At 43.7% G+C, this 72,089-nt stretch overlaps 2 protein-coding genes across 6 annotated transcripts; one reads left to right on the top strand and one right to left on the bottom strand.

Moving 5' to 3' along the window:
• Positions 1-474: 474 nt before the first annotated feature.
• On the bottom strand, positions 475-7,665 carry cep19 (centrosomal protein 19). Of its 5 annotated transcripts, XM_063046226.1 has the most exons (5): positions 7,476-7,665; positions 6,960-7,086; positions 4,212-4,353; positions 2,071-2,320; positions 475-839 (listed from the first exon to the last, which is right to left on the bottom strand). In XM_063046226.1, exons 4-5 carry the CDS (start codon positions 2,198-2,200, stop codon positions 475-477), a joined length of 495 nt encoding a protein of 164 aa, XP_062902296.1. In that variant the 5' UTR covers positions 2,201-2,320; positions 4,212-4,353; positions 6,960-7,086; positions 7,476-7,665. The 5 variants fall into 5 exon arrangements, with proteins under 5 accessions (XP_062902296.1, XP_062902294.1, XP_062902295.1 ...); XM_063046224.1 differs by lacking the exon at positions 4,212-4,353; XM_063046225.1 differs by lacking the exon at positions 4,212-4,353 and having other exon boundaries at positions 7,554-7,664.
• pigx (phosphatidylinositol glycan anchor biosynthesis, class X) lies at positions 7,114-27,175 on the top strand. The gene is made up of 6 exons (XM_063046222.1): positions 7,114-7,372; positions 13,759-13,837; positions 15,317-15,452; positions 17,192-17,405; positions 24,134-24,234; positions 24,999-27,175. The coding sequence occupies exons 1-6, from the start codon at positions 7,309-7,311 to the stop codon at positions 25,128-25,130; spliced, it is 726 nt and encodes a 241-aa protein (XP_062902292.1). The 5' UTR covers positions 7,114-7,308; the 3' UTR covers positions 25,131-27,175.
• The last annotated feature ends 44,914 nt before the right edge of the window (positions 27,176-72,089 follow it).

A 72,089-nucleotide genomic window follows, 5' to 3' on the forward strand; every position in this document is an offset into this window, starting at 1 on the left:
CCTGTTGACATTTGTTACATTTAGAGGTACAATGACAATAGTATTTAGAAATTATGCTAATTTTCAATTCTTTAAAAGATTAATATGGATCATTTTGAACAGGCTTCCTAAAATGCTTCATTTATTTCAATCTGTTCTTGTTATACTTTATTAATAATAGAACACTGAATACATGTAAATAAGCAACAAAACTCATTATTTTTCCTCTTAAAAGACCACAATTATTGTAACTGATTATTCAGTGATCATCTGTGCTCAAAATTACCATGGCATGCAAGAAGAATTTTTTTGAAGATTATTTTCAAATTGTGCGTAAACACTTAAAGATTTGCTACCTTTGGCCCAAGTATACTGTTTATTTTAAAGTGATGATACCATGCTCTGATTGGCTGGATGGAATTCCGTGTGTGGTATGTTCATCTCTGGATTATTACACAACTCTCACATTGACAAGTTTTAAAAATGAATGATCAATCAAAACTCTCCATCTTGCTCTTCTTCATCCCAGCCACATGACTCAATTTGGTCATCCTGTGGGAAGTCAACTTCCAGGTCATAAACAAATTCTGGATCACTGGGTTTTCGCTGGTTCTTTTCAAACAGTTCATCCATTATTTTTTTCTTTTTTGCCAATTCATTGTCATCAAGTTTATTGAGGTCCTCCTCTGGGTTAATAGAGTTTGTCCTCATGAATGCCTCCAAACTTTTTTCAAGACTCAGCCCATTCAGGCTGTCCCTCAGTAGGTGGAACAATTTCTGCAGCTGCTGTTGTGACACTCCATTTAGATATACTTGGTGTCGAGGGTTATTCTTAATCTCTTCTGCGGCTCGGCCGCAATCTATTAAAGATTTTTAAAAGGAAAATTATATTACGTCCTGTGTTTATATTCAAATCATTTTTTCATTGTATTCCTTTTTGAAGTATAAATAGTATTTACTCAACAGGAGCTTGGAATAGCGCACCACACACAAAATGCTGGAGGAGCTCAGCAGGCCAGGCAGCATCTATGGAAAAAAAAGAACAGTCGCCATTTCAGACCAAAACATCGACTATATTTTTCTCCACAGATGCTGCCTGGCCTGCTGAGCTCCTCCAGCATTTTGTGAGCATTGCTCAGATTTCCAGTATCTGCAGATTTTCACTTGTTTAGAATAACGCAAGAAAAAAGTAACAGGTTATCCAATATCAGTACAGTCAGTGTGATTTCAACATGATCAGTCAGCCTTATTTCTTCGAATGTGGTTTAATGCTGAAGAGAAGAACTTCAAAAAGAGGAAGCAGCTTTGATCATAACTCAAAAGGAAATCTGATTTTTCAGAGCTACACAACAGGTCAAAACAGCAAACTTTGTACCATTTAACTTTATAGGCTTCAATAGAACAAACTATATTTTTCCGTGTCTAGTTTCCCTATACATACAAATTACTGCTTGTGCAAATTCTGTGCCACTAGGACACACATCAAGATTTTTGACATGGTATTTTGTACACTCCACTTGACTTTAAATCTACTTTTAAAAAAAGGCAGATTAATACATTTATTTCTTCCTTGTATGTGATTCAGTTTGCAAAATCCTTTTACTCCAGCTTTCAGTTAATTTTGCTTTAAATTATTTTTAACCCAATTTCCCTTACCTTCATTTTTATGTCATTTGGCACTACATGAGGACAAGGAAATAGAAGGGATCTACTAATTTGTTGAATACAGGCCATCAACATTCTTGCACCAATATATTCTATTGGATTTAATCAAATAGTTTGTTATGGGGTTGATTGTGGTACCTAGCATTAACATAATTGCCTCCCATAATTACATACCAATGGAAATTGTGTAACACACTTGATTAAATGTTGGTATTGATATTTTAAATCAAAATATTATCTTCAAGTTGTAGAGTAAATCTTTATTAAAATCATCCAACAATACAAGTAGAAAGTTTTTCCACCCACTTCCAATACTTCACAACATCCTGTCTTCAGCACTGTAGAACCACTCAATAATTTAGCATCTATCCCGTTTCTACAATGTTGAATGGGCTAGCTATGATTAAATATAAATAATGTCCTCACCTGAAAATCTGGAGAAATTTCGAATAGGTATCAGTCTTTGTCGAGTCTTCTTAGTACTTTCATCTTCATAGATTAAAACAATAGTAGGTGGCTTAAATTTAACACCACACTTTCTTGGAATATAGGTCATTTTGTTTCAGCTGCAAGACTCAAAACCCATAGTCAATTCGTCAGCAAGGTTAGAGAGTCAGTGGTGTTATGACAATCAGTAATATCTCCGATGGTCCCCAGGTATCTTCAGAATGAATTTCTACATTTTGAAAAGGATTGATGAATAATTTATAAGAAATATACTTTTTGGGGAAAAATAATAAATTGAAATCATGATACTTTCTTCTGAAATTTTACAAAATAGTGGCAGTACTGAATTTAGATATTATATCTCAAATGACCTGTATTGTTTCAATGTGATTTGCTGGGGAACAACTGGCAACCTCAATTAATAGACTCTGATCATGTGCAATTCTGAACAGAGCGTGTCCACAAGGAACTTGGCAAATCCTCAAGACTGAGCTTGATTTTTTTTATTCACACTGGATGGCTATCAAACGCTGGTTAATTTTCCACATTCCTGACATGGCGAGCTGAATAATACTGTTCCACTACTTCAATGGCTTAGATCAGATAGAGCTTCTGAGCTGTATGTAACATTCACTTATCAAATGCTGGGAAAGCTAACCCCAGTGCAATTGGATCTGGATTTCCTCACTTGCAGAACCCAGTCAGTCTGGATTGAGAAAAACATCTCCACAATCTCCGTTAGTACAGGAGCACCACAGGGATGTGTGCTTACCCCCTGCTCTCGTCGCTTTACACCTATGACTGTGTGGCTAAGCACAGCTCCAACACCATATGTAAGTTTGCTGATCACACCACTGTCCTGGACTGTATCAAAGGGGGTGATGAATCAGCAAACAGTAGGAAGATTGAAAAATTGACTGAGTGGTGTAATAACAACAATCTCTCACTCAATATCATTAAGACCAATGAACTGATTGTAGACTTCAGGAGAGGGAAACCAGAGGTCCATGCACCAGTACTCAGAGGCGGACAGGATCAGTAACTTTAAATTAACTTCAAACCTCATCACAACACTCAGGTTGGAGGAGCAACATCTTATATTCCATCTGGGTAGCCTCCAGGGATGCCCCTCTATCCCGAGGCTGTGCCCTCTTGTCCTAGACTCTCCCACCATGGGAAATATCCTTTCCACATCTATTCTGTCTAGGCCTTTCAACATTCAAAAGGTTTCAATGAGATCCCCCCTTAAACTTCTAAATTCCAGTGAGTACAGACCCAGAGTTATCAAACCTTCCTCGTATGATAACCCTTTCATTTCCAGAATCACTGACTCAACCTGCAAGTTAACCTTTAGTGTGTTCTGCACAAGGACTCCCAAATCCCTCAGATTTTTGTATCCACCCCCCCACCGGTTTAGAAAATAGTCTGCACATTTATTTCTACCACCAAAGTGCATGACCATGCATATTCCAACACTGAATTTCATTTGCCACTTTCTTGCCCATTTTGCTAATCTGTCTGTCCTGCAGCCTACCTGTTTCCTCAACACTACCTACCCCTCTACCAGTCTTCATATCATCTGCAAACTTGGCAAGCCATCTATGCCATCATCTAAATCATTTATATACAACACAAAAAGCAGTTGCAACACCAACCCCTGCGGAACAACACTAGTCACTGGCAGTCAATCAGAAAAAGGTATTTTATTCCCACTCACTGCCCCCTATCAATCAGCCAATACTCTAACCATGCCAGTAACTTTCCTGTAATTCCAAAGGCTCTTAACTTGGTAAGCAGCCTTGCGTGGCACCTTGTCAAAGGCCTTCTGAAAGTCCAAATATATAACATCCGCTACATGCCCTTTATCTATACTACCTATAATCTGAAAGAATTCCAACAGGTTCATCGGGCAAGACTTTCCCTTAGGGAAACCATGACTTTCTCCTAAGTTGTTCTGTGTCATCTCACCTCATCCTTAACAATTGATTCCAAAATCTTCCCAAGCACTAAGGTCAGGCTAACTGGTCTATAATTTCTTTTCTGCTGCCTTCTCCTTTCTTAAAAGTGAGGTGACATATAATGCCCCTTTTCAACATTCTCCACTCACCTTATCTTCTTACCTGCCTGGTCGTGTTGTAGATAGTGTAGAGGATTGTCAAAGATTGCAGAGAGTCATTGATAGGATGCAGAAGTGGGCTGAGAAGTGACAGATGGAGTTCAACCCGGAGAAGTGTGAGGTGGTACACTTTGGAAGGACAAACTCTGGTAAGGCAGAGTACAAAGTAAATGGCAAGATACTTGGTAGTCTGGAAGAGCAGAGGGATCTGGGGGTACATGTCCACAGATCCCTGAAAGTTGCCTCACAGGTAGATAGGGTAGTTAAGAAAGCTTATGGGGTGTTGGCTTTCATAAGTCGACGGATAGAGTTTAAGAGTCGCGAGGTAATGATGCAGCTCTATAAAATTCTGGTTAGGCTACACTTGGAGTACTGTGTCCAGTTCTAATCGCCTCACTATAGGAAGGATGTGGAAGCATTGGAAAGGGTACAGAGGAGATTTACCAGGATGCTGCCTGGTTCAGAGAGTATGCATTATGATCAGAGATTAAGGGAGCTAGGGCTTTACTCCTTGGAGAGGAGGAGGATGAGAGGAGACATGATAGAAGTGTACAAGACATTAAGAGGAATAGATAGAGTGGATAGCCAGCGCCTCTTCCCCAAGGCACCACTGCTCAATACAAGAGGACATGGCTTTAAGGTAAGGGGTGGGAAGTTCAAGGGGGATATTAGAGGAAGGTTTTTTACTCAGAGAGTGGTTAGTGCAGGGAATGCACTGCCTGAGTCAGTGGTGGAGGCAGATACACTAGTGAAGTTTAAGAGACTACTAGACAGGTATATGGAGGAACTTAAAAGTGGGGGTTTATATGGGAGGCAGGGTTTGAGGGTCGGCACAACATTGTGGGCCGAAGGACATGTAATGTGCTGTAATTTTATGTTCTATGCCCATTGCCTCCCTCTGATACTCTTCTCCCTTTTCTTTCTTCCAAGGCCTTCTGTTCTCTCCTATCAGATTCCTCCCCCCCCCCCCCACTTCTCCAGCCCTTTATCTGTTGCACTAATCAACTTCCCAGCTACACACATCAAAGTTGCTGGTGAACGCAGCAGGCCAAGCAGCATCTGTAGGAAGAGGTGCAGTTGACGTTTCAGGCCAAGACCCTTCATCAGGACTAACTGAAGGAAGAGTGAGTAAGGGATTTGAAAGTTGGAGGGGGAGGGGGAGATCCAAAATGATAGGAGAAGACAGGAGGGGGAGGGATAGAGCCAAGAGCTGGACAGGTGATAGGCAAAAGGGGATATGAGAGGATCATGGGACAGGAGGTCCGGGAAGAAAGACAAGGGGGGGGGACCCAGAGGATGGGCAAGAGGTATATTCAGAGGGACAGAGGGAGAAAAAGGAGAGTGAGAGAAAGAATGTGTGCATAAAAATGAGTAACAGATGGGGTACGAGGGGGAGGTGGGGCCTAGCAGAAGTTAGAGAAGTCGATGTTCATGCCATCAGGTTGGAGGCTACCCAGACGGAATATAAGGTGTTGTTCCTCCAACCTGAGTGTGGCTTCATCTTTACAGTAGAGGAGGCCGTGGATAGACATGTCAGAATGGGAATGGGATGTGGAATTAAAATGTGTGGCCACTGGGAGATCCTGCTTTCTCTGGCAGACAGAGCGTAGATGTTCATCAAAGCGGTCTCCCAGTCTGCGTCAGGTCTCGCCAATATATAAAAGGCCACATCAGGAGCACCGGACACAGTATATCACCCCAGTCGACTCACAGGTGAAGTGTTGCCCCACCTGGAAGGACTGTTTGGGGCCCTGAACGGTGGTAAGGGAGGAAGTGTAAGGGCATGTGTAGCACTTGTTCCGCTTACACGGATAAGTGCCAGGAGGGAGATCAGTGGGGAGGGATGGGGGGGACGAATGGACAAAGGAGTTGTGTAGGGAGCGATCCCTGCGGAATGCAGAGAGAGGGGGGGAGGGAAAGATGTGCTTAGTGGTGGGATCCCGTTGGAGGTGGCGGAAGTTACGGAGAATAATATGTTGGACCCGGAGGCTGTTTGGGGTGGTAGGTGAGGACCAGGGGAACCCTATTCCTAGTGGGGTGGCGGGAGGATGGAGTGAGAGCAGATGTACGTGAAACGGGGGAGATGCGTTTAAGAGCAGAGTTGATAGTGGAGGAAGGGAAGCCCCTTTCTTTAAAAAAGGAAGACATCCAGGACGAGGGAGATGCGTTCACCAGCAACTTTGATGTGTGTTGCTTGAATCTCCAGCATCTGCAGAATTTCTGTTGTTTGCGTTCAACTTCCCAGCTCTTTACTTCACCCCTCCAGGTTTCACCTACAACTTCGTTTTTTCTTCCCCTTTCCCGCCCCCGCCCTTTATCCTGACTCATTTTTTTTCTCCAGTCCTGCTGAAGGGTCTCGGCCCGAAATATCTTCTGTTTGCTCTTCTCCATAAATGTTGCCTGGCCTGCCGAGTTTCTCCAGCACTTAGTGTGTGGGTTCAAACAATATAAACGCCCCATAACTGCGAATGTATGAATAAACTCGTACTATTTACATTTCACTATAATTGTTACAATTAATAATAAAACATTAGCATTATCAAACCTGTTAATCGTCAGTTTTTTTTTAAAAAATTACTAATTGCTCAAACAGCAGTTAGCTTGTTAAAGATACAAACCGCCAGCAGCCTGAAATAGGCCGCGTTCCCTTGACAACCAGGTCTATCTTTTTGGGACAAGTTTTACTTATTTAGAGATAGAGGCCCTTCGAGCCGCGCCACTCCCCGACAACGCCGATTTCACCCTAACCTACCCGGTAGGACTTCGGCCTTGAAACCGGAGAAATCCCACGCATTTCATGGGGACACCGGGATTGAACTCGGAATCCCGACGCCCCGACCTGTACAAACACCACGCTATCGAGGCGGTTAGTAAGGTGCCTGAAAAATAAACAATACGAAAACGGCGGTATAATTATTTTCGATCAATTGCGAAGTCTTCTGATAAATTGACATGATTATATTTTCGCCTTCGAGCCATGGACAAGAAGATCTGAATTGGAAGTTTAGATTGGATTTTCACAGGCAGAGGCAGGGGGCTGCAGGCTGCAGGCTGCTGAGGACGCGAGGGGGTGTTGGCGTCGCTCTGGCGGGATCCCTCTGATGGGCCGGTTGTGTGCGGCCTTCCTGCTGCTGTCCGGGTGTGTTTGTCTGGGGGTCGCTCAGGGTAAGGATGGGCAAAGGGTTCGGCCCCGGCTGGTCGGGAGGGGAGGACGCTGGTGCAGAATGATCCATTCAATCAAGGCTGACCCCATTTATCAATCGCGAACCTGTCAGTCTCTGTATTTACGCGGAATGCCGTGGCCTCCCCGGAGCTCTGTGATAATGAATTACTCAGATTCACCAACCTCTGACAACAAATTTCTCCTCATCTCACTTCTAAAGGGACGTCCCTTTAGAGGCTGTGCCCTGGTATTCTAGAATCCCCTACGAACAGAAGCATCCTCTCCACGTCTACTCTATCCAGGCCTTTCAGTATTCGGTAAATACGAAGTCAACCGTTTTGGAAGGAAAACTAAAAGATCAGATTATTATTTAAATGGTGACAGATTGCAATATGCATTTGCGTAGAGGATCCTGAGTGCTTGTGTATACATTATAAAAGGAAGGTTTGCAGCTGTAACAGGTTATTAAGAAGGCAAGTGGAACGTTGGCCTTCATTGCTGGAATGAATTTAAGAGCAGGAAGGTTACCCTGGCACTGTACGAGTACCGTTGAGGCTGCACCTGGAGTGCTGTGGTTAGTTCTTGTCTCCCTACTTGAGGAAAGATATACTGTACTGCCGTTGGAGATGATGCAAAGGTGGTTCACCAGGTTCTGGTTATCTAGTTGGTGGGGGCGGGGGGGATTCAAGATTGTTTAAGGTTAAAGATTGTTTAATGTAATTTCCAGTACACAAGTGTAAAGGAGAACAAAATAATTGAATCAGGTTTAATATTTCCGGCATATGTCATGAAATTTGTTGTCTTTTCAGCAGTGGCACAATACAATAGGTAATAATAAAAACTGTGAATTATAATAAATATATATAAATGTAAATACAACATTTAAATTAAATAAGTAGTGCAGTGGTGTCCACGGGTTCAGTGTCCATTCAGAAATCTGACGGCAGAGGGAAAGAAGCTGTTCCTCAATCGTTGAGTGTGTGCCTTCAGACTCCTGCATGTCCTTGCTGATGGTAGCAATGAGAAGACAGCACGTACTGGGTGGTGGGGCCCTTTAATGATGGATGCCGCTTTCTTGAGGCACCGCTCTTGATGGAATCAGTTGAGTCTACAGCCTTCTGCAGTCTCTTGTGATCCTGTGCATTGGAGACTCCATACCAGCCAGTGATGCAGCCAGTCAGGATGCTCTCTACTGGACATCTGTAGAAAATTGTGAGTGTCTTCGGTGACATAGCAAATCTTCTCAAACTCCGAATGAAATCTAGCCACTGTTGTGCCTTCTTTGTAACTGCATCGATATGTTGGGCCTAGGTTAGATCCTCAAAAGATGTTAACACCGGGGAACTTGAAATTGCTCACTCTTTCCACTTCTGATCCCTCTGTGAGGACTGGTGTGTGTTCCCTTGTGTTACCCTTATAGAGATATATAAAATTATGAAAAGAACAGATAAAATAGAGGCTAGAAAGTTGTAAGTGAGGCAGTGGAGGAGGCCATAGCTGCTGCCTGGCCTACTGAGTTCCTCCAGCATTTTGTGTGTGTTGTTCCATAGGTTGTGAGAACAGCTCAGTGAAGTTACCCCCTCTGGTTCAAGAGTATGATAGTTGAGGGCTAATAACTTCCCTGAACCTGATGGTGTGAGTCTTGAGGCTCCTGCACCTTCTTACTGATAGCAATGGTGAGAAGAGAGCACAATCTGGCTGGTGGGGGTCAATTGTTTGTCTAATCTCTATATTAGATAAGCATAAATTTCCTCCAAATAAATAGTTATGAAACCAAGATATTATCTTGAGTTCCACCAGAATCTCTGTTATCAAATCACTATCTCCATTCCTACATCTCTAAAAGTCAACAAGATTGTTTGCAACCCTGTTGTGTCTTATTTTTGGACCACATATCTGTACTACATTGAGTCTGTATATTTTCATTTTCATTAGCATTAAAGCACTTTGCTCCTTCATCAGCTTTATTGCTGTAGCACCTCATTCAGTCTAGACCTTTGTTACTTCTGGTCTGATGGTGTGGATTTAAGAGAGGGTAGATGTTTTTTTTATTTGAGTGGTGACTGCCAGATTGTCACAATGTGGGAGCTCATTGACGTCATTTCAGTGGTTAGGATAACGCTGGGAAGTTAGAAGAACTATTAATAAAGGAAAAATGTAGGATTGTTCTTGCTTTCAAAAGTTAAGAACAATTTTATGACAACAAAATAATAGAACATGCCATCAACAGTGCTATCCAGCAGTATTTAATCATAAATAGACTTCACACCCTTAGTTAAACTTAAACCAGGGCTGAAGAGGTGAGGGTGATTGTTCTTAATATCAAAGCAGAATTTGTCCAAGTATGACCTCCTGAGTCAGTGAAAATGAAGAAGGAATACTCTCTACTAACTGAATTCATACATAAAGTTCCTCAGAGAAGGAAGCAAGACTTGAAAATGTTACAGGATATGATGAACAGTCAGGAAAGGGTTGATAAATGGCAAAGCAATATTCACACCACTGCTGACAAGTGAGTCTAACCACCAGCCTGCGAGTTCAGAGCCTTATGTTAATATGGTTCTTCCAAAAGCCAACACCTGCTTCCAGTGTAGTGTTCGTTTACAAAGTCAGCCTGGATCCTGTTTCATTACTGGAGAACAGAGGTTTCAGCTTTAGAGACAGACCTCCCATGCATTAAGCCTCAATTAGCATCTTGAAAAAGTTAATTGCTGCAAAATGATTTGGGATATCTGAGGTTGTGAAAAACACCACAGGAGTGCATAACTTTCTGCTCTCATTTTCATGCCGACTTTTACAGTTTTAATTGGTTTCCTTTTAACATTTTTATAAACTATCTTGTCACCCATTCTGATGTTTACTGCATATCTGGTATCCTTTTCCTTGATGTCTGGGTTTATAATGGTAATTTATAAAGATTACCAGAATCTAGTAGTTTAACTTTGGGAAGCTTTAGAAAAATTAAAAGGAAAGGGAGTGTAGACTGCGAACTGCTAGAAATTAAGATACCTTGTGCCTAGACAGGGGTGACAAACTTGAGCATCTGCAAAAATGTTGTTGGCATTAAACCCAACCCGTAATAAAAGGTGCAAAGATTGATAATGATTATCTTTACTGGCAAGTGAAGCAGAAAATGACTTTTTTACCACCAGAGAGCATTGAGATGTTGTCACGGGATATGTCTCACGCTAGCTAGAGGTCATCTAGACAGTTGCAAGAACACGTGATGTCAGATGATGCATTTTGAAATCCTTAATGGCCTGGTGTACGCATCAGTATTTGGGCCAGTTGGCTTTGGCTTCGCTCTGCTTATATTTGTGAGTGAGCAGTGGATTTTCAGTGGAACTAATGGTAAATACACCATGTACTTCAATGGTTCCATTTAATATCAGAGAATGTACTCAGTATACAACCTGAAATTTTTATTCTTTACAGACATTCACGAAACAGAAGAAAACCCCAAAGAGTGAATGACAGAAAAATGTTAGGGCCCCAAAGCCCCCACCCTCTTGCACACACAGGCCCCAGTAAAGCATTAACCCACCCCACCCCATCTCCCCATTTATTCCAGCAGGAAGCATCAACATCCACCACCCACCAAGCAGGCATTAGCAAAGAGCCTATGATCTGCAGTCCAACAAAAAACTACAGCACTTTGACATGCCACAGGTTCTCTCTCTCATTATGCCTCCATGCATATTTTTTGTCATATATATATATTTCATTTATATCAGTAAAGCTATGATACTTAAGTTTATCAAGATATTTTTAAATTGTAGTTATCCTTTTCAGCTTATCAAGGAAGGTAGTGCACCCGTGGCTGACAAGAGAAATTAGGGATAGTATCAATTCCAAAGAAGTAGCATACAAATTAGCCAGAGAAAGTGGCTCACCTGAGGACTGGGAGAAATTCAGAGTTCAGCAGAGGAGGACAAAGGGCTTAATTAGGAAGGGGAAAAAAGATTATGAGAGAAAACTGGCAGAGAACATAAAAACGGACTGTAAAAGCTTTTATAGATATGTAAAAACGAAAAGACTGGTAAAGACAAATGTAGGTCCCCTGCAGACAGAAACAGGTGAATTGATTATGGGGAGCAAGGACATGGCAGACCAATTGAATAATTACTTTGGTTCTGTCTTCACTAAGGAGGACATAAATAATCTTCCAGAAATAGTAAGGGACAGAGGGTCCAGTGAGATGGAGGAACTGAGTGAAATACATGTTAGTAGGGAAGTGGTGTTAGGTAAATTGAAGGGATTGAAGGCAGATAAATCCCCAGGGCCAGATGGTCTGCATCCTAGAGTGCTTAAGGAAGTAGCCCAAGAAATAGTGGATGCATTAGTGATAATTTTTCAAAACTCGTTAGATTCTGGACAAGTTCCTGAGGATTGGAGGGTGGCTAATGTAACCCCACTTTTTAAAAAAGGAGGGAGAGAGAAACCAGGGAATTATAGGCCGGTTAGCCTAACGTCAGTGGTGGGGAAACTGCTGGAGTCAGTTATCAAGGATGTGATAACAGCACATTTGGAAAGCGGTGAAATGATCGGACAAAGTCAGCATGGATTTGTGAAAGGAAAATCATGTCTGACGAATCTCATTGAATTTTTTGAGGATGTAACTAGTAGAGTGGATAGGGGAGAACCAGTGGATGTGGTATATTTGGATTTTCAAAAGGCTTTTGACAAGGTCCCACACAGGAGATTAGTGTGCAAACTTAAAGCACACGGTATTGGGGGTAAGGTATTGGTGTGGGTGGAGAATTGGTTAGCAGACAGGAAGCAAAGAGTGGGAATAAACGGGACCTTTTCAGAATGGCAGGCGGTAACTAGTGGGGTACTGCAAGGCTCAGTGCTGGGACCCCAGTTGTTTACAATATATATTACTGACTTGGATGAGGGAATTAAATGCAGCATCTCCAAGTTTGCGGATGACACGAAGCTGGGTGGCAGTGTTAGCAGTGAGGAGGATGCTAAGAGGATGCAGGGTGACTTGGATAGGTTGGGTGAGTGGGCAAACTCATGGCAGATGCAATTTAATGTGGATAAATGTGAAGTTATCCACTTTGGTGGCAAAAATAGGAAAACAGATTATTATCTGAATGGTGGCCGATTAGGAAAAGGGGAGGTGCAACGAGACCTGGGTGTCATTATACACCAGTCATTGAAAGTGGGCATGCAGGTACAGCAGGCAGTGAAAAAGGCGAACGGTATGCTGGCATTTATAGCGAGAGGATTCGAGTACAGGAGCAGGGAGGTACTACTGCAGTTGTACAAGGCCTTGGTGAGACCACACCTGGAGTATTGTGTGCAGTTTTGGTCCCCTAATCTGAGGAAAGACATCTTTGCCATTGAGGGAGTACAAAGAAGGTTCACCAGATTGATTCCTGGGATGGCAGGTCTTTCATATGAAGAAAGACTGGATGAACTGGGTTTGTACTCGTTGGAATTTAGAAGATTGAGGGGGGATCTGATTGAAATGTATAAGTTCCTAAAGGGATTGGACAGGCTAGATGCGGGAAGATTGTTCCCGATGTTGGGGAGGTCCAGAACGAGGGGTCACAGTTTGAGGATAGAGGGGAAGCCTTTTAGGACCGAGATTAGGAAAAACTTCTTCACACAGAGAGTGGTGAATCTGTGGAATTCTCTGCCACAGCAAACTGTTGAGGCCAGTTCATTGGCTATGTTTAAGAGGGAGTTAGATATGGCCCTTGTGGCTACAGGGGTCAGGGGGTATGGAGGGAAGGCTGGGGTGGGGTTCTGAGTTGGATGATCAGCCATGATCATAATAAATGGCGGTGCAGGCTCGAAGGGCCGAATGGCCTACTCCTGCACCTATTTTCTATGTTTCTATGTTTCTACGTAAGATACACCAGCAAAGAACTCTCATATGCACCAAAGCTTATAATTTCACTTTTACATTTCTTATGTTACATATGAGGTATAACAATACTATTTAGAAATGATATTTTTCAATTGTCTTTTTAAAAGAATATTAATAATCTTTGGTCAAGTTTTTTTAAATGGTGCATTTATTTTAACCTGTCTGTTTTACTGTTATTAACAGTAAGACATTGAATGTGTGTGAATAGGCAACAGGACTCATGCCTTTTCTCTTAAAATGTAATTATTATTGTCACTAATTCATTAATCATTGATAATCTGTACTCAAAATTAACATGGCACACAAGCAAATTTTTTAGAAGATTATCAGCATTTGGTACATGATTTCTCAAAAAGATTTTCCACCCTTGGCCAGAAATATGCCAAATTTGAAAATTATGTCTTGCTTATTATCATCTGATAAATACTGACTGAAGCAAGGATTGGATGCTTGATTGTAGCGTAATAAATAAATCGTATTAGCCTGAATATGCTGTCGTTTATACAGGTGGTGATCCCTTGTACTCTGAACCCTGGCTACAATCAGTGAGTCTGAACAGAAGGATTGTCAAGAACGGGTTTCATCGGTAAGGATTGAAAGGATGTAGATATTGTTAAATGTCCTTGCCGTACAGCTAATGTGTGCTCACATGCCATGTTTTGATCACACTTATGCTTGTAAAACTGAAAAATTATGTTGGGTAATCAAACATAATTTCAAGGCCTATAACTCTAAAGAGGGGTGTACCTCAGTTTCTCAATAGAATAAACCAATGAGTTTTACAGTTAGATGTTAAATAAGACTTGTTTGGTGGAATCCCAAAGCTCCTTCCCCCCCCCCCACACACACACATACAAGCAGCAGTAAAGCATCAGCCTTCATCCCGCCCCGCCCACACTTACTTCAGCAAAAAGCATCAGCACCCACCACCCACTAAGCAAGCAATAGCAAAGCCCCCAAAGAGAGACTACAATCTGTAGTACAACAAAAACAAATCGTTCACCCTGGCAATTCAACATGGCACAAGCTCTCTCTCTCTCCCTAATAAAGGGGTAGAGAGGTGTCACACAGCGAGAGGGGAGACTGACAAACATGGGTGGAAACTGGAACACCCAGGAAGGAACTCACATGGAGAACATACACCAAGTTACCATTTTCTACGAGATTATGGACTTCCTGTGGATACCACTCAGACTTTCCTCTTTGTGTCTGATACAAACATACTCTTTCCAGCCTGGAATATGAATGATTAAACAATATGTTCAATAAAGCCATGAAAAGTACAATTGTTTGTGTGTAATTAGTTTAGGCAGGTTGTGTTTGTCTATTATTGTGACTAGGTGAAGACCAGACCACATTTTATGAGTAGTTAATGCAGAAAGCCAGATAATTGCAAAGAGTTCACAGACTTTTTCTTGCAGCTGACTGGTTCCACAATGTGCACGTGCATCTGTGATGGGGTCCGAGGAAAGCTTCATGAGTACACAGATAGCAAATCTGTAGGTTACAAAAATCACATTTACAAACTCCACACAGACAACAACGGAGTTCAGGATCAAAACCTGGTTGCTGGAGCTGTGATCCATTATACCACCCTTCAGGACTTCCTGACACCTGGAAAGTTGTTCTATAAATCTGTTTTTTAGTGGGCTCTGCACTAGTACTTGAAGACTTATAGTATTTGTAGTTAAGACTAAAACTAAAATGTACTTGACATTGGATCCAGCATACCTTTTAAGCAGTGGGAAAAAGAGCCTAAGGATGTTCTGGAATGTAAATTCTTCCAGGAAAGAACACCTTAATAATGACCTCCTCAGCTCAAAATCCATCCTAAAACACTTTTCACCTTCATGGGATTGTTTAGCCTACATGTGTGAGACTTGATTAATACAAAGTAACACCTTCAAAGTTCCCACTGCCTTTTTATATGCACGGAGCTATAAAAAAGACAGAACAAGAAGTAGAACATAAAAAAGTTTGATGCACTATTATGTTTAATAAGAATAGGGGCATGTGTTGTTGAATAGTTAAGTCTTACTAAAAGTATTTGATTTCTTGTTTATAGGGAGCTACTGATAGATGTTAAGCTTAATGAAGGTGCTCACCCTGACTGCTGCATTATGATTAAGGAGCAATTGCCCCAAGGACTTTATGTAGATCCATATGAGCTTGCATCACTGCGTGAACACAGCAATGCAAAGGTATGAGAATTGTAATCTTTCTGTCAGTACCAAGGGCATAAGTAGAAGTATTGTGACTGCTTAGTTATTTTTATACATGTTACCCTTATGATAGAGAGTGGAGTATGTTCTAAGACTATTAACAATACAGTTTATTGTTATGTGCAACATTATTATAGTGTATGTAAATCAAAACTATTGTCAACGTTGTGAAAGATCAGGCTCTGCATATACAAATTTGTTACCACAGTTCCATCAATAATTTCAGAAAAATAACAGATTTCACCCAATGTAGCTTACAATTGATATGAAACTAAGATAACATTTATGTTCAAATATTTTCAATTACCTTTGCAAAGGCTGCCTTGCAAATGTGCAGTAGAGCACTTCACAAGGCAATTTTGCAGCTATTAAAATATCCTGAATGCTTGATATTAGAGAAAGAAATATGTAAAATGCTAAAAAAAAAAATTCCCAGCAGGTCAGCCAGCATCTGAGGAAAGGGAAACATTGTTAATGGGTTAGGTTAGTGGAAGTTAAAACAACGCTATTTGGCTTTGGGGCATACGGGTCAGTAGGTAAGTTGGTCAAGTGGATGTAATTGGGCAGTGTTGGAAAACAGTTACCGTGCCGCATCTCTAAATAAATTAAATGAATAAATATATTCATGGAAGAGTTTGAATGTAATTGGCACGTAGTCAAACTGTGAAATAGAGAAGTGAAATGAGAAACATGATTGCTGCTAGTGGATGTTCTGATTGATAAGTGGTTTTATATAAGTTATCCCTCAGGATTGAGTATGAATAGCTTCCACTGCTGTTCTATGGGTTCTGAGGTGACTGATGAGATCAATGTGGGACCCGCAGGCTGAGAGGATGTGTTGTTTGGTAATGTGAGAGGTGGTGTGCTGCTTCTACCAATTCTGCTTAGTTTTCATGTGCTTTTATGGAACATAAAACATAGAACAAAATGGCACAGGAACAGGCCTTTCAGCCCATCGTGTCTGTGCTGACCATGATGCCAGTTCATGTGTCTCTCTAAATTCTTCTTAAATATTGGTGTTGTATCTCTCTTCATCACATTCCCTGATAGAGTTTTCAAGACACTTACTACTCTCTGTGTAAAAAAAAAAGCCTGCCTCACAAATCTCCTTTATATATTCCCCTAACCTTAAAATTACACCCTCTATATTTGACATTTCCACCCAAGAGAAAGTTTTGACCGTCCACCCTGTCTATACCTCTCATAATTTTGTAATTGTGTCCCCTTAGCCTCCAATGCTCCAGACAAAACAACCCAATTTTCTCCAACTTCTGCTTTTGTTAGTATTGTCTAATCTAAGCAGCATGCTGGAGAATTCCTTCTGCACCCTGTCCAAAGCCTCCATATCTTTCCTGTAATGGGGCAATCAGAATTGCACACAATACTTCAAATACTTCAGAGGAGGAGGAGAAGATGGCGGCGCGATGCAGCGCGCGCGGCCTCTCCGGTGATGAATATCTGTAATCTGTCAAGAAGGAGGCCATGCACAATCCTGATTTGATGGAGGCAGACGTGAGAGCACGGAGGAACATTTGGTGAAACTTCTAAAATGCCTGCTTCACTGCCACTGCTGCTGTGAGATCTGAAATCTCCGGAGGGGAAGGCCCTGAATCCTCATCTTTCGAGCAATATTCACTTGGATGACAAACAGCAGCATTTGCTATTGTTTGTTTCTAGTTAGCAGTGGTGGTTATTAATGTTTTGTGATTGCTGTGCAGGTATTTGTTCAGAAGGAGATCGATATTGAAGCTCCAGCATACTTATCATCTGTGCACACCATTATCATCTACCTTAATCCTAACCCTAGCAATCCTGGACATTTCGTTGGCACAGTCCCAGTGCATATACGGTACCATCGACCAACTGCTACAGAGGAAACCAATACACTGGTGATCCTTACGCATCCACACTTGATGATTCACTGCCAAAGAGGTAACAAATAAACGAGGATGAATGTTGTTAGGTTCTTTTTCCTGGTACCGGAGGATTGGAGGGAGGCGAATGTTGTCCCCTTGTTCAAAAAAGGTAGTAGGGATAGTCCGGGTAATTATAGACCAGTGAGGCTTACGTCTGTGGTGGGAAAGATTCTTAGAAATAGGATCTCTGGGCACTTAGAGAATCATGGTCTGATCAGGGACAGTCAGCATGGCTTCGTGAAGGGCAGATCGTGACTAACAAGCCTGATAGAGTTCTTTGAGGAGGTGACCAGGCATATAAATGAGGGTAGTGCAGCGGATGTGATCTGTATGGATTTTTGTAAGGCATTTGACAAGGTTCCACATGGTAGGCTTATTCAGAAAGTCAGAAAGCATGGGATCCAGGGAAGTTTGGCCAGGTGGATTCAGAATTGGCGTGCCTACAGAAGGCAGAGGGTCGTGGTGGAAGGAGTACATTCAGATTGGAGGATTGTGACCAGTGGTCTCCCACAAGGATCTGTTCTGGGACCTCTACTTTTCATGATTTTTATTAATGACCTGGATGTGGGGGTAGAAGGGTGGGTTGGCAAGTTTGCAGACGACACAAAGGTTGGTGGTGTTGTAGATAGTGTAGAGGATTGTCAAAGATTGCAGAGAGATATTGATAGGATGCAGAAGTGGGCTGAGAAGTGGCAGATGGAGTTCAACCTGGAGAAGTGTGAGTTGGTACACTTTGGAAGGACAACTCCAAGGCAGAGTACAAAGTAAATGGCAGGATACTTGGTAGTGTAGAGGAGCAGAGGGATCTGGGGATACATGTCCACAGATCCCTGAAAGTTGCCTTACAGGTGGATAGGGCAGTTAAGAAAGCTTATGGGGTGTTAGCTTTCATAAGTCGAGGAATAGAGTTTAAGAGTCGCGATGTAATGATGCAGCTCTATAAAACTCTGGTTAGGCCACACTTGGAGTACTGTGTCTTGTTCTGGTCGCCTCACTATAGGAAGGATGTGGAAGCATTGGAAAGGGTACAGAGGATATTTACCAGAATGCTGCCTGGTTTAGAGAGTATGCATTATGATCAGAGATCAAGGGAACTAGGGCTTTACTCTTTGGAGAGAAGGAGGGTGAGAGGAGACATGATAGAGGTGTACAAGATAATAAGAGGAATAGATAGAGTGGATAGCCAGCGCCTCTTCCCCAGGGCACCACTGCTCAATACAAGGGGACATGGCTTTAAGGTAAGGGGTGGGAAGTTCAAGGGGGATACTAGAGGAAGGTTTTTTACTCAGAGCGTGGTTGGTGCATGGAATGCACTGCCTGAGTCAGTGGTGGAGGCAGATACACTCATGAAGTTTAAGGGGCTACTAGACAGGTATATAGAGGAATTTAAGGCGGGGGGTTATATGGGAGGCAGGGTTTGAGGGTCGGCACAACATTGTGGGCCGAAGGGCCTGTACTGTGCTCTACTGTTCTATGTTCTATGTTTGAAATATCTGTGAGCTTGATGTTAAATTACTGATCAATTGAGAGGCATTAGTACAAACCCCACTTAAGGCATTTAAAATCAGCTACTAGTTGATGACTACTAAACTACAAAATTATTTTCAAACCCAACTGATGTACTAATGTCCTTTTAGGGCAGAAACTCTTCTGTCCCCAGCCTGTTATTAACCGCAGAGCTGCAGAAGTGATGTTGATCACATCTGCCTCCAGTTGAGCTAGCAGTCACTTAGTTCAAGGGTAGTTTGGGATGAGTACTGAATGTACCCATATTGTGAATGAATAAATTCCTTACTATCCTCTCACTATGTCCCACACCACTCCCAATAATTTAGACTTGATTCTAAAATAACCAGTTATTATTCATCCCAGGTGTTGTTTCATTTGTTAATGCATGCATTACTAAATGACAATAAAAGAGGACTGCGTGTCCTCATAATCTAATCTAATCAGGTGTTTAGCTAGCATAATTGGCTGTGGCAACAACAATTAAGCTGCATCTATATCTAGCATCCTTATGTGCTTCCTACATTTCATTTTCCATCAAGGTCACTGTTGCAATCTAGAGTGTTTTCCATCCTGACCTAGTGGTGCTGAGATCATCCATTGCAGTTGAAGTTCAAGTCAGTTAATGAAGAACTAGCAGCAGCTCAGTTGTATAATTCTATGTTCCTGGGGTCTCTTTAGCTAGTGAAAACATACATGGAGAATTAGATTAGATTAGATTCAACTTTATTGTCATTGTGCTGAGTACAGATACAAAGCCAATGAAATGCATTTAGCATCTGGCCAGAAATGCAAAGAATAGTGTTATTTACAAAATAACTGTGAATAAAAAAGTGCTACAGCACACAAATATAAAAGTACTGAGACAGTACAATACAGATGCAACACTCACAACACACTGGAGGAACTCAGCAGGTCAGGCAGCATCCATGGAAACGATGAGTCGACGTTTCGGGCCGGAACCCTTCGTCAGGACTGTAGAGGGAAGGGGCCGAGGCCCTGTAAAGAAGGTGGGGGGAGGGTGGGAAGGAGAAGGCTGGTAGGATCCAGGTGAAAAACCAGTAAGGGGAAAGATGAGGGGTGGGGGAGGGGAAGCAGGGAGGTGACAGGCAGGAAAGGTGAAGAAGGAATAGGGGAAAACACAATGGGTAGTAGAAGGAGGCGGAACCATGGAGGAGGTGATAGTTTTATCAAATTGACTTGCCCTTGGCTGGTGTCAGTTGTTTGTCAGTTCAAATGAATCTCTTGTGATCAGTGTTGTAGCGTGGGTGAAATCACCAGAGAGACAGAGTCACTGGTAGATACAAAGCAGCTTCTTTATTCGACACAACAAGTACAGCAGGTATCTACGTACCGAGATGCTTTCCACAGAAAGGTCTCTTGGCTCAATGTGGGCTCGATATTTATATGCTAAACACAAAGGCAATCACTACTTAAAAAGTTATAGGCAATGCTTCCTATTGAAGCTACATACAAAATATCACACCATCCTTTCCTTCCGACGCCAACATGTCTGGGTTGGTATCCACAGCCTTTAGGAATGTAAGTTAAGTCTATGATACATTTATTTGACATTTCCCGTGCTAACATAGAAGACAATTAATATTTATAATGTATAGATAATACTGTCTTCAAAACTACAGCATTATGTAAAACTACGGCGCCAGAAGCATCTGGTATTCACACCTTTTAGGAAGCCCATTGTTGTGGACTCAATCCACAGTCTTTGTCATAGAAGTCTGGTGGCCAAAGTCATTTAAGTGTAAACAAATCACCTACCCAAAAAAATCCACTCTAACAATCAGTATTATGACGTTATCAAGCTGACTAAGTCAATTGCGTCACACTAAGGAATCATGAACTAGAAAAAGCAAAACACTTTTTACTAAATTTTAACGAGTGTGAAATGAAGAATGTATATGAGAATAAAGTAGTTCTAGAATTATAGTGTGTATAAAATCATTATTATCCTATTTCTAAAATAATTGTTTGATGGAAACAATATATAAAATGAGCTTTATGAATCCAGAGAATTGCTAACAATGTCTTCTTTTTAAACTTCAAATGAGAACATTGCTGGAAAGCAATTTATTACACATCCCTAAATGTGTGATTTTTCTTTGTTCTAGTGCTTTTCAAACCATTCCCTCATGTCTTTATTCTGCAGATTAATGTCTACCTGCAGCATTTCATGCCCTTGTCCTGAAGTAAGAAATCTGCTGCCAATTTCGGTCCTTTTCTCACCTATTCCTTGGTTTTTCTTTCCCTATATGTATGATAAACCTATTCGACTCCCTAAACTACCTTGATCACATTTCTTTCTATTCTGCCTGCTATAAATATTCTGTTCCATTCTTGCAATTGTTCCAAAGCATTTACATCTGATTAGATGAAGCATCTTCATACCAGAATCTCTGAAGGCTCTCGGCCCAAAACATCCACAGTTTAGCCTTCTCTATAGATGCTGCTTAACCTGTTGAGTTTTGCTATCATATTGTGTATGTTGCTCAGAATCTCTTGTGTTTATGATACGAATTCCTTTTTCCATACCAAGGATTTCCTTCATTGCAGTTTTCAGGAGCTTTGACCATGTACATTCCACGTCTAGCATCACTGCTGTTGCTCAGTCAGGTAGTGCAGTTCAGATGAAGGATCTGAATGCGAAACATTGACTTTCCATTGCAGACCAAATAAAGGGTCTGGTCCAAGTGTTTCTTTCACTGTTCCAGTTTTGATGCAGGTTCTTGGCCCAAAATGTTGATACTCCTTTCCCCTGACCTGTTGAATTCCTGCAGTGGTTTGTTTTTTGCTCCAGATTCCAACATCTGCAGCCTCTTGTCTTTTCAGTTACAGGTTTCCCCCGTCATCCGAAGGTAGAGCATTCCTATGAAACAGTTCGTAAGCCAGAATGTCGTAAAGCAAAGAAGCAATTACCATTTATTTATATCGGAAAATGATTGTGAGCGTTCGCAGACCCAAAAAATAACCTACCAAATCATGCCAAATAACACATAAAACCTAAAATAACAGTAACACATAGTAAAAGCAGGAATGATATGATAAATACACAGCCTATATAAAGCTGCCAATAGGCTGGTTCTGGACTTATTTCCTGGCATAGTTTAAATATTACTATTTAATTATTTATGGTTTATTACTTTCTAATTATTTATGGTGCAACTGTAACGAAAACCAATTTCCCTCGGGATCAATAAAGTATGACTATGACAATGATTAAATCATACCAAATAACACGTAAAAATACACAGCCTATATAAAGTAGAAATAACGTAGGTACAGTATAGTATCACTTACCGGAATTGGGAAGTCAGCGCTGAGCACACTGATGATGGTCTGTTAGGCGGAGTTGTTGCGAGCTTGGGGTGGTGCAGTGGCCCCCACCCTCCCGGCTGCCGACCAATACATTGCCGCAAAGAATGCAGGGGTGCAGCGGTAGCCGGGACGCACCCAGCACATCTTTAAGAAAAAAGCCGAAATAAACAAGCTAATTAATCAGATGCCACCCGGCACGTAAATGTCTGCCCAGATCAGAGGCGACGCAATCGGCAATCGCCTCTGATCTGGGCCGACATTTAAGTGCCAGGCGGCACCTAATTAATTAGCTTGTTTATTTTGGCTTTTTTCTTAAAGATGCGCTGGGTGCGTCCCGGCTACTGCTGCATTCTCCGCGGCAATGTATCGGTCCGCGGCCCGGGGGTTGGGGTGTCATCTCATCGTTGTCTGTTTCTATCAGGGCAGGCAGGTCATCATCTTCACATTCAGTTCCTGGACGACTTCACTTTCGGTCCGTTCGCTACTGCATTCGGTTTCGATTGTTATCCTTTCCTCTTCCAATTGCATCAGCCCTTCATCTATCAGTTCTTGGTCATGGGATGTGAAAACCTCTTCAACATCATCTTCATCAACTTCCACAAGCCAAACTCACTTTGTCCTTGCTTCGTTCACCACGATCGAAACGCTTAATTATGTCTAGTTTTACGCTAAGTGTAACACCCTTACGAGCTCTTTTAGGGTTTTCCGATACCTTAGAACTCGTCTTGCTAACGGCTGCTCACAGACACATGCTTAAGCAATGCCAGCTAGAATGCAGTTCCGGGGGAGGAGCTTGGCTGCTCGGGATGCGCGCTGCCTTTTATCATGCGCTGCTTTTTTTGCGCCCTGCCTTTTTTCGTAACAGTGAAAACAACTTCTGTTGGCAAAAACAGGTAACTAATGTAGGTCTTTCATAAAGCGAACGTTCGAAAAGCTGGGGACACCTGTATTTACTATATGGCATGGTACACTGTATCACGCTAATGATGTGATTTCATCTGCACTGAGTGTGAGCAACGCATATTGAACGTCAGCTTTATACAATGGCACCATTCCGTCTATAAACATGACCCTCAACTTGCTGTCCTGTCACTTTAATTCTCCTTTCTGCTCCCACCTCGTTGATTCTGAATTCTGCCTTTTAGCCCAAATTTTCCACTTATTTGTACATTTTTCTTTGTTTTTCTCAAGTATTACTCCTGCTACTTAGATATCCTCTGCACATTCCAACACTATTCTCTCTGGGCCCCTATCAAAATATTTAAATCATTAGTAAACTGCATTGGCCCAAGGACATGACTACCATTTCTAACCACACAGTAAAACTGTTCTTTCATCATTCTTTTCTGCCACCTAGTATGTGTTCATTCCATTGCTACACCATTCTTGTAATTTATCTTTGTTTAATGATTAATGAGGTATTCTGTCAGCATCTTTCTTAACATCCACTGGATTTTGTTTGTTTATAGTTTATGTTATGACCTCAAGGTATGCTATAATGTTTATCAACAGCAGATAAATCCATGCTGGCCGCTTCTGACCATCTCTGAATCTCAAGTGTGTGCGGAATTTTATTCTTAGTACCAAATTTTCTATACCATTGATATTAAACAAACTAGACTGCAATTATCCAGGTAAACTTGGTTTCTATTGGTCATTCTCCCTTTCCTTCAAAAGACTCCTGAAACTTCTAGAAACTTGAGATCTCTAAAGTCTCTAAAACTCTGGAACATAATCTTCTTTTATCCTTTTCTTTACACGTAATATGAAATCATGCACATTGGTCTTAGCTACTTGAATATTTATCTTCCCTAAGATATACACTTTGGTCAGAAAATATATAAGATACTATTCAATAATACATTGATTTTGTGCCTTATGTGTATGCTGTCTTGTTTCTCGCAGATAATCCAGTACAGGCCAGATGGAACCTTAGTGAGTCTGAAGATGGCTGCTCAGTCAGTAACCCCAGTGCCTATCAGTGGGTGAATATTACCTATCAGAATGTAAGTTGACAGCTTTTTTAATGTTACTTAGTGAATCCCATTGGGTGAATCTGTAATCTCTTTGAGAATGCATTTTCTATTTGCCCTCTGCAGAATGGAAATGTTGACACTTCTTTATGGCAAGAGTGGTATAAGCAATAACATTACTTCAGATTCTGATTTTTTCTGTTTTTATTACTTAGAATTATTTTGAACAAGAAGTTTTGTTTGTCTAGCACACCTCTGCATGGTATTCCTTTATTCAGACATTTTTGGTCCCTATATTCCCTAGATTCTTGAAACACATTACTGTTATTCGTTCACACTTCTTGTACTTTTTAATACTTCTGGATAAAGTGCCAGTGGTGATGGTAGTCTAGAATGTGGTTGCCTTGTCTCATGGTGTTGATATTATATAACTTGAGTCAGAAATGGTTTTATAACCCCAGAATTACAGGTCTCAATTTAAACACCATGAGCATCACACATTGGATTTGCTGAAATTTCGATATGATTTTCTGATTTCTGCTCCCATAAAAAATGCTCCTTATTGGGGAATTCTAATTTGGAGATTTAGTTTTGTACAATAAATGTTTTTATGTACGTAGTTTGCTGTTGCTTCTGAAATATGCAGATATTCATAAGTGCTGGCACCACAGGAAAATAGTGATGCTTGAGATTTGTGAGAATGGAGATGCAGTAGAATGATGTGATTGCTGCCTGTTAGCAAGCTGTAAAATTACTTCTTTGTTGAGGTGACTATTTCTTTGATTCTGTCTCTGCAGGTTGTAGAAATCTTAACACTCGAGGTTCCTGTTGGGCAGAAGAAGCATACATTGGTTGTGACAGCTGCAACATTGCTGTCTACCATTCTGTGCTGCAGTCTACTTTTCAGAGTTGTATGGGTCCTAACTTAAAAACAATGGGAAATTGTTAAAAGGTGAAGTTGCCAATCTTTTTGGAATGGATTACTACGATGGATTTGGCCATGGATGTCATGATTTTGAAGATTTCAGAAGTCTTCATGGCTTTTTTGAAATCACATTCTTTAATAATTTGAACTAGCCTGGTGTTATGGGCTGGATTAATCAGACCCAACTATTTGAGTTTCCAGGAGATGTGGTAATAAGCATACAAGCAGAACTAAGTAACTTAAGACTAATTTATTACCATAAAATAAAAAGCACAAATAAACCACACAAAATACTGCCTAGCAAAGGTCTCTGGGCTCACGGTTCTTGGTCACCACTTGATTGTTGTTGCTGTCGAGTTCTGATTGATGAAACCACCCCTTGGTCCCAGGCAGCGACACGATCCCGATCCCAGTCCCAGTGAAAGTTCAAAGAAATTCAGAGAACAGCCCAATACAATATATCCACAAGTGGAGAGCAGCCACGAGACGAGCACTTTGACACAGCATTAAGCATAACCTCATAAATCAATTAGTCATTTTAATGGTTACTCCTCATTATCTAGTAACAGAAAACATTACTTGAGTTTGCAAAGTACCTTAATGTTTATGTATAAGCAATAAGCCTGAAGAAAGACATTCTATTAACAGACATTCTTAGTGTTTATTCACTAACAGACATCCTCCGGAAATTAACAGGCCCCATGTGCTATAAGATCATAAAGAGAGGGGACTTCCGGTAGCGCTCATGGAGTGAAGTCACGTTCTTGACTCGCTCCATTACCTCTGAGTTTTTCTTCTTATGATCAGCTATATGTTAATTAACCATTAAGGCATCAACTTTTACAATACTTTGAAACAAATTGGACTCTTTGATAATTGGATGCGTTTAAGGTCTGCTATGTCTAAGAATGGAAAAAACGGAAAGGACGGCAAACCTCCGGTTAGACCGAAAGATTTCCCTCCGACTGAACCACCGGTGACTTTGAAAGCTATATCGGAGCTAATTCGGGAGGAAATTTCAACTAGTTTCCAGAAAATTGCTGATTCAATTGAGAAGATACAAATATCTATTACGGAACATCGGTCGGCTATATCTGATCTTCAAAAATCCACGCAACAAAGTGAGCTCAAGTTGGAGAAAATCGAAGAAACAATTAATGTAATGAAGAAGAAACTCGACTTTCTGACCTTTAAAAACTCTGACTTAGAATCCAGAATGCGACGGCAGAATCTTCGAATGATTGGGGTGCGTGAAGCTGTTGAATCCGATAACTCTATGAAGTATTTTTCTCAACTTTTAAAAGATGCATTTCCTACTGTATTTCCTGACCAACCACCGTTATTGGATCGTGTTCACAAAGTTCCGTCATACTTGCCTAGGTCAGATAAACCTAGACATGTCATTTTACGTTTTCATTACTTCCAAGACAAGGAGAAACTGTTTCGTTTCGTTCGATCTAAAGGTTACATTGATTTTCTGGATCTCAAGTTCCGATTCGTGGAGGATTTCAGTAAACCAATCCGGGATCAATGGGTTCGTTACAGATCTGTGATGTCGGAACTCTACAAGATGGATTTAAAACCAGCGCTGCTTTACCCAGCACGTCTAAGGATTCGCACATTGGATGGAGCCCTCCGTTTTTTTGAATCTCCATCGGATGCCCAGAGTTATCTGGATCAATTTTCACCTTCAACATCTTAATCGTAATTTTTTAACTATCTCCGTTGATCGGAGGTTGTGAATTTGTCGGTCTTAATTTTTTTTTGCCCTATATGGACAGAAAAGTTTATTTTTGATTATTTAATATGGTTGCTAAACTTCCTTTTTAACTGCGTCATTTCTTTCTTTTTCCCAGGGGATTCTGGGTGGTTATTTCCTCATTGTCATTTTACGTATTTCCTTTGTGGCCTTAAATTTTGTAGTTTTTTTTAAAATCTATTTTGTTTTGTAGGTTTTTATAACTAGTTTATGTTAATAATCTTTTTTTTTTGTTTTGTTTATTCATGGGTCTGGGGTTTATTGCGGTTTTTTTTATATTTTCTGGCTTTTATTCTGTTATATTATGTGTTTATTTTAATTGAATTATCTTTTTTCTATTCTTTTACTGTTTTATAATCAGCTGATCTTTTTTATATTTACACGTTTTTTAGGGAGCGTATACCGGAAGTCATGGGGGTAGTTTTATCGCTTGCTTCTTTCAGGCTGGTCTGCGTTAGATTTAGCCTTGAGATCATGGGGTGGGGGGTGGTGGGAGGGGCTTCACGTTTTAGTATTTTTCTTCTTGGGCTATGTACATTATTGAAGTATTGGTTGCGTTCTCCTCCCCGGTATCTCTTGTATGTTCTGTTCCCTTTCTGGGTTCGTGGGTCGAGCCTATCGTCAATCCTCCTTGTTGCGGGTTGACTTTAGGGTTTTTGGAGTCTATTATTAATTTTGTCTCCTGGAATACTAATGGTCTTAATCATCCTATTAAAAGGAAAAAAGTTTTTAAAGTGTTCCGGAGACTTAAAGCACAAATTTTATTTTTACAAGAGACCCATGTGCGGAGGGGGGACAGACGACGTTTTTTTAAATTCTGGAAGGGACAACAGTTTCATTCGAACTCCAATGCTAAGATTCGAGGCGTCTCTATTTTTATAGACTACTCAGTTACTTTTATACAACACGATATTATTTCTGATCCGAATGGTAGATTTCTATTGGTTAGTGGTCTATTATTTAATAAAAAGGTAGTTTTGGTTAATGTCTATGCTCCTAATATGGACTGTCTGGAATTTTATAAATCATTATTTAATCAGTTCCCGAATTTGAATGAGTTTTCATTGATCTGGGGCGGAGATCTTAATACCTGTTTATCTCCAGCTTTGGACCGTTCGGCTCCTCTACGGACCCTACCTAATAAATCTGCAACTTTGATTAATTCATTCCTCTCTGATTCTGGGTCGACGGACATTTGGCGTTTTTTGCATCCTCAGGAAAAAGATTTTTCCTTTTTTTCACATGTTCACCTATTCAAGAATTGATTATGTCTTTATTGATTCTCGTCTTATTTCTTCAGTGATTAAATGTGATTATGACTCTATAACCATTTCGGACCATGCTCCACTTAAGCTTTCTATTAAAATTCTGGCCAATACACGAAATAATAGACAATGGCGTTTTAATTTGCTGTTGCTTCAGGACTCAGACTTTGTTAACTTTATGAATGAACAGATTGATCTTTTTTTTTACAATTAACTATACAGAGGATATTTCTGTGAACATTCTTTGGGATACTTTTAAAGCTTATATTCGTGGTCAGGTTATCTCGTATTCTGCTGCTTTGAGGAAGAAGTTGAAGCAGGAGGAGTTGGTAATTGTGGACAAGATTAAGGAAATTGATAAGAAATATGTTATAGCTCCCTCTGAGGAGTTATATAAACAAAGAACTGAACTTCAAATGGAACACAGTTTATTACTTTCGTCCTCGATTGTAAACCAATTAAAGAAAACAAGAAGTGACTTTTATGTACACAGTGACAAAATTGGCAAACTGTTGGCTAATCAACTGAAGTCTAATTATGCTAAATCTCAAATTAATCAGATTTATAATCAAAATGACCGACTGATACTTGATCATGTGGGGATTAATCAAACCTTCTGTGATTTTTATTCTTCCTTATATCAATCAGAGTCTCCTCAAGATTCTAAATATATGAATGATTTTTTAGATAATCTAGATTTCCCTGAGATTTCGCAAGATATGTCTTCTATGTTAGATACTCCCATTACCACGGATGAGATTAAGAATGTTATTTTCTCTATGAACTTGGGGAAAGCTCCTGGCCCTGATGGGTTTACCGTAGAATTTTATAAATGTTTCGCTCCTTTATTAATCCCTTGGTTCTGTAGGGTTTTTGAGGCTTCATTAAAACTTGGTAAACTTCCTGAATCTTTCAATAGAGCGTCAATTTCTCTAATATTAAAGAAGGATAAAGATCCTGCTCAATGTGCATCTTGTAGACCAATATCTTTATTAAATGTTGATTCTAAAGTATTTTCTAAGTTATTAGCAAATAGGTTAGAAAAAGTACTTCCTTCTATTATTTCGGAAGACCAAACGGGTTTTATTAAAGGTCGTTACTCTTTTTATAACATTCGCACACTGTTAAATATTGATTATACCCCCTCACAAAATGTTCCTGAGTGTGTTATCTCTTTAGATGCTGAGAAAGCTTTTGATAGAGTAGAATGGCCTTATTTATTTAAGGTGCTTGAAATGTTTAATTTTAGTTCGAAATTTATATCCTGGATTAAACTGTTATATCATTCTCCTGTGACCTCGGTCCGTACTAACTCTTTAAGTTCACCTTTTTTCCCTCTTTTTCAAGGTACTCAACAAGGTTGTCCTCTTAGTCCTTTATTATTTGATATTGCGTTAGAACCTCTTGCAATTGCCATTCGAGAATCTCCAAATATTACTGGGATAACTCGGGGCTTAAAGTCCCATAAAATATCACTCTATGCTGATGACTTACTTTTATATATTTCTGACCCCCAAAAATCCATCCCGGCTGTTTTAGAGTTATTAGCACAATTTAGTCTCTTTTCTGGTTATAAATTAAATCTTAGTAAGAGTGAACTTTTCCCGATTAATAAACAACTTCCCTTATATCATAACTTTCCATTTAAATTGATTAATAATTATTTTTCATATCTTGGGATTAAAATTACTTGTAAACACAAAGATTTATTTAAGATTAACTTTTTACCATTAATAGACCATATTATTCAACTTTCATCTAAATGGTTTCCTTTATATTTAACTTTGATTGGTCGTATTAATGCAGTTAAGATTTTTTTTTGCCAAAATTTTTATATATATTTCAAGCATTACCAATCTTTGTTCCAAAATCTTTTTTTGACAAAGTCGACTCTAAAATTTCTTCATTTATTTGGCAAAATAAAAACCCGAGACTGGGTAAAATACATTTACAGAAAGCTAAGAGAGATGGAGGCTTAGCATTACCTAATTTTAGATTTTATTATTGGGCAATTAATATTCGACATATGAAATTCTGGTTACTTGACCAGGATATACTATTCATTCCTAAATGGGTAGCATTGGAATTACAATCTGTTCAGGGTTATACACTTGGCTCTATTTTAGGTTCCTCTCTTCCTTTTGATTTGAAACGCCTTAAACAGGTGTCTAACCCGATAGTTAAGTATACCTTACGTATTTGGTTTCAATTCAGAAAGTTTTTTGATCTTAATCAATTTGGGTTAGCGATTCCTATTTTAGGTAACATATTTTTTCCTCCCTCTTTTACGGATCGTGCTTTTCAAATTTGGAAGACTAAGGGTATTTCACGGTTTTTGGATTTATTTTTAGATGGTTCCCTTATGTCTTTTGAACAATTATCTAATAAATATAACTTATCAAGAATACATTTTTTTAGATATCTACAAGTTAGAAATTGTGGTGGGAGATCCTATAATACATTCCCGAGGGTGGCATTTGAATTTTTACACTAGACCAGCATGTCAAATTGCTGGATTTGTATGAGGGCTTCCAACTACACTGTAGAAGGGATTTCACTAATATCGATTCCTTTTGATGACAAAGAAAAAGACTGTTGGGGGTATTTATCCAGCTCCTCAGGTTTCGGCACTCTGTTTTGGGAGAAGCTGGGACCAACCAACCTCACCCCACAGTATGGTTGCAGCCTTAAGGGACTTGAGCCTCAATAGGTGGTATGATAAGCACAGGTCTGACCAGTCAGTGGGACATGGCGAGTGTGAGCAGAGCAGTGTCCTGGGGCGACTGTCTACTCCGAGCGGTGCTGGGAGCGTGGATGCTTGCTTCACACTGAAGGGCACTGAGTGGATATGCAGATCCTAGGCCTACCGGTGGCTACCCACGTGGTGGTGCAGCGACAGCTCTCTGGGATATGTGCTGCCGTACATATATCACCCAAGCAACACACACAAAATGCTGGTGAACGCAGCAGGACAGGCAGCATCTCTAGGAACGTTTCGGACCGAGACCCTTTGTCACCCAAGTACCCTAGATGAGCACCTTGCCCATGCTGGTTGGCAGAGTAAGAAGGCTATTATAGAGGAAGGAAGGATTTGGATGATAGTCGTTCCCAGCATAACACAGCTAGAGTGTCCCGGGAACTGATACTGATGGCCTTAGATTACCTGCTTCACCAACATTCCTGATGGGTCAGGGAACATCACTCAGCCGGCTGGACACATCTGAGAGATAACACGAGGGACCACCTCAATGGTCATTACACTCCAGGGCAAGGCCGACCGCCTTTTGGGGTGCAGGAAGGCTGGTGCACTACTGTAGTACATTAGGGATGACTATTAGGTTTACAGTGCTGGGTGTTTTATATGTAGCTTAGTAGGGTGTTTCCGAGGGTCATTCTAGTTTGAGGGTTGGATTCTCAGTGTCACGTCTTCTGAGTGGTGAAATGTCATGTGGGTTGGCTTATTGCCGGTCGAAAGCTGCTTCTGCCATGTCAGTCATTGATTGACCTGTTTAAAAGCTGCGGTCGCTCTTTCCCATTAGTTGGTTTGCACACCACGGCACTGGGGTCCTGTTTCAGGCACCTCAGGGGTATAAGAGTAGCACATGCAGGAGGCTTGGTCTCTTTCCTTTTGTTCCTGGAGCACGTTTAATGCCGAGGTCGGAACCAGTGCTGAAGAACTATTAGGAAAGCATGCTTCAGATTTAGGGGAGCTAAGAATCTGTCTGTTGAATATTTAGTTTTGTAATCTGTGTAACTTGGGGACTTGGATGTTTGGTCAAATCTTTTACTGTTTGTAAATAAATGATTAATATGCTTATTCATAGTCATTGTCTTCTGTCTCACTCACCAAACCTGTAAAACTGCTTCCGTGTTTGAACAGACAGAGCATGGTTAAGAATAGCCAATGTGGCAGGTCACATCTAACCAATCTTATAGAGTTTATTGAGGAGGTTACCAAGAAGGTTGATCAAGGAAAGGCAAAGGACATTATCATTATATGGACTTTAGCAAGGCCTTTGACAAGGCCCTACATGGGAGGCTGGTCCAGTAGGTTAGGTCACTTGACAATCAGAATGAAGTAGCCAAATGAATCCAACACCGGATAAGCAGGAGAAGCCAGAGAGTGCTAGTATTTAGTTTCCCTCTGACGAGAGGCCTGGGTCTAGTGGTAGTAGTTAGTTTCCCTCTGACTGGAGGCCTGTGACTAGTGGTAGTATTTAGTTTCCCTCTGACGAGAGGCCTGTGTCTAGTGGTAGTAGTTTCCCTCTGACTTGAGGCCTGTGACTAGTGGTAGTATTTAGTTTCCCTCTGATGAGAGGCCTGTGTCTAGTGGTAGTAATTAGTTTCCCTCTGACGAGAGGCCTGTGTCTAGTGGTAGTAGTTAGTTTCCCTCTGACTGGAGGCCTGTGACTAGTGGTAGTAGTTAGTTTCCCTCTGACGAGAGGCCTGTGTCTAGTGGTAGTAGTTAGTTTCCCTCTGACTGGAGACCTGTGATTAGTGGTAGTAGTTAGTTTTCTCTTTGACTGGAGACCTGTGACTAGTGGTAGTAGATAGTTGCCCCTCTGACGAGAGGCCTGTGTCTAGTGGTAGTAGTTAGTTTCCCTCTGATGAGAGGCCTGTGTCTAGTGGTAGTAGTTAGTTTCCCTCTGACTGGAGGCCTGTGACTAGTGGTAGTAGTTAGTTTCCCTCTGACGAGAGGCCTGTGTCTAGTGGTAGTAGTTAGTTTCCCTCTGACTGGAGGCCTGTGATTAGTGGTAGTAGTTAGTTTTCTCTTTGACTGAAGACCTGTGACTAGTGGTAGTAGATAGTTGCCCCTCTGACGAGAGGCCTGTGTCTAGTGGTAGTAGTTAGTTTCCCTCTGACTGGAGACCTGTGACTAGTGGTAGTAGATAGTTGCCCCTCTGACTCGAGACCTGTGACTAGTGGTAGTAGTTTTCTCTCTGACTAGCTGCCTGTGACTAGAGGTGAGCTGTGGGAATCTGTGATGGGTCTGTAGTTGTTTGTCGTCTATATTAATAATTTAGAAGATAAAGTGATAAACTGGATCGACAGATTTGTGAATGACATGATTAGGGGCGTAGTGGACAGTAAGGAAGGCTATCAGCACTTGTAGGATGACCTTAACCAGTTGGAAAAGTGGCTGAAAAATAGCAGATGGATTTTAAAGCAGACAAGTATGAATTGCACTTTTGGAGGGCAAACAAAGCAAAGACTTTCACAACGAATGCCAAGACTCTTGAGGTGTGCAATAGAACAAAGGGACTGGGCATACAGATCCATGATTGCTTGAAAATAGTGAGACTAGAACTAGAGGTCATAGGTTCAGAGTGAAAGGTGAGGGGAGCTTCTTCACTCCAAAGGTAGTGCAAGTGTGGAACGAGCTACCAGTGAACGTGGTAGATGCAGCTTCAGTTGTAACTTTGGAGTTTTCAGAATAGAATTAGGCCATTCAGCCCATCAAGTCTGCTCTGCCATTCCATCATGTCTGACTTATTATCCCTCTCAACCCCATTCTCCTACCTACTCTATGTAACCATTGATGTCCTTACTAAGCAGAACTTAGCAACTTCCGCTTTAAATATATCCAATGACATGGCCTCCACTACCATCTGTGGCAATGATTTCCACAGACTCACCACCCTCTGGCTAACAAAATTCTTCCTCATCTCTGTTCTAAAGGGCATTCTTCTATTCTGAGGCTGTGCCCTCTGGTCTTAGACTCCCCCACTATAGGAAGCATCCTCTCCACATCTGCTCGAGCTTGGCCTTTCAATAAAACCTTTCCTTCATTCTTCTAAACTCCAGCGAGTACAGACCCAGAGATATCAAATGTTCCTCATCTGTTACCCCTTTCATTCCCGGGATTACTCTTGTGAACCTCATCTGGACTCTCTCCAAATCTGGCATATCCTTTCTTAGATAAGGGGCCCAAAACTGCTCACCATACTCCTGCGTATGGTCTGACCATGCCTTATAAAGCCTTAGCGTTACATCCTTGCTTTTATATTCTGGTCCCCCTTAGATGAATGCTAACATTTGCCTTCCTTACCACCGACTTAACCTGCAAGTTAATCTTCAGGGAATCCTGCATGACAACTCCCAAGTCCATTTGCATCTCTGATTTCTGAATTTGTTCCCCTTTATTCCTTCTACCAAAGTACATGACCAAACACCTCCCGACACTGTATTCCATCTGCCACTTCTTTGCCTGTTCTCCTAATCTGTCTAAGTCCCACCACTTTCTCAACACTACCTCCCCACCATCTATCTTTGTATAGTCTGCAAACTTGGCTTTGAAGCTATCAAATCCATTATCCAAATCACTGACATATAATGTGAAAAGAAGTCCCCTGATATCTAGCTCTCCTAACTAATGCCAAAGAAAGTCCACGACTTAAAGCCAGTTTCAGTATGTGAAGCCCCTCCTATTTGTGAGAACTCTATATCCATAAGAATTGTATACGTGTGACGTCAGAATGTGATAATTAATTTGCATGCATTAGATGTTCCTGTAGATCTCTGTGTACAACCCTTTGTGATAACAAGCATCAGGTGCCCATGAAGATCTCTGCATGTACAACCCTTTGTGATAACAAGCATCAGGTGCCCATGAAGATCTCTGCGTGTACAACCCTTTGTGATAACAAGCATCAGGTGCCCATGAAGATCTCTGCGTGTACAACCCTTTGTGATAACAAGCATCAGGTGCCCATGAAGATCTCTGCGTGTACAACCCTTTGTGATAACAAGCATCAGGTGCCCATGAAGATCTCTGCGTGTACAACCCTTTGTGATAACAAGCATCAGGTGCCCATGTAGATCTCTGTGTACAACCCTTTGTGATAACAAGCATCAGGTGCCCATGAAGATCTCTGCGTGTACAACCCTTTGTGATAACATGCATCAGGTGCCCATGAAGATCTCTGCGTGTACAACCCTTTGTGATAACAAGCATCAGGTGCCCATGAAGATCTCTGCGTGTACAACCCTTTGTGATAACAAGCATCAGGTGCCCATGAAGATCTCTGCGTGTACAACCCTTTGTGATAACATGCATCAGGTGCCCATGAAGATCTCTGCGTGTACAACCCTTTGTGATAACAAGCATCAGGTGCCCATGAAGATCTCTGCGTGTACAACCCTTTGTGATAACAAGCATCAGGTGCCCATGAAGATCTCTGCGTGTACAACCCTTTGTGATAACATGCATCAGGTGCCCATGAAGATCTCTGCGTGTACAACCCTTTGTGATAACAAGCATCAGGTGCCCATGAAGATCTCTGCGTGTACAACCCTTTGTGATAACAAGCATCAGGTGCCCATGAAGATCTCTGCGTGTACAACCCTTTGTGATAACATGCATCAGGTGCCCATGAAGATCTCTACATGTACAACATTTTTTTTTCTTTTTCAATCTTTTTATTAAGTTTCAAAATTAATAAACATAACGGTAATAACAATGATACATAGAGATCGGGATTATATTAATAACGGTTATCATGTACAAGCACAGATTCCAAGTAACAAATGTAGTTTAGCCTCCCAATCTCTTAGTAACTAACCATGAAAATGATATTTTATAAAGAGAAAAAAAAACCCTGAACTTAAAAAAAACTAAACATAAAAAAAAACAAAGCTTGGCTGTCATAATACAAACGTACATCGGCTAAAATTTTTATTTGTCGTTAACTCCGCTCCTCTAACAAAAAATTACTACAAAGGATTCAGAAAGGGTCAACTTACATCATATGAAAATATTGAATAAATGGCCTCCAAGTTTCTTCAAACTTAACTGAAGGATCCATAATACCATTCCTAAATTTTTCCAAGTTTAGGCACGCTATAGTTTGGGAAAACCATTGAAATGTAGTAGGGGCATCAGAGTCTTTCCATTTAAATAAAATGGATCTTCTGGCTATTAATATAACAAATGTAAATTGACGACAAACTAACGAGGATAAATGACTGGAGTATAGCACTGGTAGTCCAAAAATTGTAGTACGGTAATAGGGTGAGGTTGTAAATCAATACGCAGAACTACTGAGATAATATCAAAAATATTTTTCCAATATTTTTCTAGAGGAGGACAAGACCAGAACATATGTGTCAAGGAAGCTACCTCAGAATTACATCTATCACAAACAGGATATATATGGCAGTAAAAACGAGCTAGCTTATCCTTGAACATACGAGCCCTATGAACCACCTTAAATTGTATCAAAGTGTGTCTGACACATATTGAAGAAGTATTAACTAGTTGAAGAATCTTCTCCCATTTCTCTGTAGGTAAAGGTATCTGAAGTTCTCTTTCCCACTCATTCTCAATTTTATCAGAAGTACCTAAGTATATTTTCATAATTAAAGACATTAAACTCTTCTGATAGGGATTTAAACTTAAAAACTTTTCTGTAACTTCAATTTGATGTGATATCGGAAAGGTAGGTAAAATAACATCCAGAAAATTCCTAATCTGTAAATATCTGAAAAAGTGTGATCTGGGCAAATTATATTTATTAGACAGCTGTTTGAAAGACATAAAACAATCATCCATGAATAAATCACAAAAACATGTTATTCCCTTTGTTTTCCATAGAAGAAAAGCTTGATCAATTCTAGATGGTTGAAAGAAAAAAATTAGATATAATAGAACTTGACAGGATAAATTTATTCAATCCAGAAATTTACGAAATTGAAACCATATTCGTATTGTACATTTAATTATTGGATTTAGCATTTGTTTATTCAATTTACTAAGTGCAAAGGGAAGCACAGCCCCTAAAACAGAAGCCAATGAAAACCCCTGTACAGACTCACGCTCAAGGTTCATCCATCGTAGACATTGAGTTTCATCCAACTCTTGTGTCCAAAATGTTAAATATTGAATATTAATTGCCCAATAATAAAATCTTCCTTTTTTGATTTCTGTAAAAATTTCTTACTTAACCTAGGATTTCTATTCTGCCATATATATGAAGAAATTTTAGAATCAATAATATCAAAAAAAAGATTTAGGGATAAAAACTGATACCACCTGAAACAGAAACATAGAAACATAGAAAATAGCTGCAGGAGTAGGCCATTCGGCCCTTCGAGCCTGCACCGCCATTTATTATGATCATGGCTGATCATCCAACTCAGAACCCCACCCCAGCCTTCCCTCCATACCCCCGACCCCCGTAGCCACAAGGGCCATATCTAACTCCCTCTTAAACATAGCCAATGAACTGGCCTCAACTGTTTCCTGTGGCAGAGAATTCCACAGATTCACCACTCTCTGTGTGAAGAAGTTTTTCCTAATCTCAGTCCTAAAAGGCTTCCCCTCTATCCTCAAACTGTGGCCCCTCGTTCTGGACTTCCCCAACATCGGGAACAATCTTCCTGCATCTAGCCTGTCCAATCCCTTTAGGATTTTATACGTTTCAATCAGATCCCCCCTCAATCTTCTAAATTCCAACGAGTACAAGCCCAGTTCATCCAGTCTTTCTTCATATGAAAGTCCTGCCATCCCAGGAATCAATCTGGTGAACCTTCTTTGTACTCCCTCTATGGCAAGGATGTCTTTCCTCAGATTAGGGGACCAAAACTGCACACAATACTCCAGGTGTGGTCTCACCAAGGCCTTGTACAACTGCAGTAGTACCTCCCTGCTCCTGTACTCGAATCCTCTTGCTATAAATGCCAGCATACCATTCACCTTTTTCACCGCCTGCTGTACCTGCATGCCCACTTTCAATGACTGGTGTATAATGACACCCAGGTCTCGTTGCACCTCTCCTTTTCCTAATCGGCCACCATTCAGATAATAATCTGTTTTCTTATTTTTGCCACCAAAGTGGATAACTTCACATTTATCCACATTAAATTGCATCTGCCATGAATTTGCCCACTCAGCCAACCTATCCAAGTCACCCTGCATCCTCTTAGCATCCTCCTCACAGCTAACACTGCCACCCAGCTTCGTGTCATCCGCAAACTTGGAGATGCTGCATTCAATTCCCTCATCCAAGTCATCAATATATATTGTAAACAACTGGGGTCCCAGCACTGAGCCTTGCGGTACCCCACTAGTCACCGCCTGCCATTCTGAAAAGGTCCCGTTTATTCCCACTCTTTGCTTCCTGTCTGCTAACCAATTCTCCACCCACACCAATACCTTACCCCCAATACCGTGTGCTTTAAGTTTGCACACTAATCTCCTGTGTGGGACCTTGTCAAAAGCCATTTACAACTCTCTTAGCCATTATACAATTATGTTGAAAAGTGGCCCTTTTTAATGCTTGCCCTGGATTTGTCGGCCTGCCACTTTTACTTTTCTCCTTAGTACTTTTTGCTTCTACCCCCACTTTACACCCCTCTGTCTCTCTGCACTGGTTCCCATCCCCCTGTTGTGAACTAACCTCCTCACTCCTAGCCTCTTTAATTTGATTCCCACCCCCCAACCATTCTAGTTTAAAGTCACCTCAGTAGCCCCCACTAATCTCCCTGCCAGGATATTGGTCCCCCTAGGATTCAAGTGTAACCCGTCCCTTTTGTACAGGTCACGCCTGCGCCAAAAGAGGTCCCAATGATCCAAAAACTTGAATCCCTGCCCCCTGCTCCAATCCCTCAGCCACGCATTTATCCTCCACCTCATTGCATTCCTACTCTCACTGTCGCGTAGCACAGGCAGTAATCCCGAGATTACTACCTTTGCGGTACAGAAGTTTAGGTAAAATAATCATCTTAATACTATTAATTCGACTAATCAAGGATAAGGCCAATGGGTACCATTTAGTAAACAGTTGTTTAACATGATCAGTTAAGGGTAAAAAATTAACTTTAAATAAATCTTTATGCTTCTTAGTAATTTTAACACCCAAATAAATAAAATAATAAGTAACCAATCTAAATGGCGATTGTCCATAAATTGAGACTTGCATATTTAATGAGAAAAGCATACTCTTATTAAGATTCAATTTATAACCAGAAAAACTACTAAACTGAGCAAATAGTGTTATTACTGCAGGAATGGATTTCTCTGGGTTAGAGATATATAGTAACAGGTCATCTGCACATAGTGATACTTCACGCGTCCCATCCTGCTGGTGAACATTCTGTCCCTGACACTGAGATTTGTCCCTGCTGGTGAACATTGTGTCCCTGACACTGAGCTTTGTCCCTGCTGGTGAACATTGTGTCCCTGACACTGAGCCTTGTCCCTGCTGGTGAACATTCTGTCCCTGACACTGAGCTTTGTCCCTGCTGGTGAACATTCTGTCCCTGACACTGAGCCTTGTCCCTGCTGGTGAACATTGTGTCCCTGACACTGAGCCTTGTCCCTGCTGGTGAACATTCTGTCCCTGACACTGAGCTTTGTCCCTGCTGGTGAACATTGTGTCCCTGACACTGAGCATTGTCCCTGCTGGTGAACATTCTGTCCCTGACACTGAGATTTGTCCCTGCTGGTGAACATTCTGTCCCTGACACGGAGCCTTGTCCCTGCTGGTGAATATTCTGTCCCTGACACTGAGATTTGTCCCTGCTGGTGAACATTCTGTCCCTGACACTGAGCCTTGTCCCTGCTGGTGAACATTCTGTCCCTGACACTGAGCCTTGTCCCTGCTGGTGAACATTCTGTCCCTGACACAGATTTGTCCCTGCTGGTGAACATTCTGTCCCTGACACTGAGCCTTGTCCCTGCTGGTGAACATTCTGTCCCTGACACTGAGATTTGTCCCTGCTGGTGAACATTCTGTCCCTGACACTGAGCCTTGTCCCTGCTGGTGAACATTCTGTCCGTGACACTGAGCCTTGTCCCTGCTGGTGAACATTGTGTCCCTGACACTGAGCTTTGTTCCTGCTGCTGAAATTCTGTCCCTGACACTGAGTTTTGTCCCTGCTGGTGAACATTCTGTCCCTGACACTGAGGTTTGTCCCTGCTGGTGAACATTATGTCCCTGACAGTGAAGTTTGTCTCTGCTGGTGAACATTCTGTCCCTGACACTGAGCTTTGTCCCTGCTGCTGAAATTCTGTCCCTGACACTGAGTTTTGTCCCTGCTGGTGAACATTCTGTCCCTGACACTGAGTTTTCTTTCTTTTTAAATCTTTTTATTGAGTAAGTATACAAAAAAGGTAAGCCATATAAACATTAATACAATGTTAAAGTATAATAAAATTCCAAAAGATAACAATACCAAAAAGAAAATACTACAAACAATGTAATTTAAGCATAAGAAACCAAGATAACATAATAGTATACTAGATTTTATATATATCAATGGAAAAAAAGAAAAAAAAAACCCCCAAAAAAAACCCACCGTGCAGCTAACTAAAAGCAAAGCAAAGCAATGGGCTAACTTGAAACCAAACAGAGTTAAACTTAAAATCACGTCCTCAATCCCGACCTCCATTAAAACAGTGAAAAAAAAACAAGAAGGGTAAATATTACATTAAATGAAAATATCGAATAAAAGGTCCCCAAATCTGTTCAAATTTAAATGAAGAATCATAAAGGTTACTTCTAATTTTCTCCAAATTCAAACATAAAATCGTCTGAGAAAACCAAAAAAAGGTAGTTGGAGCATTAAGCTCTTTCCAATGTTGTAAAATACATCTTTTCGCCATTAAAGTAAGAAATGCAATCATTCTACGGGCTGAAGGGGAAAGATTACTAGAAATTTTAGGTAGTCCAAAGATAGCAGTAATAGGGTGAGGAGAGATATCTATATTTAATACCTTAGAAATAATATTGAAAATATCTCTCCAAAAAGTTTCCAAAGTAGGGCAAGACCAAAACATATGAGTTAAAGAGGCTATCTGCCCCGAACATCTATCACAGAAAGGATTAATATGCGAGTAAAAACGCGCTAACTTATCTTTGGACATATGTGCTCTATGAACCACTTTAAATTGAATTAGGGAATGTTTAGCACAAATAGAGGAAGTATTAACTAATTGTAAAATCTGCCCCCAATCATCCACAGAAATGGTAAGCCCCAATTCCTGTTCCCAATCTACCCTAATCTTATCAAATGGAGCTTTCCTAAGTTTCATAATAATATTATAAATCATAGCCGATGCACCTTTCTGACATGGATTAAGGTTAATTATCGAATCTAAAATATATATAGGAGGAAGCATTGGAAAGGAAGAAAGTATAGTACTTAGGAAATTTCTAACTTGTAAATATCTAAAAAAATGTATTCTTGATAAGTTATATTTATTAGATAATTGTTCAAAAGACATAAGGGAACCATCTAAAAATAAATCCAAAAACCGTAAAATACCCTTAGTCTTCCAAGTTTGAAAAGCGCGATCCGTAAAAGAGGGAGGAAAAAATATGTTACCTAAAATAGGAATCGCTAACCCGAATTGATTAAGATCAAAAAATTTTCTGAATTGAAACCAAATACGCAAAGCATATTTAACGATCGGGTTAGAGACCTGCTTAAGGCGTTTCGAATCAAAAGGAAGAGAGGAACCTAAAATAGAACCAAGTGTATAACCCTGAACAGATTGTAATTCCAATGCTACCCATTTAGGAATAGATAGTATGTCCCGGTCAAGTAACCAAAATTTCATATGTCGAATATTAATAGCCCAATAATAAAATCTAAAGTTAGGTAATGCTAAACCTCCATCTCTCTTAGCTTTCTGTAAATGTATTTTACCCAGTCTCAGATTCTTATTCTGCCAAATAAATGAAGAAATTTTAGAGTCAACCTGACACTGAGTTTTGTCCCTGGGGGTGAACATTCTGACCCTCAAAATGAACCTTATCCCTGGGGGTGAACATTTTGTCCCTGACACTGAGTTTTGTTCCTGCTGGTGAACATTCTGTCCTTGACACTGAGTGTTTTCCCTGCTGGTGAATATTCTGTCCCTGACACTGAGCTTTGTTCCAGCTGGTGTGTATTCTGTCCCTGACACTGAGATTTGTCCCTGCTGGTGAACATTCTGTCCCTGACACTGAGCTTTGTCCCTGCTGGTGAACATTCTGTCCCTGACACTGAGTTTTGTCTCTCCTTCTGAACATTGTGTCCCTCAAAATGACCCTTATCCCTGGTGGTGAATATTCTGTCCATGACACTGAGCATTGTCCTTGGTCGTGAATATTCTGTCCCTGACAATGAGCTTTGTCCCTGCTGGTGAACAATCTCTCCCTGACACTGAGCTTTGTCCCTGCTGCTGAACATTGTGTCCCTCAAAATGACCGTTGTCCCTGGGGGTGAATATTTTGTCCCTGCCACTGAGCTTTGCCCCTGCTGTTGAACATTCTGTCCCTGACGCTGATCTTTGTCCCTGCTGGTGAACATTGTGTCTCTCAAAATGACCCTTGTCCCTGCTGGTGAACATTCTGTCCCTGACACTGAGACTTGTCCCTGCTGGTGAACATTCTGACCCTGACACTGAGCTTTGTCCCTGCTGGTGAACATTCTGTCCCTGACACTGAGTGTTTTCCCTGCTGGTGAATATTCTGTCCCTGACACTGAGCTTTGTCCCTGCTGGTGAACGTTCTGTCCCTGACACTGATCGTTGTCCCTGCAGGTAAATATCGTGTCCCTGACACTGAGCTTTGTTCCAGCTGGTGTGTATTCTGTCCCTGACACTGAGATTTGTCCCTGCTGGTGAATATTCTGTCGCACAAACTGAGCTTTGTCCCTGCTGGTGAACCTTCTGATCCTGACACTGAGCTTTTTCCCTGCTGGTGAACATTCTGTCCCTGACACTGAGCTTTGTCCCTGCTTGTGAACATTCTGTCCCTGACCCTGAGGTTTGTCCCTGCTGGTAAATATCGTGTCCCTGACACTGAGCTTTGTCCCTGCTGGTGAACATTCTGTCCCTCAAAATGAACCTTATCCCTGGGGGTGAACATTTTGTCCCTGACACTGAGCTTTGTTCCTGCTGCTGAAATTCTGTCCCTGACACTGAGTTTTGTCCCTGCTGGTGAACATTCTGTCCCTGACACTGAGTTTTGTCCCTGGGGGTGAACATTCTGACCCTGACACTGAGCTTTGTCCCTGCTGGTGAACATTCTGTCCCTCAAAATGAACCTTATCCCTGGGGGTGAACATTTTGTCCCTGACACTGAGTTTTGTTCCTGCTGGTGAACATTCTGTCCTTGACACTGAGTGTTTTCCCTGCTGGTGAATATTCTGTCCCTGACACTGAGCATTGTTCCAGCTGGTGTGTATTCTGTCCCTGACACTGAACTTTGTCCCTGCTGGTGAACATTCTGTCCCTGACACTGTGCTTTGTCCCTGCTGCTGAACATTATGTCCCTGAAAGTGAACTTTGTCCCTCCTGGTGAACATTCTGTCCTTAACACTGAGTGTTTTCCCTGCTGGTGAATATTCTGTCCCTGACACTGAGCTTTGTTCCAGCTGGTGTGTATTCTGTCCCTGACACTGAGATTTGTCCCTGTTGGTGAACATTCTGTCAATTTCACTGAGCTTTGTCCCTGCTGGTGAACATTCTGTCCCTGACACTGAGTTTTGTCTCTCCTTCTGAACATTGTGTCCCTCAAAATGACCCTTATCCCTGGTGGTGAATATTCTGTCCATGACACTGAGCTTTGTCCTTGGTCGTGAATATTCTGTCCCTGACAATGAGCTTTGTCCCTGCTGGTGAACAATCTCTCCCTGACACTGAGCTTTGTCCCTGCTGCTGAACATTGTGTCCCTCAAAATGACCGTTGTCCCTGGGGGTGAATATTTTGTCCCTGCCACTGAGCTTTGCCCCTGCTGTTGAACATTCTGTCCCTGACGCTGATCTTTGTCCCTGCTGGTGAACATTGTGTCTCTCAAAATGACCCTTGTCCCTGCTGGTGAACATTCTGTCCCTGACACTGAGACTTGTCCCTGCTGGTGAACATTCTGACCCTGACACTGAGCTTTGTCCCTGCTGGTGAACATTCTGTCCCTGACACTGAGTGTTTTCCCTGTTGGTGAATATTCTGTCCCTGACACTGAGCTTTGTCCCTGCTGGTGAACGTTCTGTCCCTGACACTGATCGTTGTCCCTGCTGGTAAATATCGTGTCCCTGACACTGAGCTTTGTTCCAGCTGGTGTGTATTCTGTCCCTGACACTGAGATTTGTCCCTGCTGGTGAATATTCTGTCGCACAAACTGAGCTTTGTCCCTGCTGGTGAACCTTCTGATCCTGACACTGAGCTTTTTCCCTGCTGGTGAACATTCTGTCCCTGACACTGAACTTTGTCCCTCTAGTGAATATTCTGTCCCGACACTGAACTTTGTCCCTCTGGTGAACATTCTGGCCCTGACACTGAGTTTTGTCTCTCCTTCTGAACATTGTGTCCCTCAAAATGACCCTTATCCCTGGTGGTGAATATTCTGTCCATGACACTGAGCTTTGTCCTTGGTCGTGAATATTCTGTCCCTGACAATGAGCTTTGTCCCTGCTGGTGAACAATCTCTCCCTGACACTGAGCTTTGTCCCTGCTGCTGAACATTGTGTCCCTCAAAATGACCATTGTCCCTGGGGGTGAATATTTTGTCCCTGCCACTGAGCTTTGTCCTTGTTCGTGAATATTCTGTCAATTTCACAAGCTTTGTCCCTGCTGGTAAACCGTCTGTCCCTGACACTGAGCTTTGTCCCTGCTGCTGAACATGGTGTCCCTCAAAATGACCATTGTCCCTGGGGGTGAATATTTTGTCCCTGCCACTGAACTTTGCCCCGGCTGGTGAACATTCTGTTCTGACGCTGAGCTTTGTCTCTGATGGTGAACATTCTGTCCCTGACACTGAGTTTTGTCCCTGCTGGTGAACATTCTGTCCCTGACACTTGGCTTTGTTCCTGATGGTGAACATTGTGTCTCTCAAAATGACCCTTGTCCCTGCTGGTGAACATTCTGTCAATTTCACAAGCTTTGTCCCTGCTGGTAAACGTTCTGTCCCTGACACTGAGACTTGTCCCTGCTGGTGAACAATCTCTCCGTGACACTGAGCTTTGTCCATGCTGCTGAACATTGTGTCCCTCAAAATGACCATTGTCCCTGGGGGTGAATATTTTGTCCCTGCCACTGAGCTTTGTCCTTGTTCGTGAATATTCTGTCCCTGACGCTGATCTTTGTCCCTGCTGGTGAACATTGTGTCTCAAAATGACCCTTGTCCCTGCTGGTGAACATTCTGTCAATTTCACAAGCTTTGTCCCTGCTGGTAAACGTTCTGTCCCTGACACTGTGACTTGTCCCTGCTGGTGAACAATCTCTCCGTGACACTGAGCTTTGTCCATGCTGCTGAACATTGTGTCCCTCAAAATGACCATTGTCCCTGGGGGTGAATATTTTGTCCCTGCCACTGAGCTTTGTCCTTGGTCGTGAATATTCTGTCCCTGACGCTGATCTTTGTCCCTGCTGGTGAACATTGTGTCTCAAAATGACCCTTGTCCCTGCTGGTGAACATTCTGTCAATTTCACAAGCTTTGTCCCTGCTGGTAAACGTTCTGTCCCTGCCACTGAGCTTTGTCCTTGTTCGTGAATATTCTGTCCCTGACGCTGATCTTTGTCCTTGCTGGTGAACATTGTGTCTCTCAAAATGACCCTTGTCCCTGCTGGTGAACATTCTGTCAATTTCACAAGCTTTGTCCCTGCTGGTAAACATTCTGTCCCTGACACTGAGACTTCTCCCTGCTGGTGAACATTCTGACCCTGACACTGAGCTTTGTCCCTGCTGGTGAACATTCTGTCCCTGAAAGTGAACTTTGTCCCTGCTGGTGAACATTCTGTCCCTGACACTGAGCTTTGTTCCAGCTGGTGTGTATTCTGTCCCTGACACTGAGATTTGTCCCTGCTGGTGAATATTCTGTCGCACAAACTGAGCTTTGTCCCTGCTGGTGAACCTTCTGATCCTGACACTGAGCTTTTTCCCTGCTGGTGAACATTCTGTCCCTGACACTGAGCTTTGTCCCTGCTTGTGAACATTCTGTCCCTGACCCTGAGGTTTGTCCCTGCTGGTAAATATCGTGTCCCTGACACTGAGGTTTGTCCCTGCTGGTGAACATTCTGTTCCTCAAAATCAACCTTATCCATGGGGGTGAACATTTTGTCCCTGACACTTAGCATTGTTCCTGCTGCTGAAATTCTGTCCCTGACACTGAGTTTTGTCCCTGCTGGTGAACATTCTGTCCCTGACACTGAGTTTTGTCCCTGGGGGTGAACATTCTGACCCTGACACTGAGCTTTGTCCCTGCTGCTGAACATTATGTCCCTGAAAGTGAACTTTGTCCCTCCTGGTGAACATTCTGTCCTTGACACTGAGTGTTTTCCCTGCTGGTGAATATTCTGTCCCTGACACTGAGCTTTGTTCCAGCTGGTGAATATTCTGTCCTTGACACTGAACTTTGTCCCTCCTGGTGAACATTCTGTCCTTGACACTGAGTGTTTTCCCTGCTGGTGAACATTCTGTCCCTGATACTGAGCTTTGTCCCTGCTGGTGAATATTCTGTCGCTGACACTGAGATTTGTCCCTGATGCTGATCATTCTGTCTCTGACAGTGAGCGTTTTTCCCTTCTGGTGAACATTCTGTCCTTGACACTGAGTCTTATCCATGCTGGTGAACATTCTGTGCCTGACACTGAGGTTTGTCCCTGCTGGTGAACATTCTGTCCCTTACGCTGAGCTTTGTCCCTGCTGCTGAACATTAGGTCCCTGACAGTGAACTTTGTCCCTGCTGGTAAACGTTCTGTTTCTGACACTGAGCTTTGTCCCTGCTGGTGAACATTCTGTCCCTCAAAATGAACCTTATCCCTGGGGGTGAACATTCTGTCCCTGACACTGAGTTTTGTCCCTGCTGGTGAATATTCTGTCCCTGACACTAAGGTTTGTCCCTGCTGGTGAACATTCTGTCCCTGACAGTGAAGTTTGTCTCTGCTGGTGAACATTCTGTCCCTGACACTGAGGTTTGTCCCTGCTGCTGAATATTATGTCCCTGAAAGTGAACTTTGTCTCTGCTGGTAAACATTCTGTTCCTGACACTGAGGTTTGTCCCTGCTGGTGAACATTATGTCCCTGACAGTGAAGTTTGTCTCTGCTGGTGAACATTCTGTCCCTGACACTGAGGTTTGTCCCTGCTGCTGAACATTCTGTCCCTGACACTGAGCTTTGTCCCTGCTGGTGAACATTCTGTCCCTGACACTGAGTTTTCTTTCTTTTTAAATCTTTTTATTGAGTAAGTATACAAAAAAGGTAAGCCATATAAACATTAATACAATGTTAAAGTATAATAAAATTCCAAAAGATAACAATACCAAAAAGAAAATACTACAAACAATGTAATTTAAGCATAAGAAACCAAGATAACATAATAGTATACTAGATTTTATATATATCAATGGAAAAAAAGAAAAAAAAAACCCCCAAAAAAAAACCCACCGTGCAGCTAACTAAAAGCAAAGCAAAGCAATGGGCTAACTTGAAACCAAACAGAGTTAAACTTAAAATCACGTCCTCAATCCCGACCTCCATTAAAACAGTGAAAAAAAAACAAGAAGGGTAAATATTACATTAAATGAAAATATCGAATAAAAGGTCCCCAAATCTGTTCAAATTTAAATGAAGAATCATAAAGGTTACTTCTAATTTTCTCCAAATTCAAACATAAAATCGTCTGAGAAAACCAAAAAAAGGTAGTTGGAGCATTAAGCTCTTTCCAATGTTGTAAAATACATCTTTTCACCATTAAAGTAAGAAATGCAATCATTCTACGGGCTGAAGGGGAAAGATTACTAGAAATTTTAGGTAGTCCAAAGATAGCAGTAATAGGGTGAGGAGAGATATCTATATTTAATACCTTAGAAATAATATTGAAAATATCTCTCCAAAAAGTTTCCAAAGTAGGGCAAGACCAAAACATATGAGTTAAAGAGGCTATCTGCCCCGAACATCTATCACAGAAAGGATTAATATGCGAGTAAAAACGCGCTAACTTATCTTTGGACATATGTGCTCTATGAACCACTTTAAATTGAATTAGGGAATGTTTAGCACAAATAGAGGAAGTATTAACTAATTGTAAAATCTGCCCCCAATCATCCACAGAAATGGTAAGCCCCAATTCCTGTTCCCAATCTACCCTAATCTTATCAAATGGAGCTTTCCTAAGTTTCATAATAATATTATAAATCATAGCCGATGCACCTTTCTGACATGGATTAAGGTTAATTATCGAATCTAAAATATATATAGGAGGAAGCATTGGAAAGGAAGAAAGTATAGTACTTAGGAAATTTCTAACTTGTAAATATCTAAAAAAATGTATTCTTGATAAGTTATATTTATTAGATAATTGTTCAAAAGACATAAGGGAACCATCTAAAAATAAATCCAAAAACCGTAAAATACCCTTAGTCTTCCAAGTTTGAAAAGCGCGATCCGTAAAAGAGGGAGGAAAAAATATGTTACCTAAAATAGGAATCGCTAACCCGAATTGATTAAGATCAAAAAATTTTCTGAATTGAAACCAAATACGCAAAGCATATTTAACGATCGGGTTAGAGACCTGCTTAAGGCGTTTCGAATCAAAAGGAAGAGAGGAACCTAAAATAGAACCAAGTGTATAACCCTGAACAGATTGTAATTCCAATGCTACCCATTTAGGAATAGATAGTATGTCCCGGTCAAGTAACCAAAATTTCATATGTCGAATATTAATAGCCCAATAATAAAATCTAAAGTTAGGTAATGCTAAACCTCCATCTCTCTTAGCTTTCTGTAAATGTATTTTACCCAGTCTCGGATTCTTATTCTGCCAAATAAATGAAGAAATTTTAGAGTCAACCTGACACTGAGATTTGTCCCTGGGGTGAACATTCTGACCCTCAAAATGAACCTTATCCCTGGGGGTGAACATTTTGTCCCTGACACTGAGCTTTGTTCCTGCTGCTGAAATTCTGTCCCTGACACTGAGTTTTGTTCCTGCTGGTGAATATTCTGTCCCTGACACTGAGATTTGTCCCTGCTGGTGAACATTCTGTCCCTGACACTGAGCTTTGTCCCTGCTGGTGAACATTCTGTCCCTGACACTGAGTTTTGTCTCTCCTTCTGAACATTGTGTCCCTCAAAATGACCCTTATCCCTGGTGGTGAATATTCTGTCCATGACACTGAGCTTTGTCCTTGGTCGTGAATATTCTGTCCCTGACAATGAGCTTTGTCCCTGCTGGTGAACATTCTGTCCCTGACGCTGATCTTTGTCCCTGCTGGTGAACATTCTGTCAATTTCACTGAGCTTTGTTCCTGCTGGTGAACAATCTCTCCCTAAAAAAATGAGCTTTGTCCCTGCTACTGAACTTTGTGTCCCTCAAAATGACCATTGTCCCTGGGGGTGAATATTTTGTCCCTGCCACTGAGCTTTGCCCCGGCTGGTGAACATTCTGTCCCTGACACTGAGCTTTGTCCCTGCTGGTGAAAATACTGTCCCTGACACGGAGCCTTGTCCCTGCTGGTGAATATTCTGTCCCTGACACTGAGATTTGTCCCTGCTTGTGAACATTCTGTCCCTGACACTGAGCTTTGTCCCTGCTGGTGAACATTCTGTCCCTGACACTGAGCTTTGTCCCTGCTGGTGAACATTGTGTCCCTCAAAATGACCCTTGTCCCTGCTGGTGAACATTCTGTCAATTTCACTGAGCTTTGTCCCTGCTGGTGAACGTTCTGTCCCTGACACTGACCTTTGTCCCTTCTGGTGAAAGTTCTGTCCCTGACACTGAGCTTTGTCCCTGCTGCTGAACATTATGTCCCTCAAAATGACCCTTGTCCCTGGGGGTGAATATTTTGTCCCTGACACTGAGCTTTGTCCCTGCTGGTGAACATTCTGTCCCTGACACTGAGCTTTGTCCCTGCTGGTGAACATTCTGTCCCTGACACTGAGCTTTGTCCCTGCTGGTGAACATTCTGTCCCTGACACTGAGCTTTGTCCCTGCTGGTGAACATTCTGTCCCTGACACTGAGTTTTGTCCCTCTGGTGAACATTCTGTCCCTGACACTGAGTTTTGTCTCTCCTTCTGAACATTGTGTCCCTCAAAATGACCCTTATCCCTGGTGGTGAATATTCTGTCCCTGACACTGAGCCTTGTCCTTGGTCGTGAATATTCTGACCCTGACACTGAGCTTTGTCCCTGCTGGTGAACATTCTGTCCCTCAAAATGAACCTTATCCCTGGGGGTGAACATTTTGTCCCTGACGCTGAGCTTTGTCCCTGCTGCTGAACATTATGTCCCTGAAAGTGAACTTTGTCCCTCCTGGTGAACATTCTGTCAATTTCACAAGCTTTGTCCCTGCTGGTAAACGTTCTGTCCCTGACACTGAGACTTGTCCCTGCTGGTGAACAATCTCTCCCTGACACTGAGCTTTGTCCCTGCTGCTGAACATTGTGTCCCTCAAAATGACCCTTGTCCCTGGGGGTGAATATTTTGTTCCTGCCACTGAGCTTTGTCCCTGCTGGTGAACATTCTGTCCCTGACAGTGAGTTTTGTCCCTGCTGGTGAACATTCTGTCCCTGACACTGAGCTTTGTTCCTGCTGGTGAAATTCTGTCCCTGACACTGAGCATTGTCCCTGCTGGTGAACATTGTGACCCTCAAAAAGACCCTTTTCCCTGGTGGTGAACATTTTGTCTCTGACACGGAGCCTTGTCCCTGCTGGTGAATATTCTGTCCCTGACACTGAGACTTGTCCCTGCTGCTGAACATTCTGTCCCTGAAACTGAGTTTTGTCCCTGCTGGTGAACATTGTGTCCCTCAAAATGACCCTTGTCCCTGGGGGTGAATATTCTGTCCCTGACACTGAGATTTGTCCCTGCTGGTGAACATTCTGTCCCTGACACTGAGCTTTGTCCCTGCTGGTGAACATTCTGTCAATTTCACTGAGCTTTGTCCCTGCTGGTGAACATTCTGTCCCTGACACTGAGGTTTGTCCCTGCTGGTGAATATTATGTCCCTGACAGTGAACTTTGTCTCTGCTGGTGAACATTCTGTTCCTGACACTGAGGTTTGTCCCTGCTGGTGAAAGTTCTGTCCCTGACACTGAGCTTTGTCCCTGCTGCTGAACATTATGTCCCTCAAAATGACCCTTGTCCCTGGGGGTGAATATTCTGTCCCTGACACTGAGCTTTGTCCTTGGTCGTGAATATTCTGTCCCTGACAATGAGCTTTGTCCCTGCTGGTGAACATTCTGTCCCTGACACTGAGCTTTGTTCCTGCTGCTGAAATTCTGTCCCTGACACTGAGCTTTGTCCCTGCTGCTCAACATTGTGTCCCTCAAAATGACCCTTGTCCCTGCTGGTGAACATTCTGTCAATTTCACAAGCTTTGTCCCTGCTGGTAAACGTTCTGTCCCTGACACTGAGACTTGTCCCTGCTGGTGAACAATCTCTCCGTGACACTGAGCTTTGTCCCTGCTGCTGAACATGGTGTCCCTCAAAATGACCCTTGTCCCTGGGGGTGAATATTTTGTCCCTGACACTGAGCTTTGTCCCTGCTGGTGAATATTCTGTCCCTGACACTGAGCTTTGTCCCTGCTGGTGAACATTCTGTCCCTGACACTGAGCTTTGTCCCTGCTGGTGAACATTCTGTCCCTGACACTGAGCATTGTCCCTGCTGGTGAACATTGTGACCCTCAAAAAGACCCTTTTCCCTGGTGGTGAACATTTTGTCTCTGACACGGAGCCTTGTCCCTGCTGGTGAATATTCTGTCCCTGACACTGAGATTTGTCCCTGCTGGTGAACATTCTGTCCCTGACAGTGAGTTTTGTCCCTGCTGGTGAACATTCTGTCCCTGACACTGAGATTTGTCCCTGCTGGTGAACATTCTGTCCCTCAAAATGAACCTTATCCCTGGGGGTGAACATTTTGTCCCTGACACTGAGCTTTGTCCCTGCTGCTGAACATTATGTCCCTGAAAGTGAACTTTGTCCCTCCTGGTGAACATTCTGTCCCTGACACTGATCTTTGTCCCTGTTGGTGAACATTCTGTCAATTTCACCGAGCTTTGTTCCAGCTGGTGAACACTCTGTCCCTGACACTGAACTTTGTCTCTCCTTCTGAACATTGTGTCCCTCAAAATGACCCTTTTCCCTGGTGGTGAATATTCTGTCCCTGACACTGAGCTTTGTCCCTGCTGGTGAATATTCTGTCCCTGACACTGAGCTTTGTCCCTGCTGGTGAACATTCTGTCCCTGACACTGAGCTTTGTCCCTGCTGGTGAACATTCTGTCAATTTCACTGAGCTTTGTCCCTGCTGGTGAACAATCTCTCCCTGACACTGAGCTTTGTCCCTGCTACTGAACTTTGTGTCCCTCAAAATGACGATTGTCCCTGGGGGTGAATATTTTGTCCCTGACACTGAGACTTGTCCCTGCTGGTGAACATTCCGTCCGTGACACTGAGCTTTGTCCCTGCTGGTGAACATTCTGTCCCTGACACTGAGTCTTTTCCCTGCTGGTGAATATTCTGTCCCTGACACTGAGCTTTGTCCCTGCTGGTGAATATTCTGTCACTGACACTGAGTTTTGTCCCTGCTGGTGAACATTCTGTCCCTGACACTTGGCTTTGTTCCTGCTGGTGAACATTGTGTCTCTCAAAATGACCCTTGTCCCTGCTGGTGAACATTCTGTCAATTTCACAAGCTTTGTCCCTGCTGGTAAACGTTCTGTCCCTGACACTGAGACTTGTCCCTGCTGGTGAACAATCTCTCCGTGACACTGAGCTTTGTCCCTGCTGGTGAACATTGTGTCCCTCAAAATGACCCTTGTCCCTGGGGGTGAATATTTTGTCCCTGCCACTGAGCTTTGTCCCTGCTGGTGAACATTCTGTCCCTGACAGTGAGTTTTGTCCCTGCTGGTGAACATTCTGTCCCTGACACTGAGCTTTGTCCCTGCTGGTGAACATTCTGTCCCTGAAAGTGAACTTTGTCCCTGCTGGTGAACATTCTGTCCCTGACACTGAGCTTTGTCCCTGCTGGTGAACATTCTGTCCCTGACACTGAGTTTTGTCTCTCCTTCTGAACATTGTGTCCCTCAAAATGACCCTTATCCCTGGTGGTGAATATTCTGTCCATGACACTGAGCTTTGTCCTTGGTGGTGAATATTCTGTCCCTGACACTGAGCTTTGTCCCTGCTGGTGAACATTCTGTCAATTTCACTGAGCTTTGTTCCTGCTGGTTAACAATCTCTCCCTAAAAAAATGAGCTTTGTCCCTGCTACTGATCTTTGTGTCTCTCAAAATGACCCTTGTCCCTGCTGGTGAACATTCTGTCAATTTCACAAGCTTTGTCCCTGCTGGTAAACGTTCTGTCCCTGACACTGACCTTTGTCCCTTCTGGTGAAAGTTCTGTCCCTGACACTGAGCTTTGTCCCTGCTGCTGAACATTATGTCCCTCAAAATGACCCTTGTCCCTGGGGGTGAATATTTTGTCCCTGACACTGAGCTTTGTCCCTGCTGGTGAACATTCTGTCCCTGACACTGAGCTTTGTCCCTGCTGGTGAACATTCTGTCCCTGACACTGAGCTTTGTCCCTGCTGGTGAACATTCTGTCCCTGACACTGAGCTTTGTCCCTGCTGGTGAACATTGTGTCCCTCAAAATGACCTTTGTCCCTGCTGGTGAACATTCTGTCAATTTCACAAGCTTTGTCCCTGCTGGTGAATATTCTGTCCCTGACACTGAGACTTGTCCCTGCTGGTGAACATTCTGTCCCTGACACTGAGCTTTGTCCCTGCTGCTGAACATTGTGTCCCTCAAAATGACCCTTGTCCCTGGGGGTGAATATTTTGTCCCTGCCACTGAGCTTTGTCCCTGCTGGTGAACATTCTGTCCCTGACACTGAGCTTTGTCCCTGATGGTGAACATTCTGTCAATTTCACTGAGCTTTGTCCCTGCTGGTGAACACTCTGTCCCTGACACTGAGCTTTGTCCCTGCTGGTGAATATTCTGTCCCTGACACTGAGTTTGTCCCTGCTGGTGAACGTTCTGTCCCTGACACTGACCTTTGTCCCTTCTGGTGAAAGTTCTGTCCCTGACACTGAGCTTTGTCCCTGCTGCTGAACATTGTGTCCCTCAAAATGACCCTTGTCCCTGGTGGTGAATATTCTGTCCCTGACACTGAGCTTTGTCCTTGGTCGTGAATATTCTGTCCCTGACAATGAGCTTTGTCCCTGCTGGTGAACAATCTCTCCCTGACACTGAGCTTTGTCCCTGCTGGTGAACAATCTCTCCCTAAAAAAAGGTGCTTTGTCCCTGGTACTGAACTTTGTGTCTCTCAAAATGACCCTTGTCCCTGCTGGTGAACATTCTGTCAATTTCACAAGCTTTGTCCCTGCTGGTAAACGTTCTGTCCCTGACACTGAGACTTGTCCCTGCTGGTGAACAATCTCTCCGTGACACTGAGCTTTGTCCCTGCTGCTGAACATTGTGTCCCTCAAAATGACCATTGTCCCTGGGGGTGAATATTTTGTCCCTGAAACTGAGTTTTGTCCCTGATGGTGAACATTCTGTCCCTGACACTGAGTCTTGTCCCTGCTGGTGAACAATCTGTCCTTGACGCTGAGCTTTGTCGCTGCTGGTGAACATTGTGTCCCTGACACTGAGTTTTGAGCCTGCTGGTGAACATTGTGTCCCTCAAAATGACCCTTGTCCCTGGGGGTGAATATTTTGTCCCTGACACTGAGCTTTGTCCCTGCTGGTGAACATTCTGTCCCTGACACTGAGTTTTGTCCCTGCTGGTGAACATTCTGTCCCTGACACTGAGTTTTGTCCCTGCTGGTGAACATTCTGTCCCTGACACTGAGCTTTGTCCCTGCTGGTGAACATTCTGTCCCTCAAACTGAACTTTGTCCCTGCTGGTGATCATTCTGTCCCTGACACTGAGGTTTGTCCCTGCTGGTGAAAATTCTGTCCCTGACACTGAGCTTTGTTCCAGCTGGTTTGTATTCTGTCCCTGACACTGAGATTTGTCCCTGTTGGTGAACATTCTGTCAATTTCACTGAGCTTTGTCCCTGCTGGTGAACACTCTGTCCCTGACACTGAACTTTGTCCCTCTGGTGAATATTCTGTCCCGACACTGAACTTTGTCCCTCTGGTGAACATTCTGTCCCCGACACTGAGTTTTGTCTCTCCTTCTGAACATTGTGTCCCTCAAAATGACCCTTGTCCCTGCGGGTGAATATTTTGTCCCTGACACTGAGCTTTGTCCTTGGTCGTGAATATTCTGTCCCTGACAATGAGCTTTGTCCCTGCTGGTGAACATTCTGTCAATTTCACTGAGCTTTGTCCCTGCTGGTGAACACTCTGTCCCTGACACTGAGCTTTGTCCCTGCTGCTGAACATGGTGTCCCTCAAAATGACCCTTGTCCCTGCGGGTGAATATTTTGTCCCTGCCACTGAGCTTTGTCCCTGCTGGTGAACATTCTGTCCCTGACACAAGCTTTGTCCCTGCTGGTGAACATTCTGTCCCTGACACTGAGCTTTGTCCCTGCTGGTGAAAATACTGTCCCTGACACTCAGTCTTATCCCTGCTGGTGAATATTCTGTCCCTGACACTGAGCTTTGTCCCTGCTGGTGAATATTCTGTCACTGACACTGAGTCTTGTCCCTGCTGTTGAAAATACTGTCCCTGACACTCAGTCTTATCCCTGCTTGTGAATATTCTGTCCTGTCACTGAGCTTTGCCCCGGCTGGTGAACATTCTGTCCCTGACACTGAGTTTTGTCCCTGCTGGTGAACATTCTGTCCCTGACACTGAGCTTTGTCCCTGCTGGTGAACATTGTGTCTCTCAAAATGACCCTTGTCCCTGCTGGTGAACATTCTGTCAATTTCACAAGCTTTGTCCCTGCTGGTAAACGTTCTGTCCCTGACACTGAGACTTGTCCCTGCTGGTGAACAATCTCTCCGTGACACTGAGCTTTGTCCCTGCTGCTGAACATTGTGTCCCTCAAAATGACCCTTTTCCCTGGGGGTGAATATTTTGTTCCTGCCACTGAGCTTTGTCCCTGCTGGTCAACATTGTGTCCCTGAAACTGAGCTTTGTCCCTGATGGTGAATATTCTGTCCCTGACACTGATCTTTGTCCCTGTTGGTGAACATTCTGTCAATTTCACTGAGCTTTGTTCCAGCTGGTGAACACTCTGTCCCTGACACTGAACTTTGTCTCTCCTTCTGAACATTGTGTCCCTCAAAATGACCCTTATCCCTGGTGGTGAATATTCAGTCGATGACACTGATCTTTGTCCTTGGTCGTGAATATTCTGTCCCTGACAATGAGCTTTGTCCCTGATGGTGAATATTCTGTCCCTGACGCTGAGCTTTGTCCCTGCTGGTGAACATTCTGTCAATTTCACTGAGCTTTGTTCCTGCTGGTGAACAATCTCTCCCTAAAAAAATGAGCTTTGTCCCTGCTACTGAACTTTGTGTCCCTCAAAATGACCATTGTCCCTGGGGGTGAATATTTTGTCCCTGCCACTGAGCTTTGCCCCGGCTGGTGAACATTCTGTCCCTGACACTGAGCTTTGTCCCTGCTGGTGAACATTTTCTCTCTGACACGGAGCCTTGTCCCTGCTGGTGAATATTCTGTCCCTGACACTGAGATTTGTCCCTGCTTGTGAACATTCTGTCCCTGACACTGAGTTTTGTACCTTCTGGTGAACATTCTGTCCCTGACACTGAGTTTTGTCCCTGCTGGTGAACATTCTGTCCCTCAAAATGACCCTTTTCCCTGGTGGTGAACATTCTGTCAATTTCACAAGCTTTGTCCCTGCTGGTAAACGTTCTGTCCCTGACACTGAGCCTTGTCCCTGCTGGTGAACATTCTGTCCCTGACACTGAGCTTTGTCCCTGCTGCTGAACATTGTGTCCCTCAAAATGACCATTGTCCCTGGGGGTGAATATTTTGTCCCTGCCACTGAGCTTTGCCCCTGCTGGTGAACATTCTGTCCCTGATGCTGAGTTTTGTCCCTGCTGGTGAACATTCTGTCCCTGAAACTGAACTTTGTCCCTGCTGGTGAACATTCTGTCCCTGACACTGAGTTTTGTCCCTGCTGGTGAACATTCTGTCCCTGACACTGAGTTTTGTCCCTCTGATGAACATTCTGTCCCTGACACTGAGTTTTCACTCTCCTTCTGAACATTGTGTCCCTCAAAATGACCCTTATCCCTGGTGGTGAATATTCTGTCCATGACACTGAGCTTTGTCCTTGCTCGTGAATATTCTGTCCCTGACACTGAGCTTTGTCCCTGCTGGTGAACGTTCTGTCCCTGACACTGACCTTTGTCCCTTCTGGTGAACAATCTGTCCCTGACACTGAGCTTTGTCCCTGCTGCTCAACATTGTGTCCCTCAAAATGACCCTTGTCCCTGCTGGTGAACATTCTGTCAATTTCACAAGCTTTGTCCCTGCTGGTAAACATTCTGTCCCTGACACTGAGACTTGTCCCTGCTGGTGAACAATCTCTCCGTGACACTGAGCTTTGTCCCTGCTGCTGAACATGGTGTCCCTCAAAATGACCCTTGTCCCTGGGGGTGAATATTTTGTCCCTGACACTGAGCTTTGTCCCTGCTTGTGAACATTCTGTCCCTGACCCTGAGGTTTGTCCCTGCTGGTGAATATTCTGTCCCTGACACTGAGGTTTGTCCCTGCTGGTAAACATTCTGTCCCTGACACTGAGCTTTGTCCCTGCTGGTGAACATTCTGTCCCTCAAACTGAACTTTGTCCCTGCTGGTGAACATTCTGTCAATTTCACAAGCTTTGTCCCTGCTGGTGAATATTCTGTCCCTGACACTGAGGTTTGTCCCTGCTGGTGAACATTCTCTCCCTGACACTGAGTTTGTCCCTGCTGGTGAACATTCTGTCCCTCAAAATGACCATTGTCCCTGGGGGTGAATATTTTATCCCTGCCACTGAGATTTGTCCTTGCTGGTCAACATTGTGTCCCTGAAACTGAGCTTTGTCCCTGCTGGTGAACATTCTGTCAATTTCACTGAGCTTTGTCCCTGCTGGTGAACACTCTGTCCCTGACACTGAGCTTTGTCCCTGCTGGTGAATATTCTGTCCCTGACACTGAGCTTTGTCCCTGCTGGTGAACATTCTGTCCCTGACACTGACCTTTGTCCCTGCTGGTGAAAGTTCTGTCCCTGACACTGAGCTTTGTCCCTGCTGCTGAACATTATGTCCCTCAAAATGACCCTTGTCCCTGGGGGTGAATATTTTGTCCATGACACTGAGCTTTGTCCTTGGTCGTGAATATTCTGTCCCTGACAATGAGCTTTGTCCCTGCTGGTGAACATCCTGTCAATTTCACCAGCTTTGTCCCTGCTGGTGAATATCTGTCCCTGACACTGAGCTTTGTCCCTGGTACTGAACTTTGTGTCTCTCAAAATGACCCTTGTCCCTGCTGGTGAACATTCTGTCAATTTCACAAGCTTTGTCCCTGCTGGTAAACGTTCTGTCCCTGACACTGAGACTTGTCCCTGCTGGTGAACAATCTCTCCGTGACACTGAGCTTTGTCCCTGCTGCTGAACATTGTGTCCCTCAAAATGACCCTTGTCCCTGGGGGTGAATATTTTGTCCCTGACACTGAGCTTTGTCCCTGCTGGTGAATATTCTGTCCCTGACACTGAGCTTTGTCCCTGCTGGTGAACATTCTGTCCCTGACACTGAGCTTTGTCCCTGCTGGTGAACATTCTGTCCCTGACACTGAGATTTGTCCCTGGGGTGAACATTCTGACCCTCAAAATGAACCTTATCCCTGGGGGTGAACATTTTGTCCCTGACACTGAGCTTTGTTCCTGCTGCTGAAATTCTGTCCCTGACACTGAGTTTTGTTCCTGCTGGTGAACATTCTGTCCCTGACACTGAGTGTTGTCCCTGCTGGTGAACATTCTGTCCCTGACACTGAGCATTGTCCCTGCTGGTGAACATTGTATCCCTCAAAAAGACCCTTTTCCCTGGTGGTGAACATTTTGTCTCTGACACGGAGCCTTGTCCCTGCTGGTGAATATTCTGTCCCTGACACTGAGATTTGTCCCTGCTGGTGAATATTCTGTCCCTGACACTGATCTTTGTCCCTGTTGGTGAACATTCTGTCAATTTCACCGAGCTTTGTTCCAGCTGGTGAACACTCTGTCCCTGACACTGAACTTTGTCTCTCCTTCTGAACATTGTGTCCCTCAAAATGACCCTTGTCCCTGGTGGTGAATATTCAGTCCCTGACACTGAGCTTTGTCCCTGCTCGTGAATATTCTGTCCCTGACACTGAGCTTTGTCCCTGATGGTGAATATTCTGTCCCTGACGCTGATCTTTGTCCCTGCTGGTGAACATTCTGTCAATTTCACTGAGCTTTGTTCCTGCTGGTGAACAATCTCTCCCTAAAAAAATGAGCTTTGTCCCTGCTACTGAACTTTGTGTCCCTCAAAATGACCATTGTCCCTGGGGGTGAATATTTTGTCCCTGCCACTGAGCTTTGTCCCTGCTGGTGAACATTCTGTCCCTGACACTGAGCTTTGTCCCTGCTGGTGAACATTCTGTCCCTGACACTGAGCTTTGTCCCTGCTGGTGAATATTCTGTCCCTGACACTGAGCTTTGTCCCTGCTGGTGAATATTCTGTCACTGACACTGAGTTTTGTCCCTGATGGTGAACATTCTGTCCCTGACACTTGGCTTTGTTCCTGCTGGTGAACATTGTGTCTCTCAAAATGACCCTTGTCCCTGCTGGTGAACATTCTGTCAATTTCACAAGCTTTGTCCCTGCTGGTGAACATTCTGTCCCTGACACTGAGATTTGTCCCTGCTGGTGAACATTCTGTCCCTGACACTGAGCTTTGTCCCTGCTGCTGAACATTGTGTCCCTCAAAATGACCATTGTCCCTGGGGGTGAATATTTTGTCCCTGCCACTGAGCTTTGCCACTGCTGGTGAACATTCTGTCCCTGATGCTGAGTCTTGTCCATGCTGGTGAACAATCTGTCCTTGACGCTGAGCTTTGTCCCTGCTGGTGAACATTGTGTCCCTGACACTGAGCATTGTCCCTGCTGGTGAACATTCTGTCCCTGACACTGAGCATTGTCCCTGCTGGTGAACATTCTGTCCCTGACACTGAGTTTTCACTCTCCTTCTGAACATTGTGTCCCTCAAAATGACCCTTATCCCTGGTGGTGAATATTCTGTCCATGACACTGAGCTTTGTCCTTGGTCGTGAATATTCTGTCCCTGACAATGAGCTTTGTCCCTGCTGGTGAACATTCTGTCAATTTCACTGAGCTTTGTTCCTGCTGGTTAACAATCTCTCCCTAAAAAAATGAGCTTTGTCCCTGCTGCTGTACATTGTGTCCCTCAAAATGACCCTTTTCCCTGGTGGTGAACATTTTGTCTCTGACACTGAGCTTTGTCCCTGCTGGTAAACGTTCTGTCCCTGACACTGAGACTTGTCCCTGCTGGTGAACAATCTCTCCGTGACACTGAGCTTTGTCCCTGCTGCTGAACATTGTGTCCCTCAAAATGACCATTGTCCCTGGGAGTGAATATTTTGTCCCTGAAACTGAGTTTTGTCCCTGCTGGTGAACATTCTGTCCCTGATGCTGAGTCTTGTCCATGCTGGTGAACAATCTGTCCTTGACGCTGAGCTTTGTCCCTGCTGGTGAACATTGTGTCCCTGACACTGAGCTTTGTCCCTGCTGGTGAACATTCTGTCCCTCACACTGAGCTTTGTCCCTGCTGGTGAACATTCTGTCAATTTCACAAGCTTTGTCCCTGCTGGTAAACATTCTGTCCCTGACACTGAGACTTGTCCCTGCTGGTGAACAATCTCTCCCTGACACTGAGCTTTGTCCCTGCTGCTGAACATTGTGTCCCTCAAAATGACCATTGTCCCTGGGGGTGAATATTTTATCCCTGCCACTGAGATTTGTCCTTGCTGGTCAACATTGTGTCCCTGAAACTGAGCTTTGTCCCTGATGGTGAACATTCTGTCAATTTCACTGAGCTTTGTCCCTGCTGGTGAACACTCTGTCCCTGACACTGAACTTTGTCCCTCTGGTGAATATTCTGTCCCGACACTGAAATTTGTCCCTCTGGTGAACATTCTGTCCCTGACACTGAGCTTTGTCCCTGCTGGTGAACAATCTCTCCCTGACACTGAGCTTTGTCCCTGCTGCTGAACATTGTGTCCCTCAAAATGACCCTTGTCCCTGGTGGTGAATATTCTGTCAATGACACTGAGCTTTGTCCTTGGTCGTGAATATTCTGTCCCTGACAATGAGCTTTGTCCCTGCTGGTGAACATTCTGTCAATTTCACTGAGCTTTGTTCCTGCTGGTGAACAATCTCTCCCTAAAAAAAGGTGCTTTGTCCCTGGTACTGAACTTTGTGTCTCTCAAAATGACCCTTGTCCCTGCTGGTGAACATTCTGTCAATTTCACAAGCTTTGTCCCTGCTGGTAAACGTTCTGTCCCTGACACTGAGACTTGTCCATTGCTGGTGAACAATCTCTCCGTGACACTGAGCTTTGTCCCTGCTGCTGAACATTGTGTCACTCAAAATGACCATTGTCCCTGGGAGTGAATATTTTGTCCCTGAAACTGAGTTTTGTCCCTGATGGTGAACATTCTGTCCCTGACACTGAGTCTTGTCCCTGCTGGTGAACAATCTGTCCCTGACGCTGAGCTTTGTCCCTGCTGGTGAACATTGTGTCCCTGACACTGAGTTTTGAGCCTGCTGGTGAACATTGTGTCCCTCAAAATGACCCTTGTCCCTGGGGGTGAATATTTTGTCCCTGCCACTGAGCTTTGCCCCTGATGGTGAACATTCTGTCCCTGAAACTGAGTTTTGTCCCTGATGGTTAACATTCTGTCCCTGATGCTGAGTCTTGTCCATGCTGGTGAACAATCTGTCCTTGACACTGAGCTTTGTCCCTGCTGGTGAACATTGTGTCCCTCAAAATGACCATTGTCCCTGGTGTGAATATTTTGTCCCTGCCACTGAGCTTTGTCCCTGCTGGTCAACAATGTGTCCCTGAAACTGAGCTTTGTCCGTGATGGTGAATATTCTGTCCCTGACACTGATCTTTGTCCCTGTTGGTGAACATTCTGTCAATTTCACCGAGCTTTGTTCCAGCTGGTGAACACTCTGTCCCTGACACTGAACTTTGTCTCTCCTTCTGAACATTGTGTCCCTCAAAATGACCCTTATCCCTGGTGGTGAATATTCAGTCGATGACACTGATCTTTGTCCTTGGTCGTGAATATTCTGTCCCTGACAATGAGCTTTGTCCCTGATGGTGAATATTCTGTCCCTGACGCTGATCTTTGTCCCTGCTGGTGAACATTCTGTCAATTTCACTGAGCTTTGTTCCTGCTGGTGAACAATCTCTCCCTGACACTGAGCTTTGTCCCTGCTGCTGAACATTGTGTCCCTCAAAATGACCATTGTCCCTGAGGGTGAATATTTTGTCCCTGCCATTGAGCTTTGCCCCGGCTGGTGAACATTCTGTCCCTGACACTGAGCTTTGTCCCTGCTGGTGAAAATACTGTCCCTGACACTCAGTCTTATCCCTGCTGGTGAATATTCTGTCCCTGACACTGAGCTTTGTCCCTGCTGGTGAATATTCTGTCCCTGACACTGAGCTTTGTTCCAGCTGGTGTGTATTCTGTCCCTGACACTGAGCATTGTCCCTGCTGGTGAACATTGTGTCCCTCAAAATGACCCTTGTCCCTGCTGGTGAACATTCTGTCAATTTCACAAGCTTTGTCCCTGCTGGTAAACGTTCTGTCCCTGACACTGAGACTTGTCCCTGCTGGTGAACATTCTGTCCCTGACACTGAGCTTTGTCCCTGCTGCTGAACATTGTGTCCCTCAAAATGACCCTTGTCCCTGGGGGTGAATATTTTGTCCCTGCCACTGAGCTTTGTCCCTGCTGGTGAACATTCTGTCCCTGACAGTGAGTTTTGTCCCTGCTGGTGAACATTCTGTCCCTGACACTGAGCTTTGTCCCTGCTGGTGAACATTGTGTCCCTGACAGTGAGCATTGTCCCTGCTGGTGAACATTCTGTCCCTGACGTTGAGCATTGTCCCTGCTGGTGCACATTCTGTCCCTGACACTGAGTTTTGTCTCTCCTTCTGAACATTGTGTCCCTCAAAATGACCCTTATCCCTGGTGGTGAATATTCTGTCCATGACACTGAGCTTTGTCCTTGGTCGTGAATATTCTGTCCCTGACAATGAGCTTTGTCCCTGCTGGTGAACATTCTGTCAATTTCACTGAGCTTTGTTCCTGCTGGTTAACAATCTCTCCCTAAAAAAATGAGCTTTGTCCCTGCTACTGATCTTTGTGTCTCTCAAAATGACCCTTGTCCCTGCTGGTGAACATTCTGTCAATTTCACAAGCTTTGTCCCTGCTGGTAAACGTTCTGTCCCTGACACTGAGACTTGTCCCTGCTGGTGAACAATCTCTCCGTGACACTGAGCTTTGTCCCTGCTGCTGAACATTGTGTCACTCAAAATGACCATTGTCCCTGGGAGTGAATAGTTTGTCCCTGACACTGAGCTTTGTCCCTGCTGGTGAACATTCTGTCCCTGACACTGAGCTTTGTCCCTGCTGGTGAACAATCTGTCCTTGACGCTGAGCTTTGTCGCTGCTGGTGAACATTGTGTCCCTGACAATGAGCTTTGTCCCTGCTGGTGAACATTGTGTCCCTCAAAATGACCCTTGTCCCTGCTGGTGAACATTCTGTCAATTTCACAAGCTTTGTCCCTGCTGGTAAACGTTCTGTCCCTGACACTGAGCTTTGTCCCTGCTGGTGAACATTCTGTCCCTGACACTGAGCTTTGTCCCTGCTGCTGAACATTGTGTCCCTCAAAATGACCATTGTCCCTGGGGGTGAATATTTTATCCCTGCCACTGAGATTTGTCCTTGCTGGTCAACATTGTGTCCCTGAAACTGAGCTTTGTCCCTGATGGTGAACATTCTGTCAATTTCACTGAGCTTTGTCCCTGCTGGTGAACACTCTGTCCCTGACACTGAACTTTGTCCCTCTGGTGAATATTCTGTCCCGACACTGAAATTTGTCCCTGCTGGTGAACATTCTGTCCCTGACACTGAGCTTTGTCCCTGCTGGTGAACATTCTGTCCCTGACACTGAGCTTTGTCCCTGCTGCTGAACATTGTGTCCCTCAAAATGACCCTTGTCCCTGGTGGTGAATATTCTGTCCATGACACTGAGCTTTGTCCTTGGTCGTGAATATTCTGTCCCTGACAATGAGCTTTGTCCCTGCTGTTGAACAATCTCTCCCTGACACTGAGCTTTGTTCCTGCTGGTGAACAATCTCTCCCTAAAAAAATGAGCTTTGTCCCTGGTACTGAACTTTGTGTCTCTCAAAATGACCCTTGTCCCTGCTGGTGAACATTCTGTCAATTTCACAAGCTTTGTCCCTGCTGGTAAACGTTCTGTCCCTGACACTGAGACTTGTCCCTGCTGGTGAACAATCTCTCCGTGACACTGAGCTTTGTCCCTGCTGCTGAACATTGTGTCACTCAAAATGACCATTGTCCCTGGGAGTGAATATTTTGTCCCTGAAACTGAGTTTTGTCCCTGATGGTGAACATTCTGTCCCTGATGCTGAGTCTTGTCCATGCTGGTGAACAATCTGTCCTTGACGCTGAGCTTTGTCGCTGCTGGTGAACATTCTGTCCCTGACACTGAGCTTTGTCCCTGCTGGTGAACATTGTGTCCCTCAAAATGACCCTTGTCCCTGGGGGTGAATATTTTGTCCCTGCCACTGAGCTTTGCCCCTGATGGTGAACATTCTGTCCCTGAAACTGAGTTTTGTCCCTGATGGTTAACATTCTGTCCCTGATGCTGAGTCTTGTCCATGCTGGTGAACAATCTGTCCTTGACACTGAGCTTTGTCCCTGCTGGTGAACATTGTGTCCCTCAAAATGACCATTGTCCCTGGTGTGAATATTTTGTCCCTGCCACTGAGCTTTGTCCCTGCTGGTCAACATTGTGTCCCTGAAACTGAGCTTTGTCCCTGATGGTGAATATTCTGTCCCTGACACTGATCTTTGTCCCTGTTGGTGAACATTCTGTCAATTTCACTGAGCTTTGTTCCAGCTGGTGAACACTCTGTCCCTGACACTGAACTTTGTCCCTCTGGTGAATATTCTGTCCCGACACTGAACTTTGTCCCTCTGGTGAACATTCTGTCCCTGACACTGAGTTTTGTCTCTCCTTCTGAACATTGTGTCCCTCAAAATGACCCTTATCCCTGGTGGTGAATATTCTGTCCATGACACTGAGCTTTGTCCTTGGTCGTGAATATTCTGTCCCTGACAATGAGCTTTGTCCCTGCTGGTGAACATTCTGTCAATTTCACTGAGCTTTGTCCCTGCTGGTGAACACTCTGTCCCTGACACTGAGCTTTGTCCCTGCTGCTGAACTTTGTGTCCCTCAAAATGACCATTGTCCCTGGGGGTGAATATTTTGTCCCTGCCACTGAGCCTTGCCCCGGCTGGTGAACATTCTGTCCCTGACACTGAGCTTTGTCCCTGCTGGTGAACATTCTGTCCCTGACACTGAGCTTTGTCCCTGCTGGTGAACATTCTGTCCCTGACACTGAGCTTTGTCCCTGCTGGTGAATATTCTGTCCCTGACACTGAGCTTTGTCCCTGCTGGTGAACATTCTGTCCCTGACACTGAGTTTTGTCCCTGCTGGTGAACATTCTGTCCCTGACACTGAGTCTTGTCCCTGCTGGTGAATATTCTGTCCTTGACACTGAGCTTTGTCCCTGCTGGTGAACATTCTGTCCCTGACACTGAGTTTTGTCCCTGCTGGTGAACATTCTGTCCCTGACACTGAGCTTTGTCCCTGCTGGTGAACATTGTGTCCCTCAAAATGACCCTTTTCCCTGGTGGTGAACATTTTGTCCCTGACACGGAGCTTTGTCCCTGCTGGTAAACATTCTGTCCCTGACACTGAGACTTGTCCCTGCTGGTGAACAATCTCTCCCTGACACTGAGCTTTGTCCCTGCTGCTGAACATTGTGTCCCTCAAAATGACCCTTGTCCCTGGGGGTGAATATTTTGTCCCTGCCACTGAGCTTTGTCCCTGCTGGTCAACATTGTGTCCCTGAAACTGAGCTTTGTCCCTGATGGTGAATATTCTGTCCCTGACACTGATCTTTGTCCCTGTTGGTGAACATTCTGTCAATTTCACTGAGCTTTGTCCCTGCTGGTGAACACTCTGTCCCTGACACTGAGCTTTGTCCCTCCTTCTGAACATTGTGTCCCTCAAAATGACCCTTATCCCTGGTGGTGAATATTCAGTCGATGACACTGATCTTTGTCCTTGGTCGTGAATATTCTGTCCCTGACAATGAGCTTTGTCCCTGATGGTGAATATTCTGTCCCTGACGCTGATCTTTGTCCCTGCTGGTGAACATTCTGTCAATTTCACTGAGCTTTGTTCCTGCTGGTGAACAATCTCTCCCTGACACTGAGCTTTGTCCCTGCTACTGAACTTTGTGTCCCTCAAAATGACCATTGTCCCTGGGGGTGAATATTTTGTCCCTGCCACTGAGCTTTGCCCCGGCTGGTGAACATTCTGTCCCTGACACTGAGCTTTGTCCCTGCTGGTGAAAATACTGTCCCTGACACTCAGTCTTATCCCTGCTGGTGAATATTCTGTCCCTGACACTGAGCTTTGTCCCTGCTGGTGAATATTCTGTCACTGACACTGAGTTTTGTCCCTGATGGTGAACATTCTGTCCCTGACACTTGGCTTTGTTCCTGCTGGTGAACATTGTGTCTCTCAAAATGACCCTTGTCCCTGCTGGTGAACATTCTGTCAATTTCACAAGCTTTGTCCCTGCTGGTAAACGTTCTGTCCCTGACACTGAGACTTGTCCCTGCTGGTGAACATTCTCTCCCTGACACTGAGCTTTGTCCCTGCTGCTGAACATTGTGTCCCTCAAAATGACCCTTGTCCCTGGGGGTGAATATTTTGTCCCTGCCACTGAGCTTTGTCCCTGCTGGTGAACATTCTGTCCCTGACACTGAGTTTTGTCCCTGCTGGTGAACATTCTGTCCCTGACACTGAGCTTTGTCCCTGCTGGTGAACATTCTGTCCCTGACACTGAGCTTTGTCCCTGCTGGTGAACATTCTGTCCCTGACACTGAGCTTTGTCCCTGCTGGTGAACATTCTGTCCCTGACACTGAGTTTTGTCTCTCCTTCTGAACATTGTGTCCCTCAAAATGACCCTTATCCCTGGTGGTGAATATTCTGTCCATGACACTGAGCTTTGTCCTTGGTCGTGAATATTCTGTCCCTGACACTGAGCTTTGTCCCTGCTGGTGAACAATCTGTCCCTGACACTGAGCTTTGTCCCTGCTGGTGAACAATCTCTCCCTGACACTGAGCTTTGTCCCTGCTGCTCAACATTGTGTCCCTCAAAATGACCCTTGTCCCTGCTGGTGAACATTCTGTCTGTGACACTGAGCTTTGTCCCTGCTGGTAAACATTCTGTCCCTGACACTGAGACTTGTCCCTGCTGGTGAACAATCTCTCCGTGACACTGAGCTTTGTCCCTGCTGCTGAACATGGTGTCCCTCAAAATGACCCTTGTCCCTGGGGGTGAATAGTTTGTCCCTGACACTGAGCTTTGTCCCTGCTGGTGAACATTCTGTCCCTGACACTGAGCTTTGTCCCTGCTGGTGAACATTCTGTCCCTGACACTGAGCTTTGTCCCTGCTGGTGAATATCGTGTCCCTGACACTGAGCTTTGTCCCTGCTGGTGAACATTCTGTCCCTCAAACTGAACTTTGTCCCTGCTGGTGAACATTCTGTCAATTTCACTGAGCTTTGTCCCTGCTGGTGAACATTCTGTCCCTGACACTGAGACTTGTCCCTGCTGGTAAACATTCTGTCCCTGACACTGAGCTTTGTCCCTGCTGGTGAACATTCTGTCCCTCAAACTGAACTTTTTCCCTGCTGGTGAAACTTCTGTCCCTGACACTGAGCTTTGTCCCTGCTGGTGAACATTCTGTCCCTGACACTGAGCTTTGTCCCTGTTGGTGAACATTCTGTCAATTTCACTGAGCTTTGTCCCTGCTGGTGAACACTCTGTCCCTGACACTGAACTTTGTCCCTCTGGTGAATATTCTGTCCCGACACTGAACTTTGTCCCTCTGGTGAACATTCTGTCCCTGACACTGAGTTTTGTCTCTCCTTCTGAACATTGTGTCCCTCAAAATGACCCTTGTCCCTGCGGGTGAATATTTTGTCCCTGACACTGAGCTTTGTCCTTGGTCGTGAATATTCTGTCCCTGACAATGAGCTTTGTCCCTGCTGTTGAACAATCTCTCCCTGACACTGAGCTTTGTTCCTGCTGGTGAACAATCTCTCCCTAAAAAAATGTGCTTTGTCCCTGGTACTGAACTTTGTGTCTCTCAAAATGACCCTTGTCCCTGCTGGTGAACATTCTGTCAATTTCACAAGCTTTGTCCCTGCTGGTAAACGTTCTGTCCCTGACACTGAGACTTGTCCCTGCTGGTGAACAATCTCTCCGTGACACTGAGCTTTGTCCCTGCTGCTGAACATTGTGTCCCTCAAAATGACCATTGTCCCTGGGGGTGAATATTTTGTCCCTGCCACTGAGCTTTGTCCCTGCTGGTGAACATTCTGTCCCTGACACTGAGCTTTGTCCCTGCTGGTGAACATTCTGTCCCTGACACTGAGCATTGTCCCTGCTGGTGAACATTCTGTCCCTGACGTTGAGCATTGTCCCTGCTGGTGCACATTCTGTCCCTGACACTGAGTTTTGTCTCTCCTTCTGAACATTGTGTCCCTCAAAATGACCCTTATCCCTGGTGGTGAATATTCTGTCCATGACACTGAGCTTTGTCCTTGGTCGTGAATATTCTGTCCCTGACACTGAGCTTTGTCCCTGCTGGTGAACATTCTGTCAATTTCACTGAGCTTTGTCCCTGCTGGTGAACAATCTGTCCCTGACACTGAGCTTTGTCCCTGCTGCTCAACATTGTGTCCCTCAAAATGACCCTTGTCCCTGCTGGTGAACATTCTGTCAATTTCACAAGCTTTGTCCCTGCTGGTAAACGTTCTGTCCCTGACACTGAGACTTGTCCCTGCTGGTGAACAATCTGTCCCTGACACTGAGCTTTGTCCCTGCTGCTGAACATTATGTCCCTCAAAATGACCCTTGTCCCTGGGGGTGAATATTTTGTCCCTGACACTGAGCTTTGTCCCTGCTGGTGAACATTCTGTCCCTGACACTGAGTTTTGTCCCTGCTGGTGAACATTCTGTCCCTGACACTGAGCTTTGTCCCTGCTGGTGAACATTCTGTCCCTGACACTGAGCTTTGTCCCTGCTGGTGAACATTGTGTCCCTCAAAATGACCCTTGTCCCTGCTGGTGAACATTCTGTCAATTTCACAAGCTTTGTCCCTGCTGGTAAACGTTCTGTCCCTGACACAGAGACTTGTCCCTGCTGGTGAACAATCTCTCCCTGACACTGAGCTTTGTCCTTGCTGCTGAACATTGTGTCCCTCAAAATGACCCTTGTCCCTGGGGGTGAATATTTTGTCCCTGACACTGAGCTTTGTCCCTGCTGGTGAACATTCTGTCCCTGACACTGAGCTTTGTCCCTGATGGTGAACATTCTGTCAATTTCACTGAGCTTTGTTCCTGCTGGTGAACAATCTCTCCCTAAAAAAAGGTGCTTTGTCCTTGGTACTCTCTCAAAATGACCCTTGTCCCTGCTGGTGAACATTCTGTCAATTTCACAAGCTTTGTCCCTGCTGGTGAATATTCTGTCCCTGACACTGAGCTTTGTCCCTGCTGGTGAACATTCTGTCCCTGACACTGAGCTTTGTCCCTGCTGCTGAACATTGTGTCCCTCAAAATGACCCTTGTCCCTGGGGGTGAATATTTTGTCCCTGACACTGAGCTTTGTCCCTGCTTGTGAACATTCTGTCCCTGACACTGAGTTTTGTCCCTGCTGGTGAACATTCTGTCCCTGAAAGTGAACTTTGTCCCTGCTGGTGAACATTCTCGCCCTGACAGTGAGCTTTGTCCCTGCTGCTGAACATTATGTCCCTCAAACTGAACTTTGTCCCTGCTGGTGAACATTCTGTCAATTTCACAAGCTTTGTCCCTGCTGGTGAACATTCTGTCCCTGACACTGAGACTTGTCCCTGCTGGTGAACATTCTGTCCCTGACACTGAGCTTTGTCCCTGCTGCTGAACATTGTGTCCCTGAAAGTGAACTTTGTCCCTGCTGGTGAACATTCTGTTCCTGACACTGAGGTTTGTCCCTGCTGGTGAACATTCTGTCCCTGACACTGAGCTTTGTTCCAGCTGGTTTGTATTCTGTCCCTGACACTGAGATTTGTCCCTGTTGGTGAACATTCTGTCAATTTCACTGAGCTTTGTCCCTGCTGGTGAACACTCTGTCCCTGACACTGAACTTTGTCCCTCTGGTGAATATTCTGTCCCGACACTGAACTTTGTCCCTCTGGTGAACATTCTGTCCCTGACACTGAGTTTTGTCTCTCCTTCTGAACATTGTGTCCCTCAAAATGACCCTTATCCCTGGTGGTGAATATTCTGTCCATGACACTGAGCTTTGTCCTTGGTCGTGAATATTCTGTCCCTGACAATGAGCTTTGTCCCTGCTGTTGAACAATCTCTCCCTGACACTGAGCTTTGTCCCTGCTGGTGCACATTCTGTCCCTGACACTGAGTTTTGACTCTCCTTCTGAACATTGTATCCCTCAAAATGACCCTTATCCCTGGTGGTGAACATTCTGTCCCTGACACTGAGCTTTGTCCCTGCTGGTGAATATTCTGTCCCTGACACTGAGCTTTGTCCCTGCTGGTGAACAATCTCTCCCTGACACTGAGCTTTGTCCCTGCTGCTGAACATTGTGTCCCTCAAAATGACCCTTGTCCCTGGGGGTGAATATTTTGTCCCTGCCACTGAGCTTTGTCCCTGCTGGTGAACATTCTGTCCCTGACACTGAGCTTTGTCCCTCTGGTGAACATTCTGTCCCTGACACTGAGTTTTGTCTCTCCTTCTGAACATTGTGTCCCTCAAAATGACCCTTGTCCCTGGTGGTGAATATTCTGTCCCTGACACTGAGCTTTGTCCCTGCTGGTGAATATTCTGTCCCTGACACTGAGCTTTGTCCCTGCTGGTGAACATTCTGTCCCTGACACTGAGCTTTGTCCCTGCTGGTGAACATTCTGTCCCTGACACTGATCTTTGTCCCTGCTGGTGAACATTCTGTCAATTTCACTGAGCTTTGTTCCTGCTGGTGAACAATCTCTCCCTAAAAAAATGAGCTTTGTCCCTGCTACTGAACTTTGTGTCCCTCAAAATGACCATTGTCCCTGGGGGTGAATATTTTGTCCCTGCCACTGAGCTTTGCCCCGGCTGGTGAACATTCTGTCCCTGACACTGAGCTTTGTCTCTGATGGTGAACATTCTGTCCCTGACACTGAGCTTTGTCCCTGCTGGTGAAAATACTGTCCCTGACACTCAGTCTTATCCCTGCTGGTGAATATTCTGTCCCTGACACTGAGCTTTGTCCCTGCTGGTGAACATTCTGTCCCTGACACTGAGTTTTGTCCCTGATGGTGAACATTCTGTCCCTGACACTTGGCTTTGTTCCTGCTGGTGAACATTGTGTCTCTCAAAATGACCCTTGTCCCTGCTGGTGAACATTCTGTCAATTTCACAAGCTTTGTCCCTGCTGGTAAACGTTCTGTCCCTGACACTGAGACTTGTCCCTGCTGGTGAACAATCTCTCCGTGACACTGAGCTTTGTCCCTGCTGCTGAACATTGTGTCCCTCAAAATGACCATTGTCCCTGGGGGTGAATATTTTGTCCCTGCCACTGAGCTTTGCCCCTGATGGTGAACATTCTGTCCCTGAAACT

This window comes from Mobula hypostoma, chromosome 4 (genome assembly GCF_963921235.1).
Source record: "Mobula hypostoma chromosome 4, sMobHyp1.1, whole genome shotgun sequence".
NCBI lineage: Eukaryota > Metazoa > Chordata > Chondrichthyes > Myliobatiformes > Myliobatidae > Mobula > Mobula hypostoma.

Bases quoted from the DNA above. Each gene is read 5' to 3' on its own strand.
- pigx (XM_063046222.1), top strand. From the start codon at position 7,309: ATGGGCCGGTTGTGTGCGGCCTTCCTGCTGCTGTCCGGGTGTGTTTGT. The intron at 13,838-15,316 runs GTAAGGATTGAA...TCTTGTTTATAG, and splicing joins GTCAAGAACGGGTTTCATCG to GGAGCTACTGATAGATGTTA. The intron at 15,453-17,191 runs GTATGAGAATTG...ATTGCTGTGCAG, and splicing joins GTGAACACAGCAATGCAAAG to GTATTTGTTCAGAAGGAGAT.
- cep19 (XM_063046224.1), bottom strand. From the start codon at position 2,200: ATGACCTATATTCCAAGAAAGTGTGGTGTTAAATTTAAGCCACCTACT. The intron at 840-2,070 runs GTGAGGACATTA...AATCTTTAATAG, and splicing joins AAATTTCTCCAGATTTTCAG to ATTGCGGCCGAGCCGCAGAA.